This window comes from Orcinus orca, chromosome 19 (genome assembly GCF_937001465.1).
Source record: "Orcinus orca chromosome 19, mOrcOrc1.1, whole genome shotgun sequence".
NCBI lineage: Eukaryota > Metazoa > Chordata > Mammalia > Artiodactyla > Delphinidae > Orcinus > Orcinus orca.
Window position 1 is genome coordinate 23,663,514 of NC_064577.1, and position 56,955 is coordinate 23,720,468.

General features: G+C 43.1%; 1 protein-coding gene and 1 long non-coding RNA gene across 3 annotated transcripts; one reads left to right on the forward strand and one right to left on the reverse strand.

Moving 5' to 3' along the window:
- The first annotated feature begins 2,129 nt into the window (after positions 1-2,129).
- LOC117203529 (uncharacterized) lies at positions 2,130-33,719 on the forward strand. Of its 2 annotated transcripts, XR_007473465.1 has the most exons (5): positions 2,130-2,247; positions 3,457-3,538; positions 32,483-32,582; positions 33,126-33,254; positions 33,335-33,719. It is a non-coding gene; the product is annotated as an uncharacterized LOC117203529 (long non-coding RNA). The 2 variants fall into 2 exon arrangements; XR_007473466.1 differs by lacking the exon at positions 33,126-33,254.
- Positions 33,720-38,182: 4,463 nt separating this feature from the next.
- On the reverse strand, positions 38,183-42,494 carry LOC101282489 (ATP-binding cassette sub-family A member 10). Its single transcript, XM_012535009.3, is given in 4 exon segments — positions 38,183-38,207; positions 38,209-38,351; positions 40,319-40,422; positions 40,772-42,494. Coding segments are annotated over 4 exon segments (468 nt in total). The 5' UTR covers positions 40,968-42,494.
- Positions 42,495-56,955: the final 14,461 nt, after the last annotated feature.

The following is a 56,955-nucleotide window of genomic DNA, read 5'->3' on the forward strand; positions in this document are numbered from 1 at the left end:
CAGAAAGGGAAGCATGCCTTGTTTTCTTCAAAGGTTTTCTCTCAAGGAAATCTTTGTAACTGTAAATAAAATGAGGATGATCTTTTAAGTAGTGAGTGTATCAAAAGTTATACATCCCAAGGTGGATTAAACATATGAAGTGCTATCAATGTAGTCATCTTGACCACAAGCTTTTCTAAGTCTTTGCTGGAGTGTCTCTTCTGTAGTTGCATCTCTGCCCTCAGAAGGCATGTGTAAAAGCCCAGACATTCATCACAGAGGAAGCAAGTTAAGATTAGCATGTCAGTAACTGTAAGTGGGCTAAGTACCATCATTTCCACAATATGACGGGATTACGAAGCAAAGCCCAACTATAAGTGAGAAAAGAGACACACTTAAAACAAAGTGACTCACAGAGGTTGAACTTAAAGAGTGGGAAAGGTCATGGCAGGCAAATATAAGTTAAAGTCTGACTCTTCATCTTGGTGTCAGACAACGTTAAAGTCATGGCGAAGAGCATGAAATGAAACAAAGAAGGTGCTTTACTATCTTAAAGAGAACCACATTTAAAATAACAAGGGCTTCCCTGGTGGCGCAGTGGTTGAGAGTCCGCCTGCCGATGCAGGGGACGTGGGTTCGTGCCCCGGTCCGGGAGGATCCCACATGCCGCAGAGCGGCTGGGCCCGTGAGCCATGGCCGCTGAGCCTGTGCGTCCGGAGCCTGTGCTCCGCAACGGGAGAGGCCACAACAGTGAGAGGCCCGGGTACCGCAAAAAGAAAGAAAGAAAAAAAAAAGGCCAGTTGTCCATCCACATATCCTTGTGTTACTGTGCTTTACTCTCCAAGGGGAGAAGCTGAGCTTCTCTGGGAGGGACTGATGGCCCTGGACAGCTTGGTCAGTCACCCAGCAGCCCTTCTCCAGGGACGTTGCACAGACATTCTGGGAATCACCATCTATGAAATTCAAGGGCAGATTCTCAGCTATTCCAGGGATGCAGTGAGAAGGCTTTGCTTTCACCGGCTCTGGCTGTCCATGGAATATGCCTGGTGTTCTTCCCGCAGTGAAGAGAGAGTAAGATGTTTTCTTTTGGCTGTTTTCCCTTCACAGAGAAAACCCTGCAACTCCATATTTTAGGGTGTAGTGCCTTAGCGCATCACCTGGAGACCATAGCTATTTATACAAACAGCAGCAGACCCTGGACAGAGCTAGTGCCAGGATTCCCAGGTCCATTGCTCATCACCCTGACTCACCCTCCTAACACCAGCGCAGTCAGACAGTTAATTGGAACATGGCTCCAGGGCAGAAGAGATCCTGGTTCCATTTCTTAACCATGTTCTGTACCCAAATGCCCTTAAAGAGAAGTAAAAAGGTCTGAAAATGAACGCAAGCCAATAGGACGTTTTGAAGACAGCGAAGGGCACAGGATCAAAGAATCACAACTAACTGATAAAGATTTTTTAAAAGAAACCTCCATAATCGTTTATCATTGATCAAGTTTTTGCTGGGTTCTGGGCACTGTACAAAGCACCTCACGTGGATTTTCTCGTCACATCCTCTCAAAAACTCTTTGAGAGGGTGCAGTGATCATCCCCGATGAAAATCGTGACAATGCCAGGGTTTTAGTGGGGTTTAGCAGGTTACAAAGGGCATATGGTAAGTTTTTGGACCCTTTTCATTTCTTAAAAAAAAACAACACACACACACACAAAACAAAAAACAACAACAAAAACTATATCTGGGTAAAGTCAAGTTTTAGCAACCTTGAAGAGAAGAAAAACACCCCCATAATCTCTACATTTCTTGGATTGCCTTTGCAGTAGAAGGGTGTTACGGGCTGGTTGAAAGAGTATGGTCAGACTGATTCACTTTGTTACACAGCAGAAACTAACACACCATTGTGAAGCAATTATACTCCAATAAAGATGTTTTAAAAAACAAACAAAAAAACCCTCCTTCCCTCCTTCCTGACAAGATGTCGAAGTTAGAAACATCGTCCCTCTGTCCATCCATTTGCCATAAATTATCAAATTTCTTTGGTCACAAACACCTGACACGGTGCCTGGTATGAGTTTGGGTGATGATATATAACTGCAGCTTAAAAATACTTGTTAAAACAGGAATGTGCCCTTTGCAAGGCTTGACTTAAATATGTAAAGGAACAGCATTGCCAGCCACCAATGCAACACTGAGGGAATTCATCTGGTTAATGTAGGTGTCACACTCAGGCAGTTATCCTGAATGTCTCTAGACGTAGAAGTTACTAGTCCTGTAAGTGATATGACTTTTTTTTTCCCCCGTGGGGGTGTGTGTGAGTTTGGGGGATTGGTTGGCTCTTAAAAGAAGATATCTGATCCACAGAAAAGGGCTGATTCTATCAGGTTTCCTTGCCCTTCTAAGCTTAGCGCTTGTAGTTGTTTAAAGAAGAACTAAGATTATCCTGATACCAATGTCTGCAAGAGCCACAAAGTGAAGACAAATCTTGTCGTTGGTCCCAAAGCTCAGGAGGAAGTTAGAGAGAACGGCCCGGCATGGGCTGATCACCCTAGCCCAGCATTTCAATTCCTTCTAGGTCAGTATATTTTTCTGAGATGATCCAGGACACTTCTACAGAGTTGGAAAACTAACATTACGTTCAACAACAAATGGCGGCACATAGGGTCATTGCCGTAAGGTCTTTGTTCCCCCAAAGACTTCAGACTAAGTATGTGCTTTTTCTTAGCTCCTCTGACTAGGAAAGGCTACCAGGGGTGGTGGTGGAACTTCAGTTATAGGGCAAAGATACCCGCTCTTCTGGACAAATAAAAGGGATGAGAAGTATGTTCCTAGAAGAAAGTGGAAGCTTTTATCATTGTAGAAAAAAGAATTACTGCCTCGGGGTTATGGCTTTGTTTTGGAGAGAGATGAAGAACTGAGTGGTGTTTTAGGACCACCCTGGTCATCAAGCTTTCAAGGGACTGAAGGACACACTTCCAAAGGGCTGGAAATGGGAGGTCCCCACTGATGCCAACAGTGGGACAGCAGGAGGGAGCTCAGGGTGGCCTTGAGTGGAGATGTCTGGTGCTTTGGAAGGGACGGGATGGGGCCCGTCAGAAGGAGGACAGAGTGGCATTGATCTGCTTTCTGTTCCATAATCTCAAGATTGGAGAACTTCCATGGTACTTGGCTTTGGTCAACCATCAGGATGCTGTGGGATGCCACAAAAATCTCACTGTCTCTAAGAAGACTAATTCTGTGAACTCTGGAATTCCCCAGCATAGCAAAGTAGACTACGAGTGGAGGTCATTGCCTACACACCCAACCCTAGGCTACAAAGAGAGTATAATTTTATACAGCATTTCCAAAAGGGTATTTCAAGGAGTATGATCGCAATGATGTCAACAGAGGGGTACTGTGGGGAAAAATCATCTATGTTTAAGGAAGTTTGGAAAATATGTGGTTAAATGAGTTAAACCATTTCTTTTCTACATGATTTCTCAGGGCTTTTCATCTGCTATCCTGAACTGTGTATGTCTAAGGGGGAGACTGTATACATTTCAAAAGTCAGGTTTCAACGTAAAAGGTAGGTGACACTTCTCCTTACTTTTGGGTTATACCAGTAACAGAATATCATTGGCACATGGCTTAAAGCTGCAGAAACAGGCATGGATTTGTGTACTTGTGTGAATGTGTGTACTCTAGAAAAGAACCAAACCAATGCCTTATATACAAGGATAGGATTATTGGTGGGGTATGGGGATGAGGCTGGGGTCGGGGGGAGAAAGAGGTTCTTTGTGGCAGAGATTTAGAAAAGTCAGCACCCCTAATTGAAGGTCAAGCGTCCATGATTCTAATTCTGAATCCCTGGATGACCTTTGCAGGGTCACTTGGCCTATCTGGTCGTTTCCCCATACACAAAGCAGAAATTTGAAAAATAAGGGCTTTACAGACTTACGAAAAATCACAAGGATTAAACAAGCCCACGCTGTTAAAATGTTTTGAGCCCTGTGGTCGAGTACACGGGCTAATAACAGGGTGTGGTCCTCACCGCCAGCAGGATTAACTGAGGGGTTTGCCCAGCAGGCACGGAGTCTGTTCCGCCAGAACTGCGGGCAGCTGGCGCCCTGGGGTCAGGGTGAGTCCCACCCTGTGTGCTGGGGCTGTAGTGGCTCACCTCCCCCCAGAGACAGCCCTGAAAACTGGAAAAGAAAGAAAACCCAGAACAATGAGCAGGTGGCCTGTCTCCTGTTGCAGCCGGAAACAAGGCAAAATGGCCCAGCCAACCTTCAACCAATATGACACCGTCCTTTTCTATTAGCCTAGGGCTTTTATGGGAGTGCCCAAGTGGTATCTGCTTGGAGACCCCTAAATCCTATACCAAAGACATGGGACTCCCAAGACAGGGTACCTCCAAAAGTAATTTTTTGTGTTGGTGGTGATAGCAAGCTTGTGTACGTTGGGCGTGTAGCAGTATCCGGTGTCCAAACTGTATGCTTCCTCTCTCCCAGTGCTGAGTCACTGGGCTGCCGGGCGGTCTGATTTGAAAAGCCCTTGAGGCCGGGCCTGCCACAGGGAAGCGTGGCTCTTTTGAGTAGAGCAAGAGCGCCACCCTGAGTGGTACGTGAGTACTGCAGCCCCTACTGGAAAGCAGTTCGGAGATGGAGCCCAGGAGGGTGATTACCCGAGGCCCTTGGAAGTCTCAGCACCCATTGGAAGTCTTAAATTCGAAACTGCCATTTTGATTTCCATCAACAGTTTGGGGCTCCTGGTTAACGACGTCCGCTCTCGCGACTTGGATTTACCCTAATACAAAAACTGATCAGATCCCCGAGCCAGTTCTCGACAGCAAAGAACAGGCTGAATCAAGCCGGACCCACGTTTGAAGTGCTCTTTCATGGGGCTTCTAGCAAGCTGGGCTGTCCCGGTGGCTTGTCCCTGTCTGGCCTCTTGCCTTCTCTCCAGCCTCTGACTCTGCTCATGTTACCATGAGGCAAACAAATGTTTGCCTATTTACATTCTCTACCGAATATACCCTAATACGAGCCAGGTCATCCCGGGCGAGAAATCAGTAAGTTGTGATGTTCTCAGCAAAGACAGTCAGTGGATGGGTGATGGTGGTACCCAGGAATATTAGCTACTGGATATTCATTTTTAGCCTAAGCTTGCATCAGAGGGGCTGTGTAGCTCTCCTCTGGTGGAAGGGACCGTAGTGCCTCCGGATTGAATCTCAGCTCTACTAGTTGATTCATTCAGTATTAAGTGAGCACCTGCCTCGTGTCAGGTTCTGTTCTTTGTGTTGAGGACTTACCAGCTAATAGAAAAGAAGAAAATCTCTGCCCTCATGGAACTTATGTTATAGCAGGAGGAGGCCAACCGTGAGCATTATAAGTAAGAAAATTATTGTATGACAAGGTGATGAGGTCTGTGGGGAAAATAGCACAGGTCAGGGGGAGGGATGAGGTTGCAATACTCAGTAGGGTGGACAGGGCAGGACTCTTTAAGAAGACGGCATTTGGGCAAAGACCTGAGGAGGTGAGACGACAAACCATGAGACATTCGGGGGAAGAGTTTTCCAGGCGCAGAGAACAGTGTGTGCAAAGGCCCTGAGGTAAGACTGTCTGATGTGACATCAGGGAGGCTGGAATGGAGGAACTGAGTGATTAGGGGTGGGGAGAAATTTGTAGGGTTTAAGGCCAAGGAGGTATTAGGGGCTGACTGTATAGGGTCTATAGACCGTTGTAAGGGGAACTTTGCCTTTTACCCCGAGGGAGATGGGGAGCCGTCGGAGGGGAAGCCACCTGTGTCTCTGAAACACTGAATATGGGGGATGAGAGACAAAGCAGAGCTGAGTACGAGGATCTCGAGACAAAGATCCTGAAGGATGGAGCTTCCTTTAGTGGAAATGGGCAGGAGTGTGTTTGGAGCAAGTTTGAGGGAGCAAACTCAGAAGTTTAGCTTTTTACCTGTGAGTCGGAGATATTGAGAAGGCAGTTTGCTGTGTATGTCTGGAGTTTGGGAGAAAAGGCCTGATTTGGAGATAAAAATTGGGGAGATGTCAGTATATCGATGACATTTAAAACCATGAGCTTAGGTAAAATTACCAAGGGAATTAGTATAAGGAGAGGCAACATAAGGAAAAGAAGATTCTAGAACAGACGTTCTCGGGTAAGGGGTCTCACTAGTTGCTAGTGAGTCAGGAGTTCACGGGAGAACTCAAGGATGGCCTGTCAGCGTCAATGGTACTATTCGTGCCTATAACCGCAAGGGAACTTACGTAGGTGCCTTAATTGTCGGTGATGCTTTTTTGTCTGACTGCAGCCTACTTCCCTGGGACTCAGTTTTCTTATCTATAAAATGGGTCTAAGTATAATAACTCATAACGTTATTGTAGTCATTGAATAAGAAGGTATAAGTAGGGTCTTTAGCACAGTTCCCAGCACGAAATATGTGCTGAGAAATGTCAGCTCAATAAAAGAGTTTATAGGATCATTTGAGTCAAGATTCTGCTGCCCATAGTGGGAGAAACCAAGAAAATGGTTCTCTTAGTAGATTCTGCCTTAGCCTGGCTTATTCTGTTTGAACTTCTGTAGGTTATAGAAAAACAGATACAACATTTGCTATGAGAGATAGGACAAAAACATAAAATATTTAAAGAAAACCCCACACTATATAATAGATATATTTCCAGCAAATATACTAAAAGATCTAAAGAAATTTTGAGCAAGAAGTGATGATGATACAGATGGTGAAACTTTTTTTTGATGATGATGAAACTTTTGATAATGGTTAACTTTAGAGAGCATTTACTATTTGTCAGATACTGTTTTAAGTGTCATATTAACTTAATTCTCACATCAACTCTTTGAGGAAGGTATTAATATTATGCTTATGTTATAGTTGAGGACAATGAAACACAGAGAGGTTAAGTGACTTGTCCAAGGTCACCCAGCTAGGAAGTGGCAGAGCTGGGGTGAATGGAGTCTGACTCCAGGATCCTGGGAATCACAAGGGTGGACCCTTGGCATTTGAAGTCATTCTTTTTTTTAAAGAATTTTATTGAAGTATAGTTGATTTACAATGCTGTGTTACTTTCTGCTGGACAACAAAGTGATTCAGTTATACATATATATACATTCTTTTTTATATTCTTTTCCATTATGGTTTATCACAGGACGTTGAGTATAGTTCCCTGTGCTACACAGTAGGACCTTGTTGTTTATCTATTCTATATATAATAGTTTGCATCTACTAACCCCCAAACTCCCACTCCCTTCTACTTGGCAACCACGAGTCTGTTCTCTGTGTCTGTGAGTCTGTTTCTTAGATAGTTCATTTGTGTCATATTTTAGATTCCACGTATAAGTGATATCATTTGGTATTTGTCTTTCTCTGTCTGACTTACTTCTCTTTGTATGATCATCTCTAGTTGCATCCATGTTGCTGCAAATGGCATTATTTCGTTCTTTTTTACGGCTGAGTAATATTCCATTGTATATATGTACCACCTCTTTATCCATTCATCTGTCAGTGGACATTTAGGTTGTTTCCATGTCTTGGCTACTGTAAATAGTGCTGCAGTGAACATTGGGAAGAGGGAAAAGAAGAGGCTACTTCTGTCAGTGTAGGGCATTTGCTCAAAGCTGGAAAGGGCATAACCACATGCTTAGGGAATGAGAATATTCCCATTTCCCTTAGTGGGGGGTTTGCAAAGCAATGCCAGGAATGATAAGGTTATGCCAGGAGGTAGAGGGCTTCATGGTTTGAGGTCAAGTGGTTTGGCCTTAATCTGATGGCTTGCGGGAAGCACGGACTTATGCTGTAGTAAGATTAATTTGAAAGGGGTTATATCAATGGCTTGAAGGAGAGTAGAGGTAAAAAGACTTGTTGTAGAGCTATTTTTATCAACTGCAAATTATATGACCTAATTTAGAAGCAGGACTGCAAAAACACAGCTGCCGCTGTTCGCATTGTGCCTCACACGTGGCTCTATGTAGCGACCTGTCTGGGAGGTGAAGTGAAACTGAGAAAAGCAGGACTTGGAGTCACACGCATTGTCCTTCGCAGCTGACGGGCCAGGACGCCCTGGGCAAGTTCCTTAAATGCATACGTTGGTTTCCTTACAAGATTGTTTGAGGATTGAATGCAATGGTAGAAACAAGATTGCCCACTGGCTATATTAACCTCAATGTCAAAGGAGAAAAAGAATGAGCACTTCCTTTAAAAAAGATGTTCTTTGCTTGTAAATCATCACCTATTAAACGCTGAGATTCATTTCCCCCAGTATTTCTCCTTGCCTAAAATATTTTCAACATTTCACACGTGTTAATTAGGCAACGTAGCTCCATCTAAGGAGGGCAGAAGCTAGGAAAACCTTAGGGCTCTGTATTGACCACAAACGTCCGCTGGAAAGGAGAACCCATCGGTGATACACTTGAGTATTGCTAGAATTGGTTTCTTTAGCTTCCCTGGGCTAGAGTTGAGGGTGGTACATTAAGAAAAGATGGAGACGGTGTGAGAGCAGGGGTGTGATGGGAAAAGAAAGTAACCTGTAGGAAGCAGCGGGGGGATTTTCATAGTGAGAGTTGGGACTTCAAATTCTCATAAGGCCAAGCGACTACCACAATCTCCATTTCAGGTAAAGAAGTGTGCTGGCCCATTCCTGGATGAGAATTCTCTCACCCTCTGTGAGATGCCTGCCTCATACCTGAAGCCAGCAAAGGGTTCGATTTCAAGTCCGAAGGAGAAGACCTTCCTGAGAAGGAACTCTGGTGGTCCCAGTACTTAGAGCCTGGTAGCTGAGACGGACCCTTTTGGAGCTCTTGGAGAGCAGACATTTTAGGGGGGATAAAGTGGAAAATTTACTTGGGGGAACGTTGTTCCAGAGCCCATTCAACTTTCAGATCCTGGGTGTTTTTTTTCAGAATCCTAAAGAGAAAAGCAAACAGTACTTCTAAGCACTCCAAACCCTGGGTCTAAGTCCCCTGAGACTTTTCTTTTCACTGTAGTCCTAGCTAGATGAAGAAACAGGCCAGCAAAGCTGTCGTAGGTTCAATGAGCGTATCTACCCTGTAAGATATTTGGAGTTGCCCAAGTTCCTGGACACAGGTGGGGACGCGATCAGACTGGCAGCAACTTCTTTGGGAAAGTCTAAAAGTACCTTAAATACACAGCATGACAAGGCTTACTGAGTTGGAGGTGGCAATGGGTCTTCTTTGTAGGGAGTCCAAGATAAGGTCTTTGAATTTCAACTTGGCCTTTTCACTTCCACCCCTCAAATTTCTGACTTTGTCACACTGCAGGCTAGTAGCAACTGATGACCAGAAATCACCTGCCCTTTTGGTCAGCATGGGCAGAAGCAACCATGGACATCTCCCTGATTGCAGACAGATTTTCCCATAGCAGAGTGGAAACGGGTTGGCAAGACCAGGTCCAGCATGCTTGCGTGAAACCTGAAGTGAAATTTCTCTCTGACTTGTATTGAAATGGGCACTTGCATCTGGTAGACGACGCTTTAATAGTTATTTATTTATTTATTTGGTTGCCCGGGGTCTTAGTTACCACACGCGAACTCTTAGTTGCGGCATGTGGGATCTAGTTCCCTGACCAGGGATCGAACCCGGGCCCCCTGCATTGGGAGCATGGAGTCTTACCCACTGGACCACCAGGGAAGTCCCTAGACGACACTTTAGATTGAGCTGCTCAGGAGAGAGGGGATGGTATCTCTGCTGCCGACAGCATATGACAAGTAAGTCTCCGCAAGCGTCTGTGATGACTTTTAGTGGAATTGTAAGTGCTTGAAAAACCCAGAAGGAGGAGAGTAGGTTTCTGGGGCATGGTGCTTAATCCCCCCCCTTTTTTTTTTTGCTTAAAGTAACAAAATAAAGGGAACCAAATCCTTGCAGAAGAATTCTCTGTGGAAGATGAAGGTCAAGTGGAAAGGGAAATGTAGCTAGTTTATAATTTACTACTCTTGAGGGCAAAGCAAATTGCATTTCTCCAAGATCTGCTTAACACTCCGCAGCATTCAGCCAGAGAAACCCATCTGCAAATCCCCAGACGATGATTACGGCACATAATTCTCCCTTTCCCTCTCTTCCAAACCGGGAAACGCAATATCCCACAACAGTGACCGAGAAATATTTAAAGTAGTTATGTTTAGTATGGAAAACATACAAAGAAGTTCTTTTCAAATTTAAAGTTCTAGGAAGGCATCAAACAGGAGAACATGATGAATTTCTTTTTTACTGTTGGTGCTACGAATTTTTAAGGCTGAAAGAGCCCATGCATTCTCACTGTACAGAGAAGAAATAAAGATCCAGTTCTGGGGGGAGGAGTGATCGATACAGCAAGAATTCTACCAGGTTTAGTGGAGACAGAATATTAAAATACTCAGGTTAGAATCCAGCTCTTCCGATACCAGTGGGTTGATTCACTTCCTAAATGGTTTATGGGGAAGCTGATTTTGTTGTTGTCATAGCTACAATTGTGCTCTCATTTCCTGGAACTCAGATACTGATTATGGGCAAAGCTTAGTAGGATGGTAAAGATGGGTCCTCAGCAACTCAAGGACCTACTGATTCAGTCTCCCCTCTCTGCTCTCAAGTCATGCAGTTGTTTACGTTGTCACATAGCAACCATGCACTGGGTCCGGGTTAAGGCCCATTGCTCCTGGTTCTGGCAAATTATCATCGACAGCAACAAAACCCTCACATACCTACTTCTTTATGAGCAATGTTTTCTGTGTTGTGTTCTTTAGAATGCTAGTTCCTGAGGGTTCCTTGTTAGATGGTCCTCTACGTAAGTATTCTTTGGCCCATGAAGTTTGAAACTTTTGACGTGAAGCAAAATGAATCTGCTGAAACCTTTATTTACTTCCAAATGTCTCAGATCCTTCGTAAGCTCGTATGCATTTTACCTCTCCTAGAAGGCAAATATAAAAGAGTATTTCCCCAACTTGTCGGAGGACAGACACCTTTTTTGCCAGGTGTCTTGAAGGATGGGTGTCCCAAGGAACATACTTTGGGAAAGACTGTATTACTTCAGGCTGTACCTTAAGACCAAGTTCTCCTGGTAGCTATCTATTCCTGAAAAAAACAGCTCAAAATGAGGTTTTCATATAAAATTTTGTTAAACAGCAAATAGACAAAGTTCAAGGATTTACCTTGTGACAAATCAGGTACATATTTAAGCTTATGTATGAATGTGTCTTGATGTCATGCTCCTTTAAAAAACATCTATTTTTTTGTTTCCTTTAAATCTTGTATTTTATTTTATTTATTTATTATTTTTTTTGCGGTACGCGGGCCTCTCACTGCTGTGGCCTCTCCCGTTGCGGAGCACAGGCTCCGGACGCGCAGGCTCAGCGGCCATGGCTCACGGGCCCAGCCGCTCCGCGGCATGTGGGATCTTCCCGGACCGGGGCACGAACCCATGTCCCCTGCATCGGCAGGCGGACATTCAGCCACTGCGCCACCAGGGAAGCCCTTGTATTTTATTTTTAAAAAAAATTTTAAAATATATTTATTTTATTGAAGTATAGTTGATTTACAATGTTGTGCTCATTTCTACTGTACAGCAAAGTGATTCAGTTATACATATACACATTCTTTTTCATTTTCTTTTCCATTATGGTTTATCACAGGATACTGAATATAGTTCCCTGTGCTACACAGTAGGACCTTGTTGTTTATCCATCCTGTATATAATAGTTTGCATCTGCTAACCCCAAACTCCCACTCCTTCCCTCCCCCATCCCCTCTCCCCCTTGGCAGCCATAAGTCTGTTCTCTATGTCTGTGAGTCTGTTTGTGTTTTGTAAATAAGTTCATTTGTGTCATATTTTAGATTCCACATATAAGTGATAATCATATGATATTTGTCTTTCTCTTTCTGACTTACTTCACTTAGTGTGATAACCTCTAGGTCCATCCATGTTGCTGTAAATGGTATTATTTCATTATTTTTTATGGCTGAGTAATATTCCATTGTATATATGTACCACACATTCTTTAACCATTCATTGGTCAATGGGCATTTAGGTTGCTTCCATGTCTTGGTTATTGTAAATAGTGCTGCAATAAATATTGGGGTGCATGTATCTTTTCCAATTATGGTTTTCTCCAGATATATGCCCAGGAGTGGGATTGCAGGATCATATGGCAACTCTATTTTTAGTTTAAAAACTAAATTGATGTGTTTCATCTAGAATAACTAATTCATACTGCTATTTTCCTGTCATTATTTGAAATACTGATGTTTTTCTCAAAAAATCCTAGTCATGTATGGAAACATGTCTTTCTTTTTTTTTTATAATTTTTTTTTGACTGTGCTGGGTCTTCGTTGCTGTGTACAGGCTTTCTCTAGTTGTGGCGAGCAGGGGCTACTCTTTGTTGCAGTGCGCGGGCTTCTCGTTGCGGTGACTTCTCGTTGCGGTGGCTTCCCTTGTTGTGGAGCACAGGCTCAGTAGTTGTGGCGCATGGGCTTAGTTGCTCCGCAGCATGTGGGACCTTTCCGGACAAGGGATCGAACCCGTGTCCCCTGCATTGGCAGGCGGATTCTTAACCACTGCGCCACCAGGGAAGTCCCTGGAAGCGTGTCTTTCATATCAGCTTTCTGTGTCTAGAACGGAAACCACCAGATGGGATGTTTCAGCTACCTGAAAGACATCACGTTTCAGCAGCAGCTGTAAGTGTGCATGACAAGTCCAACCTATTTCAGATTCCCAAAGTGCTGATGAATATTGTTCTGGTAAAGGCTGCTGGTCCCTTAAGAATGAAGAATATTCAGGGGTCCTGTTCTCCTTTCCTCTTTTATCCAGAGAGTTGCTGAACAGGAGTTTTCAGGGCGTCCCAGCATCCAAAGCTACACTGAGGCTGCTGCTGAAGGATTGGAGCCCTTCCTACGGCGTCTTAGGACCCAAGAGTCTCAGGCTCAGCTCCTGAAGATGTTGGTCTCCCACGAAGCTTGAGAACCTGGCGGATGTGGGCGTGTCTCCGTCCTGTGTACACCGGCCTTCTTCCTGCTCTGTTCCACCCTGGGAAGGCTGGAATGGATGGTTTCATCCAGATTTTTTTGAGCTCCAGGAAGAAAGTTTGTTATTTTGGTGACTTTTGAACCTGGGTTGATTTTTTCTTGCCTCTTTTCACCCAGATTTTGGCTTAGATTAAGATGTGAGGGCTTCCCTGGTGGCGCAGTGGCTAAGAATCCACCTGCCAATGCAGGGGACACGGGTTCAAGCCCTGGTCCGGGAAGATCCCACATGCCATGGAACAACTATGCCCGTGCGCCACAACTACTGAGCCCATGTGCTCTAGAGCCCGTGAGCCACAACTACTGAGCCTGCACACCTAAAACCTGTGCTCTGCAACAAGAGAAGCCACCGCAATGAGAAGCTCACGCACTGCAATGAAGAGTAGCCCCCGCTCGCCGCAACTAGAGAAAGCCCGCGTGTAGCAACGAAGACCCAGCGCAACCAAAACTAAATAAATAATAAATTTATTAAAACAAAAGATGTGAGTCAGGGAGGTCGTTCCATGTTCTGTCTTTTGGGCTCAGGGCAGAGGCACAAATGGAGTCCTGGGGGGCTTATATGTAGAAAGTGGTCCACACAGGCGCTTGGACCCAAAGCCTGTGTTGATAAACAATGAGGTTTCTCTCCAGCGACTCCTTCACATGTAGCCTCGGTGAACCTTCGGTCATAATAAGCAGATGGGGGATTTGAAATCCTGGTTCCCTCTCTCCCTCTTTCTCTCAATCTCTGTTCATCAGAGTCACAGAAGTAGTTTTAAGTGTGTTCAGACAAGTAAAAACCAAGTGGCTTATACATCTGATGATGCTGGCAGCTAAGAGCATTTTAGAAAGGCCCTGGTTCGAGCCCCCTTTCCCGAGGGTAAACCTACAGGACAGCATAATGAGTAATTGCTCTTCCGTGGAGAGAGGTGCTTCCAAAGAAATAAACATTGAACTTTTCAAACTGTCCCATGGTGTAATGTGAATGTAGTTCAAGCTGCCCCCTCCCAAGAGGCCCCGTTTAAATTCTGGGGAAATGGACCTTTCCTGTCCTGCTACCCTGATGGCATGGACTCGGTGCCACCTAAAAGCAAGTAAGGCACCTTCCCTTCCCCACCAGGGAAGCCCATTCTGGGAATTTTAAAGACAATTTCCCATATTCTTTTAGAGAAAGGTACAGAAACAAAGCATTTTTATGTTGTAAAGAACAAGTTGGGGTACAGATGGGAAGAAGAAACTTTTCATTCCTCTTTTAGAAAGAGCTTCATGATTCCAGTTCCATGACCTTTCTTGCTGCCCCGAAGGAATAGAAACTTCCTGGCTTCTACAGTCAGACCATTTGACAATTCTTATTCTCACGGAATTTAAGAATTGGAAAGGAGTTTTGAGAACATTTTGTCCAAGCTTTACCCAGCACAGCAATCGCTCTCTTTAGTAGACAGTAGAAACTCCGTCTATATGTGGACCTCACGAAGGTGGCTAGTACATTCACTCATGTTTCCGGTTCACCCTTGGACCCACTGGGGAGGTTGTTGTCTCAGTTGGGCTGTTGCCATGACTACTCCTCCTAGGACTGCTTATTGAGTACTTTTCTCATTCACAGTCCACTTATTAAATGAATGTTCATTTATTTAATTGGTATTTACCCATGGCTTCATGTGCCAGGCACTGAATGAAACAGGTGGTATATGGCTTACCTTACTGAACCGTACACCTAGCACCTGAGACAGATGCCGTTAGCATCTCCCATTGCGGGGAAGGGAGCTGACACCCAGAAAGATTAAATAACTTGTCCAAGGAAACAAAGCTAGTAAGTGGAGGTGTTCATGGCAGGGGACTTACTCACAACTGAGTCTGCCTAAACGAGTTCATACCCCGAACTACCATGCTCTTGCATCTCTCAAAGTGCACGTAGTGACCCCTCAGGGCTCCTGTCTTCTCGCTCTGCCAGCTGAGCGTCTTCTTTGAACGTCTACAGACACATGTGCCTTCCAGGGCTCCTGGGTCCATCCTGTGCTCTCCATCTCCTCACTCTTCCACATGAGAACTCTTCAAATATTTGAGTGTTAAGAGCATGTCCTGGCATTTCCTAAGGCTAAACAGACCCAGTGTTCTAACTGTTCCCTAAAAGACGTGGCTTGCGACCTCTATCCTGTTGACTCTCTCTTAAGGTCATCTTTTGTCAAAGTTCCTCTTTAAAAAAGGTGCCCACAGTGGTGCGACCAGGCTAGAGAACAGTGGGTGTGATTGCTTTCCTTGATCAGTCTAGGGTTCTGTCCAGGGTAAGAGGATATGGGTTCTGCGTTACATTCCCACAACCAAACCAGCTATCGTTTGACCCATTAAACCGTTTAATCCCTTTGGGGTTCGGTTTCCTGAGTTGTAGGCCTCTTTTGTACCCGTTGTAACCGTTCTGAGGCGTGTTATTCTTCATTTGCTGGACGTCTGCCGTCCGCTTTAGATAGTGCTCTGTGGGGACAGAGGCCAGGGCTGCTCTGTTCACCACTGAACCCCTAGGGCTTGCTCAGGTCCCGGCACAGGGTAGCTGTTTAATTGGTAAAATAATGAATCAACCACATGGGAATAATTATACCTTCTTTTCCTCCTTTACTGGATGGTTGAGCAAACAAATGAAAAAATGCGTGTAAAATTTCTCTGTCCTGCTAAAAATGTTGCTGCTACCATTACCAAGAACGTATGCTTTTTAAAGAAGTCCTGTTGCTGACTTGTGTGGAATGCAAGCCTCCCCGGAAGTTTATTCCTTAATGTCTACAGTTGGTCATTCCTTCCTTATTTATTTTATTTATTAAGAGTCTACGATGTGCTCAGATAATGTACTTTAGCTTCAAGTCCTATTTATAAGCTCAGCAAATTCTTCTCTCTTCAAGTCACGCTACTTTCCTGGATCCTAATCTTGGCACTTTTTCTATGGTCCCATCTACTTGTATCACTGACATGTGTACAGTCTCAACATATTACTTTTATTACACATGCAGTGGATTGGTTGAGTTTCTCCTTACCTTAGATGCATGAAAGCCATGTGTTTGTTTTTTGTTTGCTGGAAAAATCACGTGGGTGGAAAAGGTTGTAGAGCCTGTTTCAAATACAGGAAAGCGCCGACGTGTTTTACTCTGTTTCTACCAATGAAGAAGAAGAAAGTGTGGCTTAAAGTGCTTTAATTACACCAGGGAACACTTTTTATCATGATTGAAGGGAATCAGTCCCTAGAGGAGTTTGTCCATTTTAGGCTGAAAGGAGCCTAGAAAGTAAAGACTTTAAGAGAAATTGATACTGATGATGATGGTATTGTTTTCAACTTAACTAATGTTCCCTACAAATGTGTTCCACGGAACTTTATCAAATTAGATTCTCCACAAAAGACTTGTCTGTTATATGCCCTTCTGGGAGATTTATAATGTACTGTCAAGAAGCCAATACAACATTGTTTAACCCACTGTTTTCCAATCTTTTTTTGCTTTTAATTTTATTTTTTTAAATTGAAGTATAGTTGATTTACAATGTTATGTTAGTTTCAGGTGTACAGCAAAGTGATTCAGTTATATATACATATTCTTTTTCAGATTCTTTTCCATTATAGGTTATTACAAGATATTGACTATAGTTCCCTGTGCTATACAGTAGGTCCTTGTTGATGATCTATTTTATACATTGTAGTGTGTGTAGGTTAAGCCCAAACTCCTAATTTATCCCTCCCCCCTCTTTCCCCTCTGGTAACCATAAGTCTGTGAGTCTGTTTCTGTTTTGTAAATAAGTTCATTTGTATCATTTTTTTAAAGATTCTACATGTAAGTGATAGGATATGGTATTTGTCTTTCTCTTTCTGACTTGCTTCACGCAGTATGACAATCTCCAGGTCCATCCATGTTGCTGCAAATGGCATTATTTCGTTCTTCTTTATGGCTGAGTAATATTCCATTGTGTGTAGGTACCACATCTTCTTCATCCATTCATCCGTGATGGACACTTAGGTTGCTTCCATATCTTGGCTATTGTGAATAGTGCTGCTATGAACATTGGGGTGTATGTATCTTTTCACATTAGAGTTTTCATTTTTTCTGGATATATGCCTAGGAGTGGGATTGCTGGATCATACGGCAACTCTGTTTTTAGTTTTTTGAGAACGCTCCATACTGTTTTCCGTAGTGGCTGCACCAATTTACGTTCCCACCAGCAGTGCAGGAGGGCTCCCTTTTCTCCACACCCTCTCCAGCATTTGTTATTTATAGACTTTTCAATGATGGCTGTTCCGTCTGTCTTGAGGTGGTACCTCGTCGTCTTGCTTTGCATTTCTCTAATGATTAATGATGTTGAGCAGTTTTTCATGTGCCTGTCGGCCATCTGTATGTCTTCTTTGGAGAAATGTCTATTTAGCTCTTCTGCCCATTTTTTGATTGGGTTGTTGGCTTTTTGATATCGAGCTGTTTGTATATTTTGGAAATTATTCCCTTGTCGGTGGCATCATTTGCAAATCTTTTCTCCCATTATATAGGCTGTCTGTGCATTTTGTTTATGGTTTCTTTGCTGTGCGTACATTGGTTTCCAACCTTGACTTCATTCTTAGACATATGCTATTTGCAAAATTCTTCAGCAAAAATGAAAGAGGCTAAAAATGTCTCTTTCCTTCTTGTAATCTGTGTCTGAGAGGCAGATATTAAATGAGGCCTCAGGATTTTCTATTACAACAATAATCATAAAGGTCAATATAAGCCTTGCCCCCTCTCTGAAGATTTTTAGTGCCTCAGATACCTAAAGCACATTCATGGAGTTCCCGCCCAGCCGTGGAGGCTCTATCCTTTAAGTCTGGCCAACTTAGTCAAGGAAGCCACCTCTTTGGGGGAAGCCACCTGAGCTGAGGGAAGTGTTCCTTCCACCCCAGAAACTCTGCTTTGGTCCCTCTGCAGAAAGTGGGGCTGTGACCACCCAAGCTCCAAGCCCCGGGGATCCCACACTCCCCAACACTCATGACATTTTTAACTCATGCACCTGACCCAGAGTCATGCCAAAGGATAAGTGGAGTTTCCGTTCCAGCCTGCATCACCTTTGCTGTGGCGAACTCTGTTGTTTTACTCTGCTTCTCCCTTCAGGGATCCCACCAGGCAGGATCTTGTAGTCCTGTGATCTGTCTTACAGGAATAAGAGGCAGCTGGAGCAATGCACTTCGGGAGACTTAGTCCATTTAGGGCGGATCTCTCAGTTTCCCTGGTCTTCACCCCTGCCTACCGTGTCCTAGTCCCGAGACCACAGACTCAGTCCCTGACCCTTCCAGGACCAGAGGCCAGTTCTGCCCATCTGCTGGTATGAAAGGTTTATTTCTTGAGCATTCACACGGTGCTGGCCCCAGGTCTCCCTGCTCCTAAACCACGGTCGGGGGCTCTATGCCAGGAACCCTACTGAGTTCCTGAGTCTAATCTCGAACTTAACACTCCACTTAGTAGAGAGGAGCTTCCAGGTGCCCCCCCTCAAAATTGGGCAGCCTGGTCCCTGAGTCTTTCCTAAACAGCCTCAGTTACTTGACCACGATCTTGCCTGATCTTTCACCCGAGAAGACAGTGACGTGCAGTTGGACCCACGGAGCACACTCAGGACTTCACGAGATGGTAAAGCGTGGAGGTTATTACATGGACCCTGGGACCAGACTGCTTTCCTTCCGGTCCCACCTCTGACGCTCTACAGTCAGTGACCTCTGGTAAGTCACCTAGGCTTCCCAAGCTTGGATGTCCTCATTATGAACACAAAACAGCAAACTCATACAATAGGGTGGTCTATAGGATAGGGTCACTTTGAAGATTAAATTCAATATTACACTTTAGCGCAGTACCTAACACAAAACAGGTTCTCAATAAATAAAAAGAGAGGACGCATCAAAGAAAGAGATAGTGGCACCCTGAATTCTAATGCCTGGGGTCTGAGCTCCCTGGAAACAGGTTTCCTGTCAAGAACGCTAAGTGTCATCCTATCATTAGAGCAGCGCTCCTCCACAGTGGATGTATTGCTGTTCTGACTTGGCTAATTCTTCTGTGTGGTGGCTATTCTGTTTAGGGGTGTCACTGGCCTCTATATACTAGATGCCAGCAGCACCGCCCTTCCCCAAGTGGTGATAAGAAAAAGTATTTCCGGACATTTCCAAATGTTCCCCAGGGGACAAAATCCCTCCCAGTTGCGAACCACTTCATTAGAGCAGAAACAGGTTGCTGAAAGCCAAACAACTCGAAGGCACGACGGTATATTCAGCTGATCATTTGCTTCTAAGCAACACTGTAGTTTGTCATCGTTTTTTGTTTGTCCTTTAACTGCCATGATACTAAAAAACACTCGATCGCATATCAGCATAAGAACCTGTGTTACTAAGGAAATGAAATGTTTAATAATAACAATCAAAGTAAATATTGAGTGAGAATTAAAAAAATATGTGATAGTGTGAATTGATCCTAGAATTACAAAAGAGAGGTAGGGACTTCCCTGGCAGTCCAGTGGTTAAGACTCTGCGCTTCCACTGCAGGGGGCGCGGGTTTGATCCCTGGCCGGGGAACTAAGATCCTGCATGCCACGTGGACAAAAAATGTAAAACTAAATAAATAAAAAATTAAAAACATACCTAAACACAATATTGTCTGTAAAAAAATAAAATAAAATAGAAGTAGTCATTTATGGAATGCTCTATTTTAAGACATTTTGTTATTTACATTGAAATCTTTAATGTAACTGATTTTGGTATAAGATGTGGGGCGTGAATTAGCCTTATTGTTATTTTTTTCCGGATGGCTAAACTTTGCCCCAACACTAATTATTGAATGATCCACTAATTATTGAATAATCTGTATTTTCCTTCCTGACCTGAAATGGCATCATATCCGGTAAAAAGTCCTCCTCTTCCCCGGTCTGGTTCTGGATTTTCTGGTGCTTTTTGTTGCTATTTACGCGCCATTGCAGTTGGTGCCCCCGGTCTGGAGATTTATTCATCACTACTGTTCTATGTGTTTTAAAAAATTTTTTGCAATTAAAAGAATTAAGATATAATTCATGTAACACCACAGTCACCATTTTTAAGTGCACATTTCAGTGGGGTTTAGTAAATTCAAAATGTACCATTATCACTGTGTAATTCCAGAACATTTCCATCACCCCCGAAGGAAACCCTGTACCTGTTAGACGTCACTTTTTTTTTTTTTTTTTTTTTTTGCGGTACGCGGGCCTCTCACTCCTGTGGCCTCTCCCGTTGCGGAGCACAGGCTCCGGACGCGCAGGCTCAGCGGCCATGGCTCACGGGCCCAGCCGCCCCGCGTCATGTGGAATCTTCCCGGACCGGGGCACGAACCCGCGTCCACTGCATCGGCAGGCGGACTCCCAACCACTGCGCCACCAGGGAAGCCCTAGCCGTCACTTTTAAGTCTACCTTCGTCTCTTCCCCCACCTTTCCCCGGCAACCACCAGTCTACTTTCTGCCTCTAGGGACTTGCCTATTCTGAACATGTCTAATAAATGGAATCATTTATAAATGATTATAAATGGATTCCTTCACTTAGCATAATGTGTTCAAGAACCATCCATGTTATAGCATGTATCAATACTTCATTCCTTTTTCTGGCTAAAAAATATTCCATGTCATAGACATGCCACATTTTGTTTATCCAGTTGATGGACGTTTGCTTTTCCACACATTTTGGCTATTATAAATAATGCTGTTATGCACATTTGTGTTCGAGGTTTTGTTTGAACATACATTTTCAAATCTCTCCTCCTGGGAGTGGAATTACTGGGTCCTATGGTATGTGTAACATTTTTGAGGAAATAACAAACTCTCATAACGCTAAACCATTTTGCTTTCTGACCAGGAATGTATGAGGGTTCCAGTATCTCCACGTCATCACCAACACTTGTTATTTTGTGTTTTTCTTTCCTCTTTTTTTTCCTTTTTAATTGCAGACGTCCTAGTGGGTATAAAGTGGTATCTCGTTGTGGTTTTAATTTGCATTTCCCTAATACCTAATAATGTCGAGCATCTTTTTATGTGCTTGTAAGCCATCTGTATATCTTGTTTAGAGAAATGTCTATTCAAATCTTTTCCTATTTTTAAATGGAGTTATTTATCTTTTTAGGTTGAGTGCAAGATTTTTAAAATACATGTTTTGTGTACTGATCCTGGCCATGTTTGATTTGCAGAAATTTTCTCCTACTCTGTGGGTTATCGTTTTCCTTTCTTGATAGTGTCTTTTGACACACAAATATTTTAAATTTTGAAGTCCAATTTATCCATTTTTCCTTGTTTGCTTGTGTTTTGGTGTAATATCTAAGAAACTGTTGCCTAATTCGAGGTCACTAAGAAGTGCGTCTATGTTCCTTTTAAAGAGTTTTATAGTTTTCACTCTTACATTTACTTTTTGGATCCATTTTGAGTTAATTTTTGTATATGGTATGAGGTAGGAGTTCAGTTTCATTCTTTTGCATGTGAATATCATAGAATGTACTCTTGTCTTATACTTTCATGTTGGAAAAGGCCCAGTAAAGTCTTGGCAATTACAGTTTCCAAATCAGGAAACTGACTACTTAATTCCAGTTGCGATTATGTGTAGCTGGAGCCGTGATTCGAATGCCAGCTGTTAGGGAGAGAATCGCATTCTAACAAACCCCGAGAGACTCTTAAATGACCGTATAGCTCTTCTATATAAAGTTCTGAGGCTTCAGATTATGTCCCTTTGGCGGGGGGCATTGACTAAGGTGGAGACAGCTTTTAGGCAGAAGGAGAATTTGGCTGTAACAGCACTTGGTTAATGGAATTTTGCTTCCAGGGATCTTGCAACATTGAGTTCTGGGTCTGAAAATGGATAATGTGATGACAGGGTCAGTTCAGGGCCCGTTTCAGGGAGGTTCAATTTCCTTTAGAGAGCGTCTCTCTTTTCTTCCCTGTATGCCATAGACTCAAATATATGAGACAAACCAGACCCCCTGATACGCTAAAAATTCCATGCTCTCCACAAAGGTGATTCAAAGATTAAAATGAGAAGCGTGGAGAGTTTTTATTCCTACTGGGCAATGGATACACTTTTTTTTTTTTCACCCCCTAATGAAAAGCCAGGTTCTGTAGCGCTTTCACGAGGTCCCTCCTTTTTGGACCCATCTCTCCGCTTTTAGATTTGATGAATATTAAGTGTCCAGAGGTTGAATTAGGATCAATAATTGTGACAGGCTCCCTTCATCTCTCTTGGCAAAAGAATTGCCACTGGAGAACATTTAAAATGTGAAACCCCCTTGACCCTGAGGTTTGGGCCAAAAAGTCCCACACAGACAGATCCTTTGAATTAGGTTCAGGGGTTATTTGTTGCTTGGAGTCACTGTGTTTCGTATGAAACAGGTGTGGATTGTCCCGGCCCATGTCGACAGTCTGGAATGGAATGTTGTGTCACCCGTCGGGGTGACAGGAGTTGGGTTTCCATGTAATGAAGCCTGCCCGTCTGTCACCCAATGCCGGTCCTAAGGATGTAACCTCCTCCGAGAAGGGACGGCTTGTTCCCTTGGTGTGGAGAAAGCCGAGGCTGTGTTTGTGTGGCCTCGTGTGCCAGTGTCCAGTGGCACTCGAGCAAACGTATCGCCGTAGGACAGCGTCCAGGACACCTGCGGCCAGCGTCTCGTGAGCAGCCCGTGAGCACACTGGCTTGAAACACTGGATGGAAAGGATGCAATAGAATGAGGGGCCAGAGATGTTTTTCAGATAAAGCAAAGGAAGCCCCTGTCACTCTGAGAACTTGTCCGTTTGGCGCGGAGACTTTTTTCCACCCTATTTATCCCACTCACTTGTTTGTTCACTGCAAGGGGTTGAAAGACAACAAACAGCGGAGTGGGATTTATTCTGATTACAGTTCTGGGTTCCTGGTAGAAAACTCAGAATTGCAGCTTCGGGAAACCACCACTGTGGAATAAGTGTTCTTTATCTCTTTTAATAATTTTAAAATTTTATATTGGACTGTAGTTGATTTATAGTGTCGTGTAAGTTTCAGGTGTACAGCAAAGTGATTCAGTTATACATATACACGTATCTCTTCTTTTTCAAGTTATTCGTTATCTTTATTCGAGGTACTGTAAGACAGCCTCTGGTCCTGGATGCCAACATGGAGGCGAGAGGTCGCCCCTGCCATTGGGGCGTAAAGCAGCAGGAATAACAGTTCCGGTCTTCTCCAGTGGAGGATCAACACAGTAGCACTTTGGGCTAAAATGCACATTCACCCCCTAACTCTCTTCCAACAAGTGAGGTTACTGAAGAAAAAGCGTGCTCTGAGCATGGAGCACATTATTTAGAAATAGGACGCTCATAGATAAAAATGTAAACAGACACCCGGACTGTCACCGAGAGGAAGCGAATCTGAATTTCCGTTTTACCAACCAGCATTTCGTTCCCCCTGGAGCACTTGTAGTGCCCAAATCCCCTTTCCAGCCTGTTTGAAAAACAAAGCCCAAGATCTATTCTATGCAGATCAGATTAGATCTTTGACCCCAACTATCATTTTTTTTTAAATACATCAGTCACAGGTAGTCAGGTTATCTTCATATAAGTTTCTTTTATGCTTTGGAATTTTAGATCCTGTGCTACAATTCACTGCTCTCAAGACACATGCAGCCAAGTTTAATGTTTATAACTTGTCCACCTGATGAAATACAGCTTGAAATGCTTTCCTCCCTTTTTCGGACTCTATTTTCCTCCATTTAACTCTAATAGATTTATTCAATGAAATCAAAACGAATTAAAAGCACCTGACAACGAAAAAATACATCCGAGGCAGTTGGTGAGCAGTGACGTCTTTGCGGTATGTCCGTGATAATGATGTTTCCAGGGTAAAAGTTTCAATTGTCTGAATTGCCATGAATTGTTCTTCCAGTGGGTAGTGAAGGTGGCTTCTGGAGACGTTTACTGAGTGCTCACTGGGGGCCAAATACATGCTTAACAACAGGCTTTCTGGCCCTTATCTCACTGAATCACTGTGACTGAGTTAGAAGGCAGGGACTCATCATCTGTGACTCACAAGGAAACTGAGGCTGGGCCGCCACGGGAACTTGACCCAATTGCCCAGGGAGGAAATGAGCGGGCCAGGGAGTCTGAAGTGAGGGCCTGACCTCTTAAGCACTAATTCCTTAGGTATTCAACTTACTCTCTCGTTTGTAAAGTGCTCTCTTCTTTTATTCTGCCCTTGACAAAGGACGATGTTTGGCCTTGTGTAAGCAAATACTGGTGACCAGAAACCCCATTAAGTATTTCCCAATCAAACAACTACAGAAAAGGAATTGTTCCAATAAGCCACGAACTGTCTACCAGCTGAGCTTCATCTGTGCAGGACTCGGGTGATGACCCAGCCCCGCGTCTGCTCCCCTGCAGCGCCCTGGAAAAGCGCAGAGGTCCCTGACAACATTCAGCAGCTGTCTGTGCCCGGATGGCAGGAGACCAAGCCAGACGGAAGCTGGAGAAGGTGAAGGCCACCTCGGCTTGTGAGCACGGTCCTGTGGAACTTAAAAGTCGTCTGAAGGACTGAGCGGGCAGGCTAGGCTGGTTAAGCTTCGTCTCCGTGTTTGGAAGTATGTCCAGGTGTCTAGAGGGGACACTGGTACCCGTCTCATGGCTCTCATGCATCCCGGGCCATGAATGTCAGTGCGTGAGGCAGAGACCTCCACAGCCCTGCCCGGGGATGGAGATCTACCACCACCTCCTGCAGAGTGCGTGTGGCCAGCGGGTGACGGTCCTTGCCCAGTCCACGTTCTTTTGGGATTCTTATATCAGCCAAGCCAGGGCAAAATATGCAGGCATATACACTTTGCTTTTTCTTTTCTTTTCTTTCTTTTCCTTTCCTTCCTTCCCTCCCTCCCTCCCTCCCTCCCTCCCTCCCTTCCTTCCTTCCTTCCTTCCCTCCCCTTTATTTTTTCAAAACACATAGTCGAAGGATCCCAGACTTTGGAGCCAGCCAGCCGTCTCTTCATCTCAAGCTCACGCACTCATGAGCTAACGACTTTCCCTCTTTGACCTTTAGTTTCCTTATTTGCAAAATGTGCAATGACTCACCCTCCTCAGTAAGGCTTCAAAGAACAGAACAGGGGGCTTCCCTGGTAGCGCAGTGGTTGGGGGTCCGCCTGCCGATGCAGGGGACACGGGTTCATGCCCTGGTCCGGGAAGATCCCACGTGCCGCGGAGCGGCTGGGCCCGTGAGCCGTGGCCACTGGGCCTGCGCGTCCGGAGCCTGTGCTCCGCAACGGGAGGGGCCACAGCAGTGAGAGGTCCGCGTACCGCAAAAAAAAAAAAAAAAAAAGTGAACCCATAAATACCCTAAACTGCCCCCAAGAGTCCAAACAGACAGCAGAACCAGCCCTACCACTGAACCCCCTCTCTCAAGGAGACGAGGAAGGATGCTGTCATCGGCCAGGTGAGAAATGTAGGGTTTGTGGAGAGGAGCTTCTCTTGTCCCCTCCCCGCATTAAAGCCGAGAATGAAAGAGGGTCCTCAAGAGAGAATCTTTAGTAAAGACGAGCGATGGGGGGCAGCTGCACTCGCATCCCTTTTGTGTCAAATATGCAGTTTCTGTGGGTCATGTGCCGGGGCACCAAGGAAGGAAGCTGGGCCGGCGCCATCTTGGCGCCCAAAAGCTTGCCTTCAGCATGCGGGCTTACCGGCAGCTCGAGGCTGCAGGCTGCACTGCTCACGGCAGAATTGAGATGGAAATTTATGCCTCTTATGTGAGGGAACTGAACCATGGGGTTGGCCCTCTGGAACGCAGGTCGACAGCCAGCTTTTCAAAACCTGCCTCTCAGACAGCAACGAGGGCCAACAACGTTGGCAAGAGATGCTTCGTCCACAGTTGACGGAATGAGGTCTACACAGCAGCTGGTTAAGTAGAGACACTCATCCCCACCCATCTCAGTCAGAATCCTAGTTCAGTCCTGTGTTCGGGTCGGAGGATTTTAACGCTTGCGGAAGGAAAGGATAAATGACTAGCAGAATTCATATTCAAAGGTGGAAATATGTTTGACAAGGATGAGAGAATGACCGGAAATGGGACCCTGGGACACTGGGACACTCCCCGTTGACTGCGTCAGGACAGATTTGTCCTGTGTGCCTGGGACTTTTCCACTTTCAAAACGTGACGTCCTAAGTCCTGGGAACATCCAGTTTGGGGCAGTCCTGGCTGGTTGATCACCCACTCTGTCAGCTTCCCTGGAGTGACCCCCGCCAGAGGTAGGTTTCCCACTCCCCGTGTGACATTTTCTAGGGCTCGAAATGTGCCAGAGACGTCAGCTTATGCAACAATAGCACATGGGCGCCTGGACTCTGCACTGCAAAGTGGGTAATTCAGAGGTGAGAGGAAGTCCTACCTTTTGGCGATTTATCTCTAAAGTCTAAAAATGTATCAACGGCCGCAGGAAATCAGCAAATCATACCAAACATCTAACTAAAACGTCCAGGCTGGAAGAAATGTGCAAAATACTAAATTCTAAGCTCAACACAGAGATCCCAGTGACCAGGTACAAAGAAAGTGGACTCATGTGCCATTGCTGGGGTCCTCATACGATAAGTAAGGAATTTCGTTTGTTACCCGTGATATTTTTGAGACTCAGATGAGGCATTGAAGAAAATACTAAATGTTTTATGGAAACGTTTATAGGAAAGTCAGCAGCTTCTGCCATTTTTTTTTTCTATCCTTTCTCCCTCATTTCAAAACAAATATGTTAATATCACTCCAAGAGTCAGAGTAGCTGCTTGAGTCCTGTGAGGGGGGCAGGCATCGAATAATATTAGGAAAGAATGGATCAGGAATGGCCAGACAATGAGGGGCAGAGGGAGTGAGAGAACAGATAAGGAAGCCTAGCCATCTGGGGTGTTTTATAATTTACAAACATGGCTTATCTTTTTCTCACACAGAGTTCGAAGAAGAAAGGGTAGAAAAGTGGGTGAAGAAAAGGTAAGAGCAGAGAGAAAGAGACTTAATAAAACGTCTAGAGTTTCATCTATGTAGAACTTAAATATATGGCCATTGAAACACTCAAAATGCAAATGAAAATAAGAAGCAAGCAAAAATGCTTTTCCCATATGCCACGGTGTTATAAATAATAGTAAGTGGCTAATTTTGTTGTTATTTCCATAAGTGTTGTCAACAAAAGGCTTTCATTTGTAATTAGAAACACAGCAGAGGATTGTGTATTTCTCTTTTGTTTTGTGGCTCATAGACCACTGGACAAATTTATCCCTGTGATAAATCTTGAAGGAAAACACCCCTTTTTTTTTTTTTTTTTGCAGTACGCGGACCTCTCACTGTTGTGGCCTCTCCCGTTGCGGAGCACAGGCTCCGGACGCATGGGCTCAGCGGCCATGGCTCACGGGCCCAGCCGCTCCGCGGCATGTGGGATCTTCCCGGACCGGGGCACGAACCCGCGTCCCCTGCATCGGCAGGTGGACTCTCAACCACTGCGCCACCAGGGAAGCCCAACCCCAAATTTTTAACCATACTCTTTGCCGTCGTCTTTCCTCTCATAAAATAGAGTTGACAAAAAAAAATTGATGCTACACATCTTGTTAATTTTTCTGCACTCTTGGGCTTGGGGCACATTGTATGATGAAGCCCGGGACTGTTCATTCTTTTTTTTTAATTTAAATTTTAATTTATTTTTTTCTTTTCCATTACGGTTTATTACAGGATATTGAATATAGTTCCCTGTGGTACACGGTAGGACCTTGTTGTTTATCTCTTCTATACATAATAGTTTGCACCTGCTAACCCCAAACTCCCACTCCATCCCTCCCCCAACCCCCTCCCCCTTGGCAACCCCCAGTCTGTTCTCTACGTCTGTGAGTCTGCTTCTGTTTCGTGGGTAGGTTCCTTTGTGACCTGGGCTGTTCATTCTATTGCATATTTCCTCCTCCATCAGATTTTACTTAAATCAGGCAGCTATTCCATGGACCTAGTGCCATCGCTGGGCAGATCATGCTTGCTGGGGAAGCCACGTTCAGCACCTTTACCACTATTCGCCAAAACCATAAACATCAGGTAACACCCTCAGATTCCCCAAGCTTTTCGTCAGTAATCTTGGCTTATCTCAGGGCTTCTCACAGTGACGGCTGGAGTAAAAAGGATATCCAACTGGTATTACTAAATTTAAGAATAAATGATAGATTAAAAGTATTCTTTTTCCTAAAATTTTAAAAAAAGGAAGGCGAATGAGTAACTCCCACAATTGCCTTTTCACAGCAAGACATTAAAATACTGAGTGCTTTTTTAAAAAGCAAAACAAATTTTCGCTCCTTTGAGCATAACATTTAAGCACATGCAAGGTTGGTGTATTTTTTAGAAGACAGCAAATGTCCATGCACCAGAGCTGCTTTCTCCCTCACGTGGAAATTCTTTCTCCTGAGTATTTCTCCAATGCAGTGTGGGTCATTATGGATTCTGGCTGCCAAAGGGTACAGAGCATCCCAGTAAGAATATGTCTAAAACATGTGCCAACCACGCTAATCGTTCCGTGTTCCTTGTTCCCGAGTCTCTCAGATGGACTGAAGGCGGGAGCCTGGACCTTCACCTGACAGGTTATCTGATTCCCGTGTGACAGCCTAACGTTGTAAGTCTGCAGTGTGGAGCTCCAAAGTGAAGACGCCAGCTATGTGCTTGGAGATGTCTTGCGAGTAAAAATGCTCCTTGGCCTTTAAAAAAGAAAAAGAAGGGGGAAATGCAACCAAAAAGCAGAAACGTGAATAAGCCCATTCTCAGCCACTCGTCTTTGGGTGAATTTGGATCAGGGTCATGGAGCCTGTGGGCCCATCCTGCTGTGTTGGAAGGGAAGTTTCAGGGCTTTGCAAACAAGTCGTCACAGAGCTAGGACTCCGTGCACAGTGAATTATTTGAAGCCTTTACAATTAGAGACTCACTCCAGGAAACTGGCCACGTTGCGACAGACTGGCCTGGCCACCCAAACAGCACAGGACTACAGCAGTCACCAGCACCGTGAAACATTCCATTTTAATACGGGGGTCACTACCCCTGGGCTGTCCTAGATTCTTTCCTAGGGCTCCCATCATGCAAACTTCTGCGAGTGACGAACTTCATTCTGCAGCGTTGTTTCGTTCAAATTGAGGACTTTTTCCTCGGATGCACAGAGCGGCCAGGAGAGCACATGCTACACGCTGACAGGAGAGGGAGTGCTTGTAACTCTGTAACGACAAAAACCGTGGTTTTCCCTTTATAAAACAGGGCTTTGTCTATTTTTTAAAAGCAGCTCTTTCTACAGCTGCGCGTAGCACTAGATGTTCTCGTTGTGAGGTTTGGGCACGGAAAGCTTTCTGAGGCCCGAGCACATGTTGTTTCCAGAATCCCCACCGACGCTCTGTTTTTCCATATTATTTACCCAGAACAATCCAGTATTCTTACCACCATGCAACCTGGAAGCCCGTGCAATCCCTTAAATGTAGAAAAAATAAACACACGCAAACTAGAAAGAAGAGGAAGGAAATAAAGAGTAAATCCCAAAGTAGAGGACCTCGGCAAAAGCTGGAAACAGGGCGGAGGAAATGTTTATGCCTGGTGAAGATAATTGGCTGAAAAGTAAGAAACAAACAGACAAACAGCCCACAATGCCTGCAAACTCTAACTATTCATGTATTTTGTTTCCATTATGCAAAATATTAGGCTTTAAATTTTTCCACCCAAACAACTTATTTACATCTTACAGACGCAAGCACAAAGGGGAACGAAGACAATGCGAAATCCGTGTCACAGCTTGTGTGTCTTTACTATTAGATAGAACCACATGAAACTGTCAACATTTGACGGTTTTTGACCTACAGAAATGGCAGCTTCATACAGTTCAAACTCATATTCTTGCCAGCGAGACAAGGTTGGGGATAGAATGTGTACACATGTCACAAACTGATTTGAACCAGTTTGGTTATTACAGTGATTAACTTCTTCCTAGGAAATATCATAATGAAGGTGGTGAATTGGCCTGTAAGTCAAATCTGGCCTGTTTTGTGTGCCAGTTAAGAGTGGTTTTTATATTTTTAAAAGGTTGTAGGCAAAAAAAAAAAAAGAATATGTGACTGAGACCATGTGTAGCTGCAAAGCCTAGAGTATTTATGATCTGACCCTTTACAGAAAAAGGTTGTGAGCAGTAAACTCCCCAGAAGGACCAGAACCCACACTGCTTTATCTCATTTTGCCCTGTATCTATTTTATTTTTCTTTCATCATGGTAACCATAACCTAGTAACTATTGAGGACTAACCAGCCATGTGTCAAGCACCGTTCTAAAAACGTATATGTTAGTCTCTTTAGTCCTAACACAATTCTGCCAATAGGTACTATTGTTATCCTCATTTTACACAACTGGGAAGATTTGAAACAGGGATTTGAACCCAAGGACCTGACACTACCAGTGGAAGGTGTAATACGATTTCCTTCTCTTGGTGTGATTTCAGACATGATGACAGGTAGTTTCAGACAAACTACAGGCTAGTGGTTTGTAAAGTAGGGGCATAGGAAGGGAGAGAAATTAATTTTCTAAGCACATGGAGTCTTTTTATTCATTTGAATTTCAGTTGCTGGGCCAGCGTATCTTGCTTAACGTTTAATTCAGCAGTTGGCCAAATTATTTATTAGGTGATTATTTTATCCTAGGGTCCGGGAGCTCCAGGTGGCTCCGATAAGGGCTGCATAAGAGGAAAAGCAAACAATGAAATATCAAGAGCCCGGCAAAGAAGTTACCGTGGGCAAGCCCCTCCCCCCCCAGTACTGTCGGTCGTGCGCTCATCAGGTACTCTGGTAGTTAATGGTCCATTTAACGCATTTAGGTAGCATTGACCTACATTCAATCTACTTCTGTGCATGATTTCTGAAAAGGATGAAAGAAAGAGCACGTGACCCACCTAAAGAACTACTGGACGAAATCAGGTTTGATCGAACACTGATAGTCAGGAGGCTTCTCGTGTGCCCTTTGCTGGATCAATAGTCAGTCTGGGACGTGGCCAGTGTGACTTTAAGGTGGAAGGCGGTGGTGGAGCTCCGTCTGGAACATGATCAAAATGTTAGGTTTTCTCCTAAATATTTTAATAATTCGTGGGGTTTTTGTGGATAGGTTTGTAATCAATTTAGGGCTTTCATTTCTGAAACATGTGAGGTAAAGATCAATATTTCCTTTCCCCCAAATCTTTGAAATGGAACGCTTTCCATTTTTCCAGCACCATTTATTAATCATTCTCTCCTCCACAAACAAATTACTCCTGTTTGTGCAGAAATATGTGTAAGAGAATGTTCGTAACAGTTATTTTTGTCATAATAAAAAGTAGAACTTCATTTAAATGTCTATCACTACGTAGATGTGTTTACATCATATTTATGCTGCTTTCGCTTCCGGAGGGTCTTGGAAATGTAGTTTGATACTTTCATCAGTTTGGGAAAGTTCTCTGCTTGTCTTTTTTCTGATACAGCTTCTGCCCCATTCAGTCTGTCCTTGCCTTCTGGGAATTCCAACTGCATGTATGTTAAACCTTTTGACTACATCACACGTATTTCTTGTGCTCTGTCCCAGCTTTCCTTTCTTTTTTTCTCTTTGTGCTTTAGTTTGGATATTTTCTGATGACTCGTCTGTGAGTTTACTAATCCTGTTTTCTGCTATGTCTCATCTGTTGTTAAGCCTGCTGAATAATAATCAGTATCAAGGTTGCAAAGAACAAAGAACTTTATTTAGGGTCTTAGGAATTGCAATTCGAGAGACACAGACTCAGGGAAAACTGAAAGAGGATTTCAGGAAAGACAAAGTGGCTTATAAAGGTAAAAGTCACAATGCATTTAAAACTGTCTGGTGAGAATTGTGATCGACTCTGACACAAGGAAGGAAATATTTATCCTTAAGGGACAGGCGACCATGAGTTATTTAGGGTAAGGGTCCAATAAGTATCTTGAGTTTCTGGAACATTATGCAGATGTTCTGGGTCCTACGTTAAGACAATAAATGGTCATAATTCAGATTCCATCTGGGCTGAGACATGCATGAGTCTCACTACCTCCAGAGCCTCCGGGCTCCGTTCAGAGAGCTCTTTTTGCAATACAGACTCTGTTTTGATTTTCCTTTCACAAGCCTATGCAATGAGTTACTAATTTCAGATATTATATTTTTATTTATAAAATATTCATTTGATCAAAAAATTCTAGTTCTCTATATAAATTGCTATTTGTTTATCTGTTCTTTTTTTAAATTTTTATTGGAGTAGAGTTGATTTACAATGTTGTGTTAGTTTCTGCTGTACAGCACAGTGAATCAGTTATACATATACATATAGCCCCTCTTTTTTAGATTCTTTTCCCATATAGGTCATTACAGAGTACTGAGTAGAATTCTCTGTGCTATACGGTAGGTCGTTATTAGTTATCTATTTTATATATAGTAGTGTGTATATGTCAATCCCAATCTCCCAATTTACCCCTCCCCCCTTCCCCCTGGTAACCATAAGATTGTTTTCCTTTTAATATTTATTTATTTATTTAGTTGCAGCATGCGGGATCTAGTTCCCTGACCAGGGATCGAGCCCAGGCCACCTGCATTGGGAGTGCGGAGCCTTAACCACTGCACCACGAGGGAAATCCCCGTAAGTTTGTTTTCTCCATCTGTGACTCTATTTCTGTTTTGTAAATAAGTTCATTTGTACAATTTTTTTTTTGGTTTCCGCATATAAGTGATATCATATGATATTTGTCTTTCTCTGACTTACTTCACTCAGTATGACAATCTCTAGGTCCAGCCATGTTGCTTCAAATGGCATTATTGCATTCTTTTTTATGGCTGAGTAATATTCCATTACATATACACCACATCTTCTTTATCCATTCCTCTTGCTTGTCTATTCTTTCTTTTCTTTCTCAGTTCAGGGTGGACATTAAGGTCCTCACCTGCCAACTTCAGTATCTGAAACTCTTGAGGTTCCAGTTCTCTTGTTGGCTGTCTTTCTTAGCTGATAGTCAACTGACTCCCTTTTTATCATTGGCTGAATGATAAGTTATAGGGGCTCTGGTTTTCCTTCCAGATGGGTTAAGTTTTTTTTGGCAGCAGACAGAGACCCAGCAGTGCCCCCTTGACCATGAGCTGTGTAAGGGCTTATCTACTTAAGTTTTGCCTTTCTGTTTTTCAACAGAAAACCCCTCTAACTTGGCAGACTTTGCAAGTACAAGGCAGCTTCTGAAATCTCTGTGAGCAATTTCACCCCCTTCTGCTCCCTTCCACTAGATTTCTTGGAGCTCCAGCCTACACTGAAGCTGTTCAGGTATACACCAACTATTAATATTCCAGGGAAACTTGTGTGTAGAACTTGGGGCTCACATTTTGTGGTTCCCTCCTTTCTAGGATTAATTTCCAGCCGCTATGAAAGCCATGAACTCTGGGCTCTGTCTCCTGAATTCAGTATGACTGCTACCTTCCACTTAGGCTCTATTCCCAGAATTGGTAAGTACTGGAAATTCCCCTTAGGAGAAAAGCTGGATACATAATGGAGCTTGCCTAGCGTGTGTCCCTTTTTTTAAGGATTATATTCTATCCAGTTTTTGCACGCTTGGGTTGTTCTCCATTGCTTTTGAATAACTTCCCTCAAGTTTTGTAAGGGTTATGTCATCAGGAGGGTCCCTCTGACATAAAACTATTTTGTCAGGGTGGGTCTGGCACACTTTTGTTTGGATTTAAGTGTACATTGCCCTCAGAAGAGTAAGACAGGACTTTAAAACTTGACGTGATACGGAGGAGGGGTTGGGGGAAGGATGGAGTGGAAGGCTGGGTTAGCAGATGTGAGCTATTACACACGGAATGGATAAACACCAAGGTCCTACTGTAGAGCACAGAGAACTATATTCAGTATCCTGTGATAAACCGTAATGGAAAAAAATATTTTAAAAAGAATGTATAAATATATGTGTAACTGAATCACTTTGCTGTACAGCAGAAATTAACACAACATTGTGAATCAACTGTACTTCAATAAAAAAAAGCTGCAAAAGAAAATTTGACATTATAAACGATTTAGTGACTCGAAATTGCAGTATATTGTGTTGGAATAAGCTTCAGATTGCAGGGCTGATGCCACTTTGAATATGTATGAGAGCTGGAAAATACACGGTGTGTGGACTCTTCGTTCCTTTGGCAGGAAACAGCACTAACAGGTCAGCACAGTGTCCCTGGTGTGGAGACTAACTGTATTTGTAGGACATAATGTTGACACTTAAAAGCGCCTTCAAATCTGCAAGCATTACACTTCTGCAATGCTCATCCTGTAGGAATGCATTTTCCGCGCGCGCTTGTCAAGAAGCTTGGGTCAGGTTCTCAGAAGATTTGAGACATTTGATGCCACCCAGATGGCGGGAAGTAGAAAGCAAACATTTCTCTATTAGTGCAGGGACCATGCATAGGAAACTTCTAGAAGCATCCCGAAGTGGAAGTCCACGGATATTTAACAACTCAAACCAGAAGGTGGCATCCTTTGAAAACTTAGCTTGGCAAATAAAAGGAAAAAATACAGACAGGTGCTCCATCAGTTCCAAAACGTAATGCAAGCTGGGAAAAGAACAGCACTTTATTAATGACCTGAAATGACATCTTAATGATGCTTTGAGGGATTTTTCTTGTTAAATTGTTTTCGGTTTTGAAAAAATTGGTAACAGAATCTCATGTGCTTTCTGGGAAAGTTGCAGACATTTCACAGTGTTCTAAAGAAAGTTTCAAAGGAAACTTTTTCGTTGGTGTAAATAACAGCATGGAGTCAGAGGCACCTTTCTTTTCATTCTCTCTTTACTAGGGAAGAATAGCTGCTAGCTACAGAGGCGGGAAGTGAAATACAGCTGTCAGCCCTGAGACTTCTTGAACTAATGGTACATGTAGGGGTAATTGACTTTCTAGCATCAATACCGAGCATTAAGGTTAATTACTTCTTAGAATCAGGAACCAAGACTGGCCAGTATAAGAACTCAGTTAAAATCCTGCCATGTTTAGAAGCTGTTAACACATAGAAATTTCTTTTGCTCTGACTCAGAGGGTGTTCATATTTTGCATCCATATCTGGAAAATACGATAAGTCCCAAACACAGGAACACAGAATTTAACATTTACTGGGGTTGCTGCTATAGAACATTGGAAGATGTTTTCTCTCTTCCACATTTCCACATTCCTAGCCTTAACGGTGCTCTCCGTTGACTTGATTTCTGATGATGGAGTTTCATCTCTTAGGGCATTCCGCCTCACCGACCATTTTTCCGGGACCCAGGAGAAAATTTTGAAAAGTAATATGTTGTTCCCAAATTTTGGGAACCCACCCTCTCCGTTTATAGTCTTCAGATACCCTTCTCTGCTCCAGGAATCCCTCTGGCTTTGCTTGGTCTACTACCAGCACATTGGGAAAGAGAATCTTAGTTTCATTATTATTCCTTCTCCAAATAAATCCACGTCCCTTTCACCCAAATACCTACCTTTGTTTGTTGCCAGGGAGCAAAGCGTTGTCTGTGATGGCTCACAGTATGTGTGTTGAAAGGGAAGGGAACAGGGTATCTTATGAAGAAACCAAAATAGAAAGCGGGGCAGGTAGTCCAACTTGGTCATTGATCCCAAAGGACAAGGATGAGAAGGGAAATGCAGCTGAGAAATAAAAGACAGAGTCCAAAGTCAAGAGTGGAAGGCAGAGCTTGGAGAGGTCGTCTGGATGTAGGAACACTTTATAGATTTTATAAGTTGCCTGGACCCTGGCATACAGGCAAGAAGTTCTCAAGGGCGCTCATCTGGCTCAAGGTGGGAAGGTCAGAGTAGGATGATGAGGTCAGTACATGTCCATATGTTGCCACAGGTTGACTGTAAAGATAGAATTTGCCGGGGAATAGGGTGGGGAATACTTTTCTTCTCTCCCATCGATATCAGGCAATTTCCGAGTCTCTGGTTACTGTCTGTTTCAAACTATTTTTGCTTGGATATCAAAGGAGTCCAGTTTTCCACCCTTGAGACTTACAGTTTACTGCTCACACCACAGTGAGAGGGTCCCTTTCAAAACATGTGATAGCTTGAGTTAGGGCTCAAACTCTCCTGTGACTCTCCACCCCTCCCCTCTCCAAGCCCAAGTTTAAGCCCTTACAGCCACCCCTCCTCCTGCATCGTCCCTGACCGTGGCTCCTGCTTCTCTCCATTGCTCCGTCCATTGCAGCCCCCCAGCTGTGTCTTTTGTTCCTTGCATATGCCCGGCATGGTCCCATGACAACATCCTTCCCCCACTCTTGCTTCTCCTGCCTGGAAGAGTCCTGCTTGCGGTTAATTTCCTCACCATCTTCAAGTCTTGGCCCAGATCTCACTTGGTGCTCTAACCACTCTATTTAAAAGGGCGATTCACCCTCTCTTCGCTCCTCATTCTCAATCCCCCTTTCTCTGCCTCCTGTTTTCTCTTCATACTTATCACCATCTAAGGTATCCTTTACTTATGATGCTTATTTAATTGATTGCCTGAAATAATTTAAAAATGATGGCAGTCAAGACATGGAAGCAACCTAAATGTCCACTGACAGAGGACTGGATAAAGGGGGTGTGGTACATACATACAATGGAATATTACTCAGCCGTAACCAGAATGAAATAATGCCATCTGCAGCAACATGAATGGACCTAGAGATTATCATACTAAGTGAAGTAACTCAGAGAAAGACAAATACCGTTTGATATCACTTATATGTGGAATCTAAAATATGACACAGGGACTTCCCTGGTGGTCCAGTGGTAGAGAATCCGCCTTCCAATGCAGGGGACACAGGTTCGATCCCTGGTCTGGGAACTAAGATCCCATATGCCACGGAGCAACTAAGCCCGCACGCCACACCTACTGAGCCTGCACGCCACAACTAGAGAGAAGCCCGTGCACTGCAATGAAGAGCCCGTGTGTCATAACTAAGACCTGACACGGCTAAAAATAAAAATAAATAAATAAAATTTAAAAATAATAAGTAAAATAAAATATGCTTTAAAATATGACACAAATGAACTTATCTATGAAACAGAAACAGACCCACAGACATAGAGAACAGACTTGTAGTTGCCAAGGGGGAGGCGGGAGGGAGAGGGATGGACTGGGAGTTTGGGGTCGGTAGATGCAAACTATTACATTTAGAATGGAGAACAAGGTCCTACTATATAACACAGGGAACTACATCCAATCTCCTGGGATAAACCATAATGGGAAAGAATATTTAAAAATAATGTACATATGTGTGTAACTGAGTCACTTTGCTGTACAGCAGAAATTAGCACAACATTGTAAACCAACTATACTTCAATAAAAATAATTTAGAAAATGGTGGCAATAATTATTGTTCCATTGGAAGGAATACTTTTAGGTGATGGGATAACTTATCCTGAAGTTTATGTACATTCTGGGAATTTTTTTTTTGCGGTACGCGGGCCTCTCACCGTTGTGGCCTCTCCTGTTGCGGAGCACAGGCTCCAGACGCACAGGCTCAGCGGCCATGGCTCACGGGCCCGGCCGCTCCGCGGCACGTGGGATCTTCCTGGACTGGGCCACCAACCCGCGTCCCCTGCATCGGCAGGCGGACTCTCAACCACTGCGCCACCAGGGAAGCCCCAATATTGCTTATTTTTAAAATCTCTATTTCTTGTCTTTGAAGAGAAAGAGGGGTAAAGAGCATATTTATACAAACACCCTCCCCAGTAACTAATGCAATATTAAGTGAATTTTAAAAATCTCTAGCCAGTGCAAACTCTGCTACCTTGGACAGTTCTGTATCAGGAAAACTTTATGCTGCTAACTGATACATGCATCACAATTTTTTTTTTTTCTTCAACTCAGGGAAGCATAAGCACAATCCTTACTTATTTTCTACTGCTATTAAAATCTAATACAGGGGGCTTCCCCGGCGGTCCTATGGTTTCGACTCCACGCCTCCACTGCAGGGGGCACAGGTTCGATCCCTGGTCAGGGATCTAAGATCCCACGTGCCACGCAGTGCAGCCAAAATAAACAAATAAATTAATTAATTAAAAAAATAAAATAAAATCGTAAACAAGTGAGGTCATTAAATTGAACACATGCAAAAACAACTCGTGAATGCATCTCATTTCTTTATAACCTAATGAGTTTCCCCATGTATTAATGTGTAATACACAGGTAACTTACCAGAAGGCCGACTCTGGGAGACCCGTCACTGTCATCTTAAATTTTTTTCATTCCTTTGTAATGTTTAATGATGTATACAAAAGGGGAGAAATAAACTACACGAATAAAAATAAACCATCCATTTGTAGTTTCTTCATTAGAAATGAAAGGGGGTATACTGATATTTATTCCAATAACTGATGTCAACTCTTCCATCACAGAACGATTTGTTGTGACCTAAATTGGGTTGTTAACAAACAAATGCATTATGTTAACTGTAGAAGAAATACACAAGAAAACTATATTTTGTTTCTTTCCATTTTCATATAGAAGCATTTACATATTTCTATCAGCTTTTTAAAAATATGGTGAGATTCATAAAAAGGAATGAAATGGTGACATTTGCAGAGATGTGGATGGACCTAGAGATAGTCATACACAGTGAAGTAAGTCAGAAAGAGAAAAACAAATATCATATAATATTGCTTACATGTGGAATCTAGAAAAATGGTACAGATGAACTTATTTGCAAAGCAGAAATAGAGTCACAGATGTAGAGAACAAACTTATCGTTACCAAGGGGGGAAGGAGAGGTGGGACAAATTGGGAGCTTGGGATTGACATATATCCACTACTATATATAAAATAGATAACTAACGAGAACCTACTGTATAGCACAGGGAACTCTACTCAGTGCTCAGTGCTTCCCTAAATGGGAAGGAAATCCACAAAAGAGGGAATATATATATACATATAACTGATTCACTTTGCTGTATAGCAGAAAGTAACACAACATTGTAAAGTAACTATACTCCAATAAAAAATTAATTTTAAATGTCTAAAAAATTTTTTAAAATATGATGTGTTAGATAGATAGATGAGGCTGGAGGAATAAACCACTCTCACAGTTCAGGCAAGAGATGCTAATGTCTTGGACAAGTGCTGGTGGCAGAGCTGAAGAGAAGTACGGAGATTTGAGCTTAGAATTAACAGGGCTGGATGAGAGATGTGATGGGTGAAGCAGAGGAAGTGATCTCTGATAATTCCCCAGTTAAGTGCATGGCTTTGGCATTCACTGAGATAGAGAAAAAAATTTTAAAGACTCAGTCACATTTAGAGAAAAACACCCACATTCAGTTTGGAACATACTGGTTTGAATTGCTTACGGGGCATCAAAGTAAACAGTCAGCTACTTGGGACTACAGTAGAACAAACCTCATCCGCCACCCGTGTTTGCAAATAAAGTTTTATTGGAACCAGTCACGCACATTGCTTTATGACTGCTTTCACATTACAACAGCAGAGCTGAGTATTTGCAACAGAGACCGTCTGGCCCCCAGAGCCTAGAATATTTGCTATCTGGTCCTTTACAGGAAAAGTCTGCTGGTCGACAAGTTGAAGCAGGGTTCTTGGAGTTACCAGCATGTAAACTGTAATTAAATTTATGTAAATGGATGACACTGTGTAGAGAAAGTATATAGGGTGGAGAAATATGCGTTGGATAGAACCTTGTGGAACTACAGACTGAAAGATGTGGGAGTGTAATGATGGATAAGATTGCAAGAAGACTGAGAAGGAATGGCTAGAAAAGTGAAAGAAAGCCAGGCGAATGCTGCTGTTTAGTTAAGAGATCAAGTAAGACAAGGAAGGAAAATGTCACTTGTTGATTGACATGAGAGCTGTTACTGACCTCAGAAAAATTCATTTTGGTGGTGTGGTGGGAATAGAAATTATAATGAGTTGAGTCGAGCCTTAAGTGAAGGCAATCCTTCCAAGAAGTGGAGATGTTACAGGGAAGGAGAGTATTTGCTTGAGGAGGAAACATGGATGAGAGAAGGTTTTGGTAATAAGGGAAGAAACTGATCATTTTAAATACTGAAGAGAAGTATCTAGTTGAAAGGGGGAAGTTGAAGAAAGATGACACAGAAGGGAAAATCCGTTGTGCAACTTTCCTGATAGTGTTAAAGGGATAATGTTTCCAGCCTTTGAACTGAGGAAAAGGGTGGGTGTAGAGAGGAGTACGGCCATAGTTTGTCAGGGTTTGTGTTGGGAAGTTGGGGAGTGTTCCCATCCTACAGGTTCTATTTCCTCTGAGAATGAGAGGCAAAGCATCATCTCCTAAGAGTGTAGGGGTAGAGGGTGGAAGAGGAGGGAGAGACTACAAGTGAGGGAAAGGATACAGAAGATTTAAAATAGGCAGTTACTTCTATAACTGCAGCATTAATTGTGGTTTGAAAAGCCACAAACCCTCTTTGCCAGTATGTTGTCAAGGAACAAAAAATTTCATCACGCATAGCCCAGCAATGTTCTTTAAAGAGGAAGAAAAACATTCCCATCGTTATGCACTGGAATCAATTAATGGAATTAAAACACTAACTTTGGCTCTGAAGTGAAATATCTAAATGTCTGCTCCAAATCCATGGTTACAAAATCTAGAGCATTTCTAAAGCACTCTGCAAAACTGGAAGAAAGAAGAATATTATTAAATGGTTGCCACGGTAGTGAGACTCATTCTGTAACAAAAACTTACCATTAAGTTCAGGAGCAAAAAGTATATTACTTCCTTTCTTGATTTTATTAATTTTTCTATCAGTCATTCCCAATAGCGGATTCGATGAAGTAGCAAAAAAGATTGGAATCAATTCTCATGTAGTTACCTGAGTATTCAAAGTGTTCTCTCATAACTGGGATTCTATGTCCCCAGCTAAACTTCAGCCAATATGAGTGAGTATCATTAAACACAATTCCCACCATTTCCGAGTAGTTTTTTGCAAGTACTATGTCCATGGTTTCTTCATCAGGAGTCCCAACGATTGTTCTTCCTGCCATGTGTAAAAAAATATAATTAATCATATAAACTTATTACTAGAGGACACAAAACCAAGTTGCAACTGTTTAGGGTTCCCATAAAATTATTGGTGTTATATACTATCCCAAAGAGGTGCCTCTAAGGTAAGGGCTGAAAGTCTTTCCTATTGTTTTAAGTTCAGTGTGAATACGTGAGATGTGAGTGATACACCACTGACCCTCAGCAGTGGAGGTTTCAACTGCACGGGTCCCCTTATATGTGCATTTTTTCCAAAAGTAACTGCATTACTACACTACCCAGGAACCGGTTGAATCTGAGGAGGCAGAAAGGTGGGTGGAGGAACCTCAGATGCTGAGGAAACACAGATACAGGGGGCCGACTATAAATTGCTTGGATTTTCGACTTCCTGGAGGGTGGGCTCCCCTAAACCCCCTGTTGTTCAAGGGTCAACTGTATTGTTTTTAAAAAACCAACTGGCAGCATATTTTTTAGCATAATCGTAATCCCCATTTAAGTAAATAAAAACTGAGTTTGTGTGCCTATGTGCATAGAGTAATATACGTCTATATATGTGACCGTGTGTATGCTTGTGTGCCTACTACCCAGAAAAGATACACACAAATTTATAGGGAAGGAAATGGCGGCTAGGACGAGGGCAAAAGCTCTCATTGTTTGCTTCATACAAGTTTATATTGCTTAACCTTTTTAGGCTGGCTATTACTTTGGTAATTAAAATAATTTTAAAATTAGAAAAAGTATTTTAAATAACCAATAAAAATACTTGAGAATTTGGTGGGGTTTTTCCCTGCCAAGATTAGAAACTGATTTCTCTCATGTGAAAATAGTATGCCAGTAGAAATAAATTGCATGCAAAGAACCAGAGTACAAAAATCAGAAGTAAAGTTAGAACCCACAGAGAGTTTTTGGAGTCAAGGACACTAACTTAAGAATTAAGCTCACACAACATTTATAATGAATGAGTTTACAATCTGCAGAAGCAATCCGCCCAACAGGTGGTTAATAAGTCCGCTAATACTTTACGAAGTCCAATTTATGGCCTCCTTTTTAGTACTTTTTTATATTTGCATGTTTTATGTCCTAACACTTTTACTCCTTTTAGCACAGTGTTTAAATCCCATGCAGGCTGATGTCTACGTGAAGAAGAAACAGATACTCATTTTCATAGGGCGGCTGCATCTTTCAAAACTACTCAGCCTTCCCAACATAGAGTAAAAGGCCGTGGAACTTTTATGAGGCCAATGCAAATTTCACTGATTTTTCTCTAGAGGTTATACAAATCCTGTCAAGGTCAGAACAGCAAGAGTTAGAAGGATACAGACCGAGACGGTGAAAGAGGCGCTGTGACCAGGCCGGGCTGGCCTGGTAGCTGGCATTGGGTGTTTCTATAAGAAAAGGAGAGAGTCCGATGAGCCCTGAGACTGGGGGCTGGAAGCAGCAGCCGGCTTGCTGCGTGCAGCAGAGACTAGTCCCCGAGGCTCGTGTAAATGCTTCCGGAGTTACAAAGAGATGAGGTCAGGGACCACACGGAGAATGCACGGAGCGCCAGGTCTGGGCAGAATCCACACTGGGCAGGAGAGCCCGTAACCAGCGTGGGTAAGCGAGGCGTGCCGAAGTCAGGGTTCCAGAAGCTGCAATGAAGAAAAAAAGAACGGGGCAAAGTGGCCAGGGGTAAAGTGTGCAGTCATCTAGCATAGGGTCCAACCTTGTTTTCCTGCTCCAACCTTACTTTTTGGGGCATGCAACATACGCACAATAATAATGACTCACAACACCACAGATTTCCAGGACGAGAGGGTGGAAGGTGTGGGCGCTCTTTAAAAAGCCCCCCGTTAAATCTATTTCCCTTCGAGAGGCGCCCTTACTTGTAGGTCCACAGCAACCCCTCCACCACGTATGAAATGAGGATCCTGCGCCAGTTGAAAACCACTAACCCACAGGCTGGGTAAATAAACTCAATTTGCAAAACAAACTTCAGTTTAAACATGAATACGTTGCATGATAGTGAAACGCGGGTCACTGAACAACACGCCTTTCATAAACGAAGCCAAAGCCATCTTATCCATTAGCCTCCGTGTAGGCCACCACCACCAGATCAAAGGCATTAAACTTATCCACGCGTCCCAGGACTTGAAGAGGCTGTGCATGAAAATGAGTAGCTTTGAAGAGCACCGAAAAGAAGCACAAAGAGAGCCCCAGAAGCAGCGCTGTGGTCCACTCCTCCAGCACACGAAAGAAGAAAAATGAGCCAGGCTATCATGTGGTCCAGAGCAGAGAGAAACAGTCAAACACATTTTAAGACAGAAAGTATCGTCACCGAGCGTGGCGTCATTTCACCCTCCAACTGTCTTCCTTTCCCAGTTACTATCTATCCTTTAAAGAAAACACCATTTCAAAAAACATACAACTTTGAGATAATATCAAAAATGTCTATTGATCTTAATCTAGAAATACAGCTCCCCTAATAGTAGAACCACTGCTGATTGTATGCCCTCATATTGATGTAATATAATTACATAGCATCCCATAGGAGATATTCTTGTCCAAAGGGTTTAACCTGAAGCCAAAATCCAATTTTTTGATCTAAATTCTGTTTGCAAGAAATGTAGGTGGTTGTAAATCAACTATACTTCAATTTAAAAAATTGCTTTAATAAAAAAAATAAAAAAGAAACGTAGATGGGAAAGGAATGAGTTAAATCACAGAATGCAGAAGAGATCAGGTAAATACAGAACGTGGGTATTCAACAAGAGAACAGCTTGGGTCTGGTTGGTGCCTCGCTTGAACAAACCAACTTTAAGAGACGTTTGGGGGCAATTTTAGGAAACTGAATTTGGACACGGAATTCGATGATGCTATGCAATTACTGCTAACTTTATAAAGTGTACTAGCGGTCATGAAGGAGAATATGCCCTTAATTTTCATAGATGCCAGCTGAAGGCTTTAGAAGTCCAGTGTCATATATTTTAAGAGGGGAGTTGAGGGGAGATGGGGAGAGGAAGCCAACATGGCAGGATGTTAGCAGGTGGGTGAACAGGATAGGATATGAGTTCATTGGACTAGCATTTCTGCATTTTGAGATTTTAAACATTATTAATACGTTTTTTTAAAGGTTACGTTGGGTGATCCCTGTAAGTGTACCCTTTATCAACACAGCCACTAAAATATTAGAAGTGAATTGCTTTAGGAGCTAAGGATGGCGTGAACTCTGCCAGCTCCCATCCAAATGTTATTGGCAACCTAAATGGGAAAAGAATTTGAAAAAGAATAAATATATGTCTACGTATAACTGAATCACTTTGCTGTACACTTGAAACTGACACAACATTGTAAATCAACTATACTTCAGTATAAAATTAAAATTTTTTTTAAAAATAAAAAAAAATTTTTAATAGAAAAAAGAAATGTTATTGGCTCTTTTTCAACAGAACACAGCCTCTTTGTGGCCAAGGTGGCCCCAGATAGACCTCATGGGAACATACAGCAAACCTCTTTGTGCTGATGTGCACGTCCTTATACTAGAAACTGAAGAGAGCGCAAAGATGCTGACGATCAGTGATCTGGATCCTGAAACCACTCTTATGTTTGTAAAAGTAGAGTCTTCAAAACAAATCCCCCCAAAGTTCTCTACGGTTGCTCATAATTTTTCCCCCAGCCCCACCAATTAACAGAATCTTATCAAAACGTCCCCAGTCGAGTGCTATGATTCAACCATTAAAATCTATTTCATTTTGCCTGGCTTTTTTAAATTTCTTTTTTTCCTACTACTGAAGTTTGCCCAGGGTAAGTCTGAATCACTCCACAGATTCAAGTGGGTTACTTATTTGGAGAATGGCTAGCTCTATTCAATAAAATGTTACTTACGTTGTTTTTCAGGAACTGACATATGAGCCCATTAGTTAATTTTACCTTTTGACATAAATATTATCCTATTCTGCAACATTTGCAAAATATTATGTTTACAACCCCAAATCAACTAGCCCATAGAATGCGTGAACATCAAAAAGCAATAAAAATGGCATACTATGAAATGATGTATTTTCATTCAATAATATGGTAAAATATATATTGTGAACCATACCAATAAGCTCTCTTTTTTCATTCTCCATTTTTTAAGAAAATTCTTAGACAGAAGGGCCTGAGTTTGTTGACACACGTGCCTCTCTTTTTTAATCATTTTGTCTTGTTCATCAAGAGAAGAGACAGTAAATATCACACAGCAACAACCAGGCAAGAAAAAGAGCAAAAAATAAAAATAAAAAATAAATCCAGTTACCCAAAATAGCTTCTGAACACTTTGAAAACATACTCCCGGATGCCCTCGTTGAATGCCTTATTTGACATTACAGTAACACACATTCACTAGTTTTTAAAGAGTATAAAATATTAATGAATGTAAAATATCCTGCCTGTGGGCCTTTCTCTCCAGGCTTTGGTTATGAGCTAGATGAGGGCTATGGTGTGTCTTGTCTCAAAAGTAAAGTTTTCTGCTACATCTTGACATTACAACAACCTAGAGTAAATAACTAACACAACATCGTAAAGCAGCTATACTCCAGTAAAAATTTTTAAATAAATATAGTAAATCGGAGAATAAGATGTTAGTAATGTTTAGAATCCAAAACAGACTTTGCCCTTGACAGTTTTTTTTTTAAAGTTATAACAGAAGTAAAGGAAAGCTGAATCACTTTACAGTCATTCTTAGAAGCCCAAAGAACTCATTTCTCCTCTTTAAACTCATGGGTCTCCCTTTAAGAAGTAAGTATGTCAGATACATACAGATGAAAACCAGAAACATTGGTTAGCTAGCATGATTGGAGTATATGATACGTGTAGAATCATGATGGGTAACAGGGAATCCTTCTGTGTTTTCAATTTAAAATTCCGGAGATGATCATTTGGTATCACAGCTCTGGTGACTTAAACGCATTCGAATAAATGTTGATGTTATATGCAAATTACAATGTTTAGAGAACTTGCTGGATTTCCTTTTTTTTTTTTTTGATAAAAAGCTAAAGCTACCAAATACCAAAATCATCTCTAAATTCTAACGTAAGAAAGTGTCTAAGGAAAAACACCCATCTTCATGAAAAAGAACCCACAGGGAGAAGCAACTCGTCCTAACGCACACACATTCCCAAGAAGTTAAACTCTGCAAATTCTCAGACGGCCAACCTGAGAAGTGTAAATCTGACACTCAACAATGTTAATTATATTTACACACACTTCTGAGTCTATCTTCCATTTTACTCTCATGCTAAAATACGATTTTACTGAGTTTGAAAAATTAAATCACTCATTAGGTCTACAATATAAAATACAGAATAATTGAGAAGTATCAGAACAATCTGATAATTTAACAATGTCAGTCAAGATGCTTGGCACTGGCTGTGTCCTTTGTGCCTTAATTACCTTATACAGAGTAAAAGGTAAAAACAACAAGTTTGACTTACTGTCAGGAAAATAGGAGCGAGGACCTGAGAAGCACCTTTGATTCCCTGGTTTCTTTTTGTGCAGAAGAACAGTTAAGAATCCTTCAAGGACTTTTCCACAAATGCTTGCCTCTTCTAAAGCTGTTTTCATTCAGTTTGGCTTCTGAAAACAGGCCATGGTCTGTGTGAAACAAGCCTGCCAAACACATTCTTTACTTGGCAAGTTGTTTGCTTCCCAGGTCTTTCTTCTAGTCCAATTGTGCCACAGGAAGGGTGCAGCTGTGGATTGGTCCCTAAGTGTGTGTCACGTGGTGTTTGTTTATTACTCTACCTTTCTGGCATATGCAAAAAAGTGATCAGATTCAAAAAGGGAGAAACAAAACCCCCAGTTCTGGGTAAGTCTATATTAACTTTGAATGATTAAAAATTCAACAGCCACGACAAGAAAGAGCAGATTCAAAGGAAAGGACGTTGAACAGAGAAAGAAAGTGAGGATCTCAGAAATCACAGTAATTTACACGAGAAAACTTTACCGAAGACTTCACTGCACTTCAGTGAAGTGGTTCTTTGTACTGGCTGATTCCTATGTGCTAGAAGGTATGCTAAGGGTTTAAAATGAATTATTTTATTTACCCTCAAAGCAAAGCTGTGAAGTTGGTACTATATTTGTACACAGTTCACAGATTCGAAATGCAAGACTGAAAGTCGAAGTAATTTGCAGATGCTCAAATAGAGGCAGAGCCAATATGTGAGTCCAGAGCAGTGTCTGGACTCCAAACCCACTCACGCTTAACTACCACTGTGAAAATTATGCTAATAAAAACGATATCTAACATTCATTTAAATAGCTTAAGCGTTTAGACTAGATGGGCAGAATATTTTTTTTTTAGCTACAAATGCTGGACGTTCTCAGAATTTAAATAACCCCTGTTTATCAACCCTGAAAATCTGCTTACACGATTTTAACTGTAATCTATACATTTCTTGGGATGTACACAAGTTAATAACCACTCATGAAAGTGAAGGAGAGAGGGTGAAGCACTCAGAGACTATTCAGGTGATCACCATTTTCATTAAGAATATGGAGATAGGACTTCCCTGGTGGCTCAGTGGTTGAGAGTCCGCCTGCCGATGCAGGGGACGCGAGTTCGTGCCCCGGTCCGGGAAGATCCCACATGCCGCAGAGAGGCTGGGCCCGTGAGCCATGGCCGCTGAGCCTGCGCATCCGGAGCCTGTGCTGCGCAACGGGAGAGACCACAACAGTGAGAGGCCCGCGTACTGCAAAAAAAAAAAAAAAAAAAAAGAATATGGAAATAAATGTTTTCTTTGACTTTAATTGCACTGCCTCCGTGTTGTGAGTCACATTTCTCTTCTTGTTTTCCCACTCGTTGCTTGAAGTAAAAGTCCATGAACAGGAAAACACCAAATATTTAACCTAGCTCCAATCCCAGACATTATTGACAACATTTATTTTAACGGGTGGAAAAAACAACTAAAATGATATCATAATACACACACACTTTCTTAGTAACTAAACTGAAAGGATAATTTTTCTACTTCTGTAACTTTAAGGATTGTAATCTCCAATATGGTGCAGTGAAGCAGTTACAGGGTTAGGAGTCTGAGGCCTACATTCCAAGCTGTCGCTCACCGGCTATGTACCTTGGACAGGTGACAAAAAGTCCACAGGCCTCTGTTCCACGTTTATAACAGGAGCCAACCTTTCCTGTTCCAGGCCTCTGTGCATTGATGACGGTGCAGCACTGCTACAGGTCGCAATGCTTACATCCTCCAAACTTGGATTTACGCATGACCATGCTACGTGACATTAACCCAGCCCCCCTCAGTACGTGTCTCAAATATCTAATTTTTTTATATTTCTTTTTTTGGTTGAAGTATAGTTGATTTACCATATTGTGTCAGTTTCAGATGTACAGCAAAGTGATTCCATTTTATATATATATTTTTTTCTGATTCTTTTCCATTATAGGTTATTACAAGATATTGAATATAGTTCCCTGTGCTCTACAGTAAATTCTTGTTGCTTATCTAGTTTACAAATAGTAATGTGTATCTGTTAATCCCGTACTGCTGGGAGTTCCCTCGCGGCCCAGTGGCTGGGACTTGGTACTTTCACTGCCGAGGGCCTGGGTTCCATCCTGGTTGGGGAACTAAGAGCCCACAAACCACTCATCCAAACAAACAAACCAACAGCTCATACTCCTAATTTATCCCTCTCCCCCCGCCTTCTCCCTTCGGTAATCATAAGTTTGTTTTCCACGCCTGTGAGTCTGTTTCTGTTTTGTATATAGATTCATTTGTGTTAATTTTTAGATTCCACATGTAGGTGACATCATATAACATTTGTCTTTCTCTGACTTACTGCCCTAAGTATATATTCTCTAGGTCCACCCATGTTGCTGCAAATGGCGATATTTCATTTTTCTTTACGGCTGAGCAGTATTCCGCCGCGTGTATGCACACCTTCCTGATCCAGTCCTCTGTCGATGGACACTGAGGCGGCTTCCACGTCTCGGCTACTGCGAACAGGACTGCTCGCCATGAACACTGGGGTGCGCGCATCTTTTCGAATTAGAGTCTTCTCCAGAGGTACGCCCGGCAGTGGCACTGCACGATCACATGGCGGCTCTGTCTTTAGTTTCTAAGGGCCTCCACGCTGGTGTCCACAGCGGCTGCACCCGTCTGCATCCCCACCAACCGTGCAGGAGGCCCCCTTTCCCAGCTCTCTTTTCTCAATGGTCTCCTTAGCCTTCTTCCTCCCTCTGGGTCCTGGGCCCGAGGTCTGACCCTTTGCTTCCGGCAGGTGCACCTACCGTCTCCCCTGCAAACCCAAGCCGCCGGGGGAGGGGCAGCTCAGCACCCTCCGTCTTGGCTTCGCGGAAACGTGCAGGGACGATCGGCCCATCCGTCCTCCCCCGAGTCAGAGGCCCAATCTCAGCAGAAAGCACTTGATTGCTGAAACGTGCCAGCCAGCCGCTGAGCCTCTGGGGGGGAGTCGTAACCTTTTGCTGGTCGAGGGTCTGGAATATTCGAGAATCACCAGAGCGCAGGGCAGGCACGCGCGGGGCGGGGAAGGGCCAAGGGGCGGGGCCTCCGCTGCCAGAGTCTTCCAGGTCTGGGCAGGGGCCTCAGTCACGTCCTCACGGCCTCAACGACACACCACGCGTTGTGTTCGCTCGCAGGGCCGCACCCTTGAGAGCCCCGCCGGGTGGGGCCCGTGGGCAGAAGGCACCCTCTAGGGTGGGGGAGGGGCGGGGCGGCTCGCGGGTCAACCAGAGGTCACGTCCTCCTCGTGACCTTTCCCCCCCACACCCTAGCGGCTGTTGGCCCTCACAGCTGACGTTTAAGAGAATTCACTTCTGTATCACCGTGGATCCCACCCTCCCCGCAACGTGATGAAACTCGTGTATTTGGGTCACTTTTACATCTTTCAAGAAAAGTCCCATGTCTTGCCCTCAAAGTCTTCCGTGTGTTTTGCAAGATGCGTTTCTACGTAGCACAGAGTTTCTGTTACAAACGTGATAGGATCTATTTTTTAACATTTTCTAATTAATTGTTGCTGGCCTGGAGGAGCAGGGTTCATTTTGCACGTTAGTTTTGAGCTCTGCGGAGCTCTGTTTATTCTGATTGGAAAACTTCGGAATTTTCTAAACCAAACGTTAAGCTGCGTAGATTGTTTTACGATTTCTGTTTTCTAGCAATCCTCACGATTCTCTGAGGTTGAATTCCTGGGATAAAGCCGATTGTTCCTGATGTAGTCTCACCCTCTGACTCTTTTATAATATCCTGTTTCTCTTCACGGTGCTGTATTAATTGTATCTTTCGTAGTTGGTATTTCCTTCTATAGTCTCCGCTTCCTCCAAATTGCCTTTTTTTCTCCGTTTGCTCATTAATTTTAAAAGCACACAGCTAAGCTACGCTCAGATTTCTGACCTAGAGAAACTGTGAGTTGATTCATGTACATTGTTTTAGGATGCTACATTTGGGGATGATTTGTTATGCAAAAATGGATAAGGAATACACCAGTTACTTCTGTGTAACTCCCCCAAACACTCTAAGCCCTGTACAGTCAAGACTCTGTATCGTTAGCCTCCGTTTCCCCAGCTCCTAAGCTAGTGTCTGGCCCAATGTAGGAATTTAAGAACAAAAGGAAATGAATTTAACCATTGACAGACTGACCCACTACAAAGCTTGTGACTGAATTTCAGTCCAGCCTGGGGGGCCCCAGGCACTCCAACACCTCAGAGCGATGTAAGACTTCTTTAACTTGGTAAAAGAATCTTCTGATTACGGATTCTTCACAAATGTGGCTTATTGAAGTGAGCGAACGGCATCTAAGTCAGGTAGAATTAATTTTCAGGAGCCTCCCAGGGGAAGTTGCTAAGAACTCCAGAGAACGGTTTCCTTCTTCAGGCCTTTGACAACTTTTGTCCAGACCCCCCTGGTTTCACTTGAATCAGGATCTTCTCGAAGCAGGCAATTTTACATTCAAGCCTAAAAATCACCGCTGTAGCTAATGCTGACTCTCGTTTTACTGTGCATTTCACAACCGACCACTGCTGACTATCTTCAGCTGACTTGGCAGGAAGACAAGACAAATGGTAGGACTTCAGCCACCACTGGCCACCTTTGGCGACGTGCACCCCACCTGTGTGTGGGAGTGCGTGAACACCCCTGAGAGGTCTGCCTGTCACGCATGGGGCTCCCACTAGTGAATTCAGTATTCTGCAAGTTATCGCAAGACAGAAGCCAGATGCCATGACAGGGCTAAGTGTCACTTTATGGCAGGAAGGGATGGAGAATATAAGCCCTGATGTTACACTGCCTGGGTTCAAATCCCAGCTCAGCCACTTAGGAACTCAGGGTCACTGGGTAAATCACTTCACTTCTCTGGCCTCAGAGTTTCCAGCTGTAAAGTGGAAGGTGAAAATAAATGTCCTTCTTTCTCGGGGTTGATGTAAGGATTAAATGCGATAGTCAGCACCAGTGGTTCTCAGACTTGAGCCGCATCAGAATCACCAGGACGGTTTGTTAAAACACAGATGGCTGGATCCCACTCCTGGGGTCTCTGATCCCGTAGATCTGGGGAGGACCTGAGCATTCACACGTCTAACAAATCCCCAGCTGATTCTGATGCGTCTGGCAGGGAAGCACGAGCCTACAGAAGTGCATAGAACAATGGAACAATGCCCTGCACAGAGTGAGTCCTCGATAAATGTCAGCAATCGCTCTTTCTAAATCTTAGTTGTTATACATCGAGTCTGCTTTTAAAATAGTCCAATAAAATGACACTTTTGACTCATCTGGATGCTTTCTCCCGCCTGAACATGATCATGGACATTCTTAAGTCCTCATTTATACGGGAAGAAGATAAACTGAGTTTTCTCACATGTGTGGGTATCACTAGTCTTCCTATTAGGGGGAGCAGTAAAACTCAGACTGTGATTATATCTTTATTGCCAGTGGCTCCCGGAGAACCTGTTTCCTGGAGGTTTTGTGGTCCCGTCTCTGCCCATCCGTCTCCCCATCATCCCGGCTGCCAATAACATCGACTTTCGGGATGAGAGATAACAGGATTCCTTGCCTGTCTTTTCGAGAGTCCCTGAAAGGTTTACTTTTTGTGGCTCCTTAAAGGGACCAAAGGAGACATTTAACACTGATGGTTTAAAGCCCAGTGTCAAGCGCTTGCTGCACACAGCTCCGGTCCTTTCTAACCTCTGGCTGTCCTGCGGGGACTTCTCTGGCTCGCTCATCACGTGTTCTTTGTTCTGACATTCTGAACCTTGCTGTCTCCTATTTCCCAAATGAACTAGCACAAGGATGACCCTTCTGCTCCGTGGAGTTTAGGCTCCGGCTTCCCAGGCTGACTTGCTGGCTCCAGCTTGGGCTCTTCTTGGGCCACGGCTTGCGCTGCCTCCATCCACCCCTTTCCGGATGGGGACGGGGCCCCTGCAGCACAGCCCTCTGCTGCCATCTGGTGGCCAGAGGCTTCCCATTTTGCCGTGTCTTCACGAGGCACTTGCAGCCTGTACTGTGTTGTGTTCACATCTGGCAGGATTGGAAACTGTGCGTCTAACCATCTCTGCGGTGGTGGGGTGGGGGGGGAGACCGGACCTTAATTATGAAGTCTGAGATAAAACGTTTTTGAATAAAAAACTCCCTGGCATTGCCACATTTCCAGTGTGAGGTTCATTCTCCTCCAGCTTTGAATTTAAACTGTAAGCTGTTATTCTAATTTCTTTTGACTTTCAATTACGCTAAAATGACCGAGAAACTTGCAGTGGCTTTTTAATACAATTCAGTCCTCAATTTTATTTGCTCAGTAGTCTGCTGGATAGGCCTTGTATCTCCTACTGCACGAGAATATCCAGGAAGCCCAAGACAAGATCGTGGGGTTTGCATCTTGCAGTAACAATACATGTGTTGATTTAAATGACTGTAAGTCAAATAGAGCCAGTAGGACTTTTTTAAGGTTCTTAACTTGAACTTCAAGATGTAAGCAAAGATATACAGACGTGTGGCTCTGTATAGACGGTTATTTTTATCTCGGGCACACATTTCTAATATTCATAATGAAGGCTTCTAAATAGTGATCCCCGCCCCCAAACGAACAGTCCCCAATTGGGAACCTCATTAAGAAAGGGCTTAAGAGGAGCAGAAAAATAACTTGACATGTAAGAAGAAGATAGGTCACAAAATAACCAAAAGATAATCCAAGATGAACTCAAAACAGCACTAAGAGAAGCCTTCCAATATGTACACAAAGACCTTCAGAATAAGTTTGCAGACGGATTCTATCGAACTCTGATACAACATCTATATTTTGAAAATCAGAATTTAAAAGATGTGTCTTCTACCTCAATCCGAGTGGACCAGAACCAGGAACCCACCGCCCTTGAGCAGAATATGGAACACTACCTGTGTGCGCAAAAGCCACAGAAATGTGTTAAAGATAACTTTTCCACGGAAACCTTTGGGTAAATGAATCTATTTTCAACTCAAATCTATGCATTAAATCGGTGTTCTCAAAGAGGGATATTTTCTCCCGAGGGGACATCTGACAAAGCAGGTTATGCCAACTCCCAAGTGTGTCTATTCTGATCATAAATTCAGGGACTGCAGACAGAAAGCCCAGAACATTGCAGACATGAGAACACTGGGTCTCAAATGTGTTCTCAGAATTGCCTTTCTCTGGATGGGATCCTTGACTTCCGGCGTCGTACCTGAACGTCATCCATTTTACTACTGCTAAGACATTCTGCACTTTTTACGCCACTGTGATTCTCAGCTTAGGAGCCGGTGCCGAAACCAACACTGCTTCAGATGTTCATTTCCTTTACCTACTGGACCTCTCCACTCGGACGTCTAATGAGCATCTCAAACTTGAAAACTTATTCCCAATCTTTCCCCCACATCCTTAAACCTGAACTTTCATGCTCTTCATCCCATCTGATGTTAATAGAAGATGAGGTCAAAGAGATAATAACTGAGGACAATTCCACCCTTCCAGTAACTCAGACAAAAGAAAACTTGGGGCCGGTGACTCTCTTTCCCACTGCGCCATCCTAGCTCTACCTTCAAAACGTTGAGAATCCAACCATTTCTCACCACTTCCTGATTCAACTCATCTTAACCTCTTGCCTAATCAGATGCAGTTGCCTCCTACCAGGTCTTTCTTTCTCCCCTTTCCCCTCCCCACCACTGCATCCCTTTTACGTTCAACACAGCAGCTAAGTTGCTCCTGTTCAAATATATCAGATGATGTCCCTCCTCTACTCAAAGCCCTCCCATGGCTTCTGGTCGCACACGAAGTCCACACAATGTCCATCACAGCCCCTGGGGTCTCTCTCTGAGCCCATCTTTTACTAGTGGCCCCAGCTTGATTGGTCCACTCAAGCCTCACAAGTCCTGTTGCTCTCAAACAAGCCACACACTCTGCCTCGGCACCTTGGCACTTGCCGTCCCTCTGTCTACAGTGCTCACTCCCTAGCTCGCCGTCTCAGTGTGGTGTTACCATCACTCACCTGCAACATCCACTCCACTCCAACATTCCTTATCTTCTTTTCTCAGCATCTAATGCATTATATACATACATATTTTTTAGTAGTTTGTCTCATTCTGCTATATTGAAAGTTCAGTGAGGGCAGAGATTTTTTATTTCAGCTACGTATCCCCAGTGTTTTTAAGTGCTGATTCAAAAGAGGCATGCAATAAAATATTTGTGAATACACGAATGATACAGGAAAAGCAATCTTCGTTTAAACCTTAAAGATTTTGGGCACCGTCACAGTTCTCAAGGACTACCTAATGCCTTGGTTTGGGGAAGGTAAATTCTGAAGCATGCATACTTAGTGGTTACAACCACCCTTTTAAAGTTGTATTTCTTTAACCAGCCAGATAAAACCTAGACTTGCATATATTTGAAGACCAGAACTTCCATTTTTTAGTTTGTAGGAAGATTTATTCTTTCCTTAAAGAAAAGTAATATATCTTACTTTTTTAGTCTTTACTTTTTACTTTTAAATTTTGAATCATGTTGTGTATATTGTCTATTCATTAAAAATTAAAGCAGGGACTTCCCTGGTGGCGCAGTGGTTAAGAATCTGTCTGCCGATGCAGGGGACACAGGTTTGAGCCCTGGTCCGGGAAGATCCCACATGCCGCGGAGCAACTAAGCCCATGCACCACAACTACTGAGCCTGCGCTCCAGAGCCCAGGAGCCACAACTACTGAGCCTACGTGCCACGACTACTGAAGCCCGTGCACCTAGAGCCCGTGCTCTGCAACAAGAGAAGCCACTGCAATGAGAAGCCCGCGCACTGCAACAAACAGTAGCCCCCGCTCGCCGCAACTACAGAAAGCCTGTGCACAGCAACGGAGACCCAACACAGCCAAAAATAAATAAATTTATAAACCAAAAAAATTAAAGCAAAAATGCCTTTAAAAATTAAGGAATATAGTTGACATTAGAATTAAAGGTTTATCAATTTATAAAGCTGGACCGAGAACACTTTTGATCTCATTCAGTCACAGACTGGATTTCACATACTTTTGACGTGTTTGGATGTAGTCAACGGAAAACAAGTATCAATTACATAATAATTACTTAATAATGTCTACAGTATAATGTGGCCAAAGAAATTATGAGCCAATACATAAACAAGAGAATTAGCATTCAATATCTTTTCCTACAATAAGAATTAGATAATGTGATGCAGAACAATAATGATATCACACTGTTAATAAAATGACTACAGTATTGTGGTTAATGAGACATAGAAGAATTACAAATAAAAGGGAAATAAAATTGCAACCCAAGTGAGGGATTCATTTAGCCAGTCTTCAACTAAGAAGGTTACACTATAGTTACAACACAGAACTTGGAAAATCCTATTACCACGAATTTAGATGCAACCTGATAATAAAACTTAAGTGATATCCTGTCTTAGGAAAAAGCACTGGGTTGCAAAAACCTGAAACTGTTAAGTCACAGCTAGAAGCTCATAAAAAAGCAGTCACCTGAACAGTTGCCAGCTGACTCTTTGAGGGTAGATGCAGGTTTTATGCTTATGTTAGCATTTACTGTAATTACGCCCTTGAGCAGTTCCAGTCTTTACCTGGGCAACCTCACCAGCATCACCCACCTCTTAGTCTCAAGTTATCAAGAGGTGAACTTCGGTGATCTGAGATGGCCCTTTTATTGGCAACTGTTGTGACCCTGGGAAGGTCTGTGTGTAGACATGGGATGAGTTGGGAGATTGGGATTGACATATATACACTACCATGTGTAAAACAGATAGCTAGTGGGAACCTGCTGTAGAGCACAGGGGGCTCAGCTTGGTGCTCTGTGATGACCTAGATGGGTGGGAAGGGGGGAGGGGGGAGGGAGGTCCCAGAGGGAGGGGATATATGTATACATATAGCTGATTCATATGGTTGTACAGCAGAAACTAACACAACATTGTAAAGCAATTATATTCCAATAAAAAAATTACTTTAAATTACTGATTTTTTTTGGAATTCTGTATTTATGCAAGTGTGGTAGCAAGCTTTCTAATCATGTAGTTTTGAGTATGCTATTTTTTTTTTTTTTTTTTTTTTTTTTGCGGTACGCGGGCCTCTCACTGTTGTGGCCTCTCCCGTTGCGGAGCACAGGCTCCGGACGCGCAGGCTCAGCAGCCACGGCTCACGGGCCCAGCCGCTCCGCGGCATGTGGGATCTTTCCGGACGGGGGTACGAACCCGTGTCCCCTGCATCGGCAGGCGGACTCTCAACCACTGCGCCACCAGGGAAGCCTCGAGTATGCTATTTTTAAGGTGCTTAAAATTATTAATTTGCTTAATCTGATGAATTAGATTTGCAAGAGCTGCTTTAGGTACTTGAGAAAAATTGGTTCATTAAATTTAAAATCTCACCTAAGTGTTAAGAGAATCAATTTATTCAAACATTCTAAGGAAAATGATAAATATGTATTAAATATTTGGGAATAATTTAATTTGTTAAATGTAATAAAGTGTAAGTAAAAATGATTGCTTTATATTTTCACAAAATAGATTTGAGA